At 41.2% G+C, this 72,089-nt stretch overlaps 2 long non-coding RNA genes across 2 annotated transcripts; one reads left to right on the top strand and one right to left on the bottom strand.

The window, feature by feature from the left end:
* Positions 1 to 17,969: 17,969 nt before the first annotated feature.
* On the top strand, positions 17,970 to 22,746 carry LOC115945869 (uncharacterized). Its single transcript, XR_004080065.2, has 3 exons — positions 17,970 to 18,109; positions 18,311 to 18,491; positions 22,659 to 22,746. It is a non-coding gene; the product is annotated as an uncharacterized lncRNA (long non-coding RNA).
* A 6,347-nt stretch (positions 22,747 to 29,093) lies between these two features.
* LOC115945868 (uncharacterized) lies at positions 29,094 to 62,840 on the bottom strand. The gene is made up of 3 exons (XR_004080064.2): positions 62,389 to 62,840; positions 55,270 to 55,381; positions 29,094 to 29,214 (listed from the first exon to the last, which is right to left on the bottom strand). It is a non-coding gene; the product is annotated as an uncharacterized lncRNA (long non-coding RNA).
* Between the last annotated feature and the right edge of the window lie 9,249 nt (positions 62,841 to 72,089).

Here is a 72,089-nt window from a genome sequence, read left to right as displayed (position 1 = left end):
GTACTTCAGTGCTTCTGTTTCCTCTTGTCCCTAAATGTGGTGCATCGCAGCAAACTCAACCTGGTGCAATCAGTAAGCAAAGCTGCTTTGCAAGCACTTTGTCACTGTTTGTGCTGCTGGAATTGAAGGGCTTTATCATGCCTTCATTTTAAAAGCCAAACCCTAAATTCAATCAGCAAAAGATTAAACGGTGCCAGTGCTTTCTGATACTGCTAAAAAATGTCATCACTTATGAGTTATTTGTGTTTGAATATTGAATCCCAAAGGGGTGGTAGCTATTTTTTGTAATTCTGTGGAGATGGAGTAAATGGTTATGAATAGCACAGTCATAGAAGAGAATTGATTATTAAGCTCCATTCCTTTAAAACTGCCTGAGTTTGACAAAGGCTCTTGCAGCAGGACTAGTCCATGTACCATTACTTTTGAGTCCTAACTCAAATACTGCACAGAAACAAGAAGGTCTGGGAGGATTTCAGCAGAGCTGTTTGCTGTGTACTGCCTCACATACTGTTTTTGCTATAGAGACTGCAAGTCCCCAACCTGTTTGTGATGACACAGTTTGTACAAACAGCACCTCAGTCCTGAGCACTTGCTCTGCAATCTTAATGGTCCTTTCCAAGAAAGAGCTCTAATAGTTCAGTGAAATTGTGTTTAGTCTGCAGGCCCCCTGGAGCTATTATAGATGCAATTAACATCTCCAGATCAGGACAAAAACGCGAAGGACTCTATGCTGTATTGACTTAATATATCATAATGGCTCTGTCTGGACCTGGATGGGCTATTATTCATCCAAGAGGTTTGGTGCGTGCTACAGTTGCACAGTGCAGCTTTTGGCATAACTTCAGGTCCTTCAGGAGAAACAGGCTTGCAGTGTGCCTGCTAGAACAAAACTCAGGAGATTCATCCCAGCTAACAGCATTGGAAACAGTGGCTCTTGTTTCCCCATAGCCTTTGTGGGTGAGTGGTTTTAAAAGCAGCTCTGGGGGCAAAGCCAGCTCCTAGTGCATTGCTGGCTCTGTTTATTTGCTGGTCCTGGACACTTGCCCATTCCCTGTTGGCTCCCGGATCCCTGTCACTGTCCACAGGAGCACACATTTCTGTTGCTTGTGCATACACTTACAGATGCCACACTAAAGTCTGCCCAGGGTGAGGCAGACCTACTGGCATCTCAGCCCTTCTACTAGAACAGGTCCAGGTTGGTTGTCCAGGATCTCTCTTATAATAAGTGGGCACCTCTGGAGTGCCCAGCTTTTTATCTGACCTCAGACCTTCAAGACCTGCAACGAAGATACACATTTCAGTGCTGATGGAGGAGCTGTTTCACTGTCACCCGTTTTGATTGCATGCTGGGCAGTAAATGCAGAGCACTTCATGATTTGTGATTATTTCCAACCAGTGAAGCCTGATTTCAATCATGTGTTTTCCTGATTTTGCACAATGAACACTAAAGCAAATAGATAAGCAAATCTATGTTTTATCTCACAGCCTCCCAAGTGGCTGAGGAGTGGCCTGAGGTCCAGTGGCTGAAGTTAAGCTAACTACAAGCACTGCACAGATGCAGAGTAGGCAGGGAACAGTTTCTCTTCTGAAGTCCTATCACTGCAGCTGGCTGTGCAAGGGGAAATCCGTTTAAATGCCAAACAAATAATTTGCTTTGAAACCTCCATCATCTGTGTTACCTACTCTATCCATTCATTCCACCCTGGAGTTTCAGTGGCACACCATATCCTCCCAGTCCTGTTCAGGTGTCAGATTTCAAGCATCAGTTTTTGGGTTCTGCTGGGTTTTTAGCTGCACGTTGTTTTGTTTAGGGTTTGGGCTATTTTGTGTGTGCTGGGTTTTTTTTCCCCAATGAAAATTGAGTTAGATACATGTAAACCACAGTGTGTTCATATATAGTACAAGAACAAGAAAAAAAAGGGGTTCATTCAATTAATTGCTTATATAAATGACCTGTATCTATTCACAGCCCTGCTTTTGACATGAAAAGACAGAGTTAACTGAAATATTGATACAGTCACGTTCCAAAGAATAATGAAGCAATCTGAGGTCTTTGGTGCCCTTCAGATTTGCACCATTTCAGGACTAAGTGCTATAAACATCTGTGTGAAGGCAGGGTGTGATTACAGAAGAAGTCTTTTCCACATGAGTATATATGCTTTCTTTAATGCCACTTCAGTGGGTTTTCACTTTAATTATAGAGTTGTACTATTTAGGCAGAACTTCTGGAATTTATTTCAAAAGAGCCAGGTGATGCCTTGATTCTAACATACCTAAAAATATATTTGTAACGTTCAGCTTAACAATGTGCAACTTCAATCCTCGCATTAAGTTCACCTGTCTCAGAGCTCAGCACATCCCTAGGTAAGTGCAAGCTGACACAGTTTTATCTTCTGTGAAAAACCCTTATTTTTCCTTACCAAATGCAGACTAAAAGGCAGGCATCCACAGAAGTTGTGTTCAGAAAGGGATGTGTCAGCTGTTATCTCCAAACTGGCACTGTTGTAATCACAACTGCTTGTACATGCCAGAAGAAATTGGAATATTTACAGCTTTTCAGTGCAGCCAGAAGGAAACAATTACAAGTGAAATACAAACATACAGTCACATACACAAGTATATGAAAAAAGCACAAATACATGCACAGACATGCATGTTCATACTCATAGATAAACAGAATGCCAACAGAAACAAGCAGAAAATGTGACTGCAAGCAGAAAATATTACCAAAGAGGCAGAAAATAAACCTGCACAGAAGAACTGGGGACAAAGCAAGTGTCTCAAGCACGAGTCATAGTAACAGCTTTTCCATTCCAGGACTGAGTAAGCATGTAAAGGTAAACCTACTCCAACAGTTCTGGTTCTGGGCTAGGAAGTAGCTATATTTACCCTTTGTGCATTGCGCTTTTTCTCACTGAGACAGATAAAGCCAGAAAGAAGGCTTTGTGCTGACGGAGAAACACTCCACAGTATGTGCAAAGTCTGATAGGAACAAGGTGCTGGGAAATGCTACTGTGTTCAATTACATTAATGCTGCAAGCAGGATGAATGGGTCTAAATGGAGACCAAATTTTGCCTTCTAAGGGTATGATATCAGATGTGTGTGTGATCTCTAGGTGTTGGGACTCTCTGCTTCCATTCTTTTTGCAAGTTCACATATCCCCTTCTCTTATTCCTGAAATGCACTGAGTGCATCATCACATGGTCTGACCAAGTCATATTCCTTCATAAGCACAGTAAATACCTGCATTTCTTCTGACAGTGAAGATGGTCTGAATTGTCTAGATTTATTCCTGCTAGTTTTTCTTTGTCTATATGCTGCTTGGGAAATCAATACTTAGAGGAGCAACTTGTGTATCTCTGGCTTACATGCAGTTCTAGCTGAACAGCATTAGGCTTCTAGCAGAAGGATTGAAAGAACAAAGAAAAAGGTTCATTTAATTTACCTTAAGGGATAGTTAATTTTTCAAATAGAGACAATCTGAAAAGCACAAAGCACTATGCCAATATCTTGGTCACTCACAAAAATAAAATTCAGTCTTTCTTGATAGGAAAATAAATGTCAATACTATGTACATTTGCATCCAGGAGCAATTCTGCAGTTAATTTTGTAGTAATTGATATGCTACTATACTGCATTATTATGAGTATTGAAGTGTTAAACATTCTGGCCCAAGACAGACTTAGCCTAACACTCGAGTGGTCATCTGCCATGTACCTAGCAGGCTGACCAGTATATAATAATAATCAGAGCTGGCACAGAGCTTAAGCATTGATGTCCACTGGTGGCCTGAATAGAGTTCAGAATATTATGGGCCAGAAATACTAACTTATACAGGGCTGCAGGTTTAATGAAACCAAGAACTGAGCTGGACAATATGAAACAATTTAGATTAGACATTAGGAAGAAATTCTTTACCGTGAGAGTGGTGAGACACTGGCACAGATTGCCCAGAGAAGCTGTGGCTGCCCTGTCCCTGGCAGTTTTCAAGGCCAGGTTTGATGGGACTTGGAGCAACCTGCTCTAGTGGAAGGTGTCCCTGCCCATGGCAGGGGGTTGGAACAGGATGAGCTTTAAGTCCCTTCCAACTCAAACCATTCTTAGATTAGAAAAGAAGCTGCCTTCCAATCAAAAGGCCATTAAGTAGCTGATAAATGGATGTTTCTATGAGTAGGATTTCATGGTGGATGCTAAATTCAAAGCAATGTCTTTTTTTGAGTGATGATGAAAAATATCTTCATTATGTATGAAAGTGGCTGAGAGTGACAAGCATGCATAATGGATTACCTGTCTATTAAAAGTATGTGTCCAGGTAGGCTTTATTCAGACACATGTGATAACCTCTTTTTAAGTGCAGTACTACTCTATCAGCTGGGGTGTAGTGGGTTATTTTGATTGTCCTAATATGCATCAACTAAGCATTGCTGTTGCACAGTGTCAGTTGCTCCAGGAATTGCTCTCTAAAATGAGCAAACAGTACTCCTGGCAGGACTCAGAAGACATTAGAGATACCAAACATCGAGATACTCAACAGGAAAAGAGTCTCTGCTGTGCTGGATGATCCCTATTCAGGCATATTTACATGCAAGCCACAGCTAGTTATTATAATGACTCTTTTATGTATAGAAACTGCCTGCCCTGCATAGACTTTTCCAGCCTGATGCTCCTAGGTACTGCTGCTGTTAACAGCTGGTCAGAGCGTACTTTGTACATGTGCTGCTCCTTTAGTGGTCCTTTATCGGTGTGCTCTGTACCTGGTTGTGCATTGCAGTCTCTGTCTGTTGTATTTGCTCTGTCCACTTACAGCTCCTACAAGGTAATTCACTTGTTTATTTCTGCTTGTACTGCTGGGAATGAGGACTAATTGCTATCAGAGGATCTCGTTACTCTTTCTATAGCACATCATCTGGACACCACAGACTCCATTACCTAGCAAAACCACCTGCTGATGAACTGAACCTTTTATGTTAACAAGATGGCTCCATAGCAACACTCCTACTGTGACTACAGTGACAGGGCATGTTTAATGTTGGGATCAAAATGGCACTGGGCCACTTGGTGAAGTCTTTGCTCAAATAACCACAAAGTGGACAGCAAGATATTTTCCTTGTAGGAGTGAGAAAGACACAGGAAAGCAGACATGTGCTATGGGCACAGGGGGCTGCTTGGCTCCAGCTAGGCTCAGTGGAGGGGGTTTGCCAGACACCACTCAGAGCACTTCCACTTGGCTTCTGCTCTGAGCCAACCCTGATGGGGTTGCTCCTTCTTCTGGACTCCAGTGGAGTCCATGCCCTAAAGCCTTTGGGAACCTTCCTTGTGATCTCTGGCTTGAACAACAGGGAGTGTATAGCTAAAAAAATTACATTCATGGAGCCTTCCCTGAAACCTGGAGCAGCATAAGGATGGCCCGTGGGGTTTTGTTTCACTTGAAATGTGCTCTTCACCAATGCACATAGTTTCCCTTTGACTTAGCATATCCTCCTCAGCTCTCTGCAGCAAGCAGGTGTTTCTCCATATTTCCAGTCTGTGAACTTAAAGAAATTCTAAAATAATTCATCATTTTATAAATAAGTTATACAAGCTGTCACCACAAATCTGTCACCATGCAGACAGGTGCAAACATGTGCAGTATGAAGAGAAAGATACTGACACTCAGATCAGAATAAAGGCCATCTAAAAGCAATTACATTTCAGGTATTAGGCAAACATGATTATTTAAATTGCTAGTCAAAAACAGTTTATAAAATAGATAATTAAAAAAGATTGACCTGAAAGTTGATTTTAAATTATTCTGTAACGTGCACACAACTCATATAATTGCTCTCTCATGACCCAGTCTCCATTAAAAGGAAATTTCACCTTGGAAAAAAATTACATGTACAGCACATGGTGATTAAAATAAGCACTTATTCTCTGAAATACTGGAAATGATGTGAGGAACTGTGTTGGAAAGCAGGGATGAATTAGCCCTGCATTGCAGACTGTAGTGTGATCTGTCATTTTAACACTCAAGAGGTACTGAGATAGAAAGTATGACAATGCATTAAACCACAGAAAGAACAGATGACCTATTGTATGCTGATATATAAAAATTAAGCTGGGGAAAGTGAAAAAGATCATAGAATCGTTTAGGTTCGAAAAGACCTTTAAGATCATGGAGTCCAACTGTAAGCCTAACGCTGCCAAGTCCATCACTAAACCATGTGCCTAAGTTAATACCTCCAGGGGTGCTGTCAGTACCTATGGCCAAATATATGCATTGGTAACAACACCATCAAATAGAAAAATAAATTAATTTGACCTGTGGCTATCCACAGATACACAATTCAGAGAAACTGGCTGAAGAGATGGACAGCACCAAAGGACATTTTCTGAAGGAAATCTTGTAAGACTCCAGTTTTAATAACGCATAGCTCTGCCAGTCTCATTGCAGAAACATGAGAGCACCCACTTTCAATTTAAAGTGCTCTCCTCCACACGAAGCACTTCTCTGAACCCATCACTTCTCAGGAGGCTCTTTCTCAGGCAGCCTGCATTTTAAATCAAGCAGTTATGACAGTTTTCACTGCAAAAGTGGACAAATTAGTGAAAGCAGCATATATAGAAATTTGGTTATGATAATTGCTGAACAACAGTAATCAGGGTTCCTGGGAAATAACTGACTGGCTCAGATTTTTACAGTGACCATCCACAGAAAAAAGTATAAGTCATGTAGGACTTAAAACTGCTCTCTAGCTTTGGTGCCTAAAGTAATGAGTTACAAAATGGTGCAGGCTGAGATCATTAATCCTCTATTTATTGACAGGTTTGAAAGCTCCGGGTAGGTCTTTGTTAGAAATTCAGCTGAGAGTGCAATCTGCTCCTGCATCTATAATATTCTTGAAACCTTCTGCAGTTTTAGATATGTTTGTTTTCCCGTGATGTGTTTGAGGCACAGTGATGTGGGTAGTCCCATTTTTGTGGATGGGATGTTGAAGTTCAGAGGTAGCACAAGTAAATTATGGTAATTTAGGTAAGTTATGTCTTGAAATCAGATTATCACCACCTCACCTACGTGCCCCTTCTCTGCATAAAACTGGACTTGCAGACAGCAGGCTGCTATTTTCATATTGCAGGAGTTCAGGCATAGTCTTGTGACTTCTGGAGCAGCAGTAGACTGGAGTGGGTAGGAAGGAGCTTTTTTACTAATCTGCTTTCAGAGTCCCATTTTCACATCTGAGTCTTATGATAGGAGATCAAAGCCCCTCATTAGGGACTGAATCCAGTATTTAATACACTTAATGCCCACTTTATATACTCATAAGATTGCCTGATTTTTTTGCATAAAACAATGTCCAAGCTCCTTTTGACACTTAATGAAGGGACAGGATGAATGTTTTTAAGACCTCATTTTTCTATTTCATTGCATGGTGGTGGAGCAGGGCTGACTTCAGTAGTTATACTGTCATACAATCAGCCTGTCAAAAGCAGGATCGGTCTCCTATGCTTTACATGAGGGGATACAGAAATATACTTGTTAATGAATCTGTCTTTCAAAAGCTAGCCTATGATATCGGGCATCATCATCTTTGAAACATTGGGGAATGTCAGAACATAGGATATGAGGGCACACTATCACTCTAAGTTGCATTGGGAGCGATGAACTTATCAATCTCTATTATCCAGCTACTGGAAATAAGACACATATTTCTCCTGGGGGTTTACCTGGAGTGAGATCAAAAGGAAGCTGCTTTCTCCCGTCCCTGCATGAAGGGTCAAAATTTGTTTTGATGAGTGATATTAAAAATAAATAAATATACGAAGTGACCTGAATAACTTGAGCAATTCCCTTGTGATTAAGGCGGGAAGCGTTTGAAACATGAAAAGTTGCCCCTGTGTTCAATTGAGAGAGGTCCTAGTTAATTATTTAGAGCAGCCGAAAGCTCATCAAAAATTTAACCAAGATTTATTTCTCCATGATCGTGCAGGCACCACAATGTGAAACAGAGGCTTTAACTCTGCTAAATGCAGCTCTTGAGTTTTCACCTCCCAGCTTGCCAGTGATGGCTCAGTGGGGCCAATGCATCCTCTTCTCCCATCTCCCCTCTTCCCTAAGCACCTACAGAAAATTGCCTGTGACTGTTGGTCATGCACATTAGCGAGGTGGCTTTAAATAGCATACCCAGGCAAACAGATAGCTTAAGTCATTTGAGCTACTGCTGTGGAGGAGTTGCATTGGCCTACAGCAGACTGTAGCTGTGGGTTTCCAGGCTACAACTGTTTTCCTCTGGTAGACAGTGTCAAGTGCAAGCCAGTCTGCTGTTCCTACAAGCCCTAAAGCTGTCAGGACTTACGGAAGGAAAAAGGAAGTACAGAACACCTTCCCAGTACCCTGCAGACCAGTTAATGTTCATATCCCCTCCTCCTGTAGCACTGGCAGGAATATAAACATTCTTGGTCAAGGTGAAGATAGGATTTTACAGGTCCAGAATAAGACCTTGGGATAAGTATGGTTCCTCGGTCATCCATCTATCTTACTGGGATAAGCGCTGCATTGAATAACATGTCTTTTCCACTCCATTTCTTTTCTTGGGACTGTAATTTTTTGGGGTTCTTCCACTGAATTCCCAGACCTGAGAGGTCAGAGCTTGGTGACACACAGACTACCTAAAATCTCCAGTGCCTGAATCTTCACCATGAGGAGGTGAGTGCAGGACCAGCTTTGCAGCTCAGCTCTTTGCCATCACTAGTGAGCAGCAGGTACCCACAGACCTTAAGTCTGTGCTCCCTTAAATATCCAGTGCTGCAAAGTGGGAGCTGTTTTTAAGCAATTTAGCTCAGATCTCACCAATTTTGTGCACACTGCCTCAGAGCTAGGTCTGGGCCATTGCCCTTTTCTTTGAAGTCCATTGCATTTGTGATTTTCTTTGATCATTGCTGTGGAAATGACTGAAATGTTTTTCTCATAAGTTTGTATGCACACAGGCATAAGAGGCCTGAGAACTTCAGTAAAGGTGAAATATCTGACCTTATCTTGACTTTGTTAGGATTAAAGTAACATTAAATAGGATGAAATTATGTTATAACTACCTTGAGAGACTAATGAGGAGGGAGCAATATTACTCTACTACTTCTGTCAGTATACTCAATACATTAAATGGCTGTGAAAGACCTTTGCTAGCAAGCTTAGTGAGCAGCGATCTAAAAATGCCAGACAGTACCTTAGGATTTCTAAGGTGTCTTCTTTCACTGAGTTTCCAGTGGTGGCACTTGATACCCAATATCTCAACAAGGGACAAAAAGTCCCTGAAAAAAGATAAAATGGGGGGAAAAAAAATAAAAGGAAATCCATTCTTTTCCCACTGTTTCTGAGCAGAAAGGTCACAAAAAAAAAAAGGGAAAACTGGGTTTGCTGAAGAAACTTTGGTCTTGCTGCATTCTCCCTGATTTCTGGAGCTTCCCAGAATGGTTCTGTGCACTGAGCCACAAGAGAGAAAGAAAGAACTCTTTGCCCCACTATCCTGTGCTGATTATCCTGGTTTAGTTGACTTCTTACTCTACACGGCTTCATCATAAAAACTCACTTAGGAAACAGATCTCTGAGTCACTGCATTTAGTTCTTGCAAAAGCCATCCAAAGTTTAGAGATGATCAAGCAGGGGAACAATGCTAGGAATAATGTGGAAACTGCTGAAGAATAAAATAATGGCATGTCTTCATTTTGATTATATGAGTCTGTGATAAACCAGTTCACAAACCCCACTTGTGATCATCTCCTCTGAAATAGAAGAGAACAAGAAAGGATGGAAAGCAGGAAAACACGAGTGTGGTCTGGAAGGAAGAAATGGTCCATATGAGGTAAGCTGAGCAAACATTGGATCCACTGGCTATCCTACTGGGCTTTCAAATCATGAGTGATATTGAAAACATAACCAGGGAACAATTATTCATCCTTGCTCACAATGCATGAAATACTTTCTACACTGAAAAGATTTTTGGTGAATAGCTAAAATAAATCCCCAAATCAAGCTGAATATTTTGATGCTTTGTAAGTGGTAACTAGGGAAAGAAACTGTATAAGGCTTGCATTTGCATTTGAAGTATTACTGTATGTTTTGATTCATTTGGCTCAGTTCATGATATAATGGAGCATAACTGATGTAACTTGGCTTGATGTGTCTCCTTGTTACACATACTGGAACAATATCTGCAGAAACAGTTGAAATTACAAATTTTTTCAGACATCTATTTTAAGGATCAGTAACTTCAAACAAGCAGAGCACTTAGGCATATTTTAAAGGCTTATTTCCTGCAATCATGCATGGGTCATGGCTTAATCCTCATCAGAAAGCACACATTTTGGGATCCTGATTACAGGAGGAGCAGTGAAGGAAGGACACAGAAAGAAAAGGAAAATTATCAGAGTTTTCAAAAAGAGCTCAGAGATCTTGCACCCAACCAGCAAATCTTTGATGCTAATTTAGAAGAGAGCTGATTATTTAAAATTCTTAAGGAGGAACCCCAAGAGGCAAAACAAAGTTGATGATTCAAAATATCTGTTAGGAGAATTAATGTCACTGCTCAGCCCTGTGTGTCCGTATGTGACACAAAGGACAGGCTTTGGAAGAATCAGCTATCCTGGCAGGGAACAGACAGCCTAATGGGAGGAGCAGCTAAATCCAATATTTCTTATTGAATTGTGGGATTTCTTATCACTTTGTAATATGGTTTTTAACAGAAAAGCAGGCCTGTGAATTATTTTTGAGAGAAAGAGTAGAGTGGCTTTGCTCGGCCTAAGCACAGCTTCTGCCAAATGAGATGGGGGAGGAAAAAGGATCTTGGTGTTTTACTTAAGAGAAGTAAAAATACAGCAGCTTTCTGCAGCAGGTAAGAACTAGATTCCAGACCACTTTGAATAAGTTAAGGAAATAATGACATGTGAATAAATTAGGAAGAAAAATACTAAATACATTTCTTAATACATACCATATGTTTTTTGCAGCTTCTTAACAGAAGGCTCTTAAAAGAATACACATTGTCTGCATATACTTTCTACAGTCACCACTTAATAGGCAGAATACTCATTCAGTGGATATTTTAAAAACCTATAAGCATCCCTTTGAAGTCTGTGAATATATGGTGGAAATGTGTTTATTCCTTTCTCTCATACCCAGATGAAGTGGCAAACATTCAAATTTCTTAAGTAATTTAACTTAAGGAATTTGGATATTTGACAGTTGAATAGAAGGTTTTCATATTTTTTAAAAATTAGGGAGTTTCTTTTGCAACACTATTTCATTTACTTTCACATATTATTGAAATGACAGTTCTGGAGTATAGGAATTTTAAAGATACTCTGTTATTACAAATTAATGTTATTCTTGCTTTTAAGAATGTTTCCAAATGTCCTGAGACAGATGCTTGTGTTCATTGGAAGTGCCCCCTTTCTCCTCGTACCTTTCTGTTCTAAGGTTTTGCCAACTGATGTGGTTTACAGAAGCCTCCAGGCTGCTCTCATTTGTACTAGCAGAGTGACCTTGGACTGATCAGGCAAAAAATGAAGGGAGCACAAATCATGCCATTATTCATCTTCATTCCCACCGTTTATACTCCAGTCATTGTCCCTAATCTCCCCAGATACTCCTCCAGAAATTGGGTTATGGCTGTCCTCCCCCTCCACATTTTTACCTGACGCCTGGTGATGCCCACAGCAATACTCAGGGGTTTCAGGTCCAGGGGCATAGGCTCTGGCTATTGGCTCTGGTTCACCTAGGTGAAATGTGGCAAGCAGAAGCACGATTTTAAGGTCTATTTAATCAGCCCAGTAATTCAAAATTTGATGTGAGCTTGAATTGTTTATGTACTAGAGAGGATTCTGCTTCTGGAGGGATTCTGGCCTTGCTGCACCCTGTGTACACCAATTATTGGAAATGCTGCAACCAAACAATGTCTTGAGCAACAGCAGTAATACCAGTGTAGGAAGGATACTTTTCCCAGCACTGTAAAAAATAAGAGACTATTTTAGGAGACATTTCAGCTGTCTTGCAGGAAAGCAATGAGTAACCAAGTAGTTGCAATGGCCATAAAATAGGGACAGAAATGCCCTTGCTAAGATGTGGCAAGGGCCATTGTTTTTATGTGCATTTCTGTATGTGCTGAGCTTCATGCTGCTGTGCCTGCTTCTCCAACACTACCTGAACTGTATAGGTTTAAACCACGAGACTCACGTAATGCCATGACTATGGCACAGATATTCCTATGGCAAATCCTGTAAAAAATACTTGGCATCTTTTCTCTCAGAGCATCACTGACTGGTTTGCCTAATGTAGGCGATGCGTAAGGCGACATAGGAGCCTGGATGCTGTTCTGGTGCTACATTCTCTGAACTCCACCATGATACAAGTCCAACTGTAGTGACTGAGTCTTGCCTTACTGGGCAGCTGGTAGTTGTCAAGGGTGTTTTCAAGCCTTCTGTTGGTGGAGAAAAAGCCAGAAAGGCCAGGCTGCACATTTTATGAAAACCGATTTGCAACTTCCAGATTCAAATATTTTGATTTTTAAGCTCAAATTTCATCTCACTACTGTGAAAAGCCTGTTACTCCCTACCTGTTACACTCAGAAGCACTTCTACAGATGAAAACCAACTTTCCATTCTGCAACCTCCCACAGACATATGCACACACATTATGTTCCCAGTTTAATTGCCTTTCAAAACTGTCTTATCTTGGCACAAACTTGTCATTGGTTTATCTCTGCTCAGGATAAATGTATACCTAATCTTATTACTGGATGCACTCAGAGCAAGCAATCTCATTAATAGCTACCCTTAAGGGATTTTTATCCATGGATCAATTTCATAATTGGAACACAGCTACATAATATATAAATATATCCCTTCAATGGCACAGCCGTCCTCATGCTGTTCAGTCTTGCACATCTCATGAAAAAAAATCCAGAAAGAAAGAATGTATTTTTAAACCAGAAATCCTTCTTGGAAGCTTGTTAGGTTTTCAGATCACACCACAGGCTTACAAGCTTGGTTTGATGGGTTCATGATTGTTACTGGATATGCGAGTTCTATCGTATTTAGCCTGGATAGTCACTAAGAATAGTTTCCCCTATTCTTGGTGGCAGTGCATTGAACTTTGTATGTTCTTTGTTGTAGCCTATAGATTTCTATAATGGGAAAAACCTAACTTGTTAGCTACATATCATATTCAAAAGCAGCAGGAGCTGTATAGCTTTTTAAAAATTAAATTATGTTCATTATTCCATGACTGCAAGATACCCTGCTAAGAGTGTAATAGCTTAAAGGCTTCCTATGCAACTTTACTTCATCATTAAATAATTATACTCTGTGTACCTGAACTACACTTTTATCACATCTCAAATAAAGGATAGTTAGCGAGCAGGAGTCATTACTGAGGCTGAGTGAACCATTCATAATTAAACCTGAGCCAAGCAAAACTTAAGTTTCCAACAAACTTCCATTTAATTCTATCCAAGCCCCAGCAAAATAAAGGATACGTTTACTGCACCCAAGCCACAGCAAGCATTACTCACTTTGGAGTCTGTGGGTTCCCAGCCCCTGCCACACTTCTGCCAGGATCATTGCACCTCTGATCAAAAGGGATTAATTTTATTTCTCTCTCCCACTCTGCAGGCACACAGTGAAGATGGGCATTACTGCAGCTCTTGGAATGCATGCATAAGAAATTAGCAAGTATTTTACAGTTCTACCTATTTGTAGCTGCAAGCCATGCAACTGCACACAAGGTTTTTCACAATGACACCACTGGGCATTGCCAGCCAGCTAGTTAAAATGTGAGAGAAATTGCTGTTATAATTCCAAAGGCGGATAGTGGTTTCAGTGATAAAGATGATAAACTAAAAAATGGCCAGAAGTGTAGAGTTACTGTGTTTGATTATCAGCAGATCCCAAATCACTCAAAAAAAATCACATAATCCTCACCCAGCTGCCCATAGTCATCTTACCCAAGGCTGCCAACAGCAAAATATTCTGTCTCTGCCAGTGTGATGGGAAATGGGTTGCAATGAAAATAGAGACATTCATGGATGTGTGTTCTCATTGCAGTTAACATGGGACTTGGCTGCTGCAGGTGCACAGGACAGGCTGGACTGCACTGACTCCAGAAGCAGTTCTCATGAAGAACTGAAGTTTCCAGGCATTCTGGTATGAAGCAGGAAAATCTCTGTTTAGATGGAAAGACCAGAGCCCAGAATGTGTCAGCTCATCTTAGACCACTTTGTCGTTGGAGAACTCGCCTACAGCTTTATAAGCGCTACCAGGGCTAAGAATGGGAAAATAAAATGGCCTCATATTAGTAACAAGACACCCAGTTTGAATCATAATGGCAATTCACCAGCAAGCCTTCTTCCTGAGGGACGTGATGAATTATCTGCTGCTTGTGGTCTTTAAATTGAATCTTTCCATAACACAAGCTACATTTCAAACAAAATAGCTAACTAAAGCATGCAGGAAAGAAGGAAGGGTTGGGAGGGCAACTGATTGATAGGGAGATTTCTTTTGAGCGTGCCATTCAATTGCTTCATTTATATTTCATTAAGCATGAAATTATGTTTATAATTATATTAGACAACTGTGTGAGAGATATTAGCTCATAAACCCAGACTGAATTAAAACAATTATTAATTAATTATTATTCTGGGCTTTCATTTTTAATGAAATTATGCTTCTGAATTCAAAGCACTAGTGAAGGCATGTTATTTTAATTTGGAAAAATATCACTCTGATTGGCTCCTAAGTAACCGAGAGAATAGGAGTAGGTGTTATTTAATGCAAACACCATCTCATCCAAGAATGCATTTTGCATGATCTATAAGGGGAAAGAGGCTCCAAAATGGACAAAAGGAAGAAAATCCTGTCTAAAGGTTGTGCTGCAGGGGGGTGGTGCAGCACACAGGGGCAACAGGGGGGGCTATCACATGATAGCCTGAATGTGTACTTGAGCCCCTGCAACATTCCCCTGCTTAGCCATGACTTCAGCCAGCAGTCAGTCCTTGTGACATAGGACTAAAAGTGACATAAATGACCGGCTAGCAGCCAATACTTCTTGCTAGGATCTGGCCTCATCCACAAACTCCTGTGCAGCAGAAGGGGAGTGATGGCTCAGAGCAAAATGGGACCTTCTCTATAGTTTGGGCATATGCAAAAATCAGAGCTGAGAAAGGTTTATTTCATCTATAATCTATCAGGACTATGCCTCCCTGTTATACTTTCTACTTCTTCCTATGATATTAATACATATGCAAAAATCACTTGGACTTCAAAAGGACATTCTCAGCTGGTGTAAGAGCTGAGGATATTTCCTGAGGTGTCGCAGATATGGGCAGCTTTCATAAAAAAGCTCAAATCTTTAAGGCAGTGCTGTAGCTTGCGAAAAGTTCTTCAGTTCACCTTCGTGTATTTTTCTATTTCTTTCTAGATCTCACAGTTATTCTGTTAATGATTAAGGATCTCAAGCACTTTAAAACAAAGTTTTCACCTTCAGATACTTTTCCAATCTGTGCGAAAATAACAGGCTCCTTGCTGGCATTTATCTTACAATGTGCTCTCTGGCACTCCAGCCAAAAAATATTTTGAAACACGTTTCTTTTCAGCTCGGAGCTTTGTCAGTGCCAGGCAACCCACTTTTTAGTTTATTTTTAAAGGCTGGGGTTTTTTTGGCTTCTCCTTTTCTACTTTCTTTTCCTCTGTGTGCAGCTGAGCACATGGTTTCATTCACTGAAACAGCTGATTGCAAAATTAGACAAATACTTTGACTTTGCCCCTGGCTTTCATGGCTTCTGTACTTCTGAAGACTCCATTCACCTCTAATTACATGTCCATCGAAATCATGCAGAGAAAGAACAGTGTAAGTTGTTAGCCCCCTAAATGAACATGCAGCTCAGTAGCTAACAAAGGGATTAACACTTGACAGTAGAAGCATTGCATGCTGAAGGAGAGGGTCATCAAGTGACTGCCTATTACACAGAAATAATTGCCATCCAGTGCTGAGAGAAACTGATGTCCACAGGCTGTGTTTACTGCAGAGATGCGTTTTCCCTCAACTCTTACCCTTCTGCTTTATCTGTCTTTACAGAAAACAAGGAGAGCCATTGCTGGGCAGGGAATGGAGAGATGAGAGCTCAGGCAGAGGGAATCAGTGTGGACTGGCTGGGGAGCATGAAAATGGTCTATGGAAATGCAAGGTGATTTGAAGCCCAAGGACATTCAATAAGAACCTTCCTATTGAACAGAGGACTTCTGCCCCCTAAACAGAACCCATACATTTTAGGTTTTTAAATACTGCTTTGCTTAATCCTCCGTTGCCAGTGTGGCATCTTTATACAAATAGTTGTTTGTATTGGGGTTGGATTTGGGTTTGTTTTTTTTTTTTTTTAGATCTTCTTTAATAAAGAGAATATAAAGACATAATAGAAGTATTTTTCTTCTCCCCCTACCTGGCCTTTTGTTATTTAAAAGCACTTTATGATTCAGGACAGTATCTACACTACAGTGAGCATTTCATAGATTAAGATATCCCCAGATAGCTAATGTTTTACCTTTTTTAGAATACAGTTCTTATTCATGAAACTTAACAGATCTGTTAATTCTGTGGCCACTATGAAGAAGTACCTATGGAGCACTTAAGAATTCAGTAACAATTACTAGATAGAATAGGAGGCTGAGTCAGAGGATAGTGGTCATCACTGTCATCATGTGCTGTTGATGGATTACTGGATTGTGCTTGCTGAAAACATGCTACTGCATTAGCATAATGTGATATGGAATATCCTGTTATGCAATAAGAGTGATCTTGCAGTTTGGAAAGATTTTGGGTAAGACTTCCTGCTGGAATAAATATCACTCTGTTGAAGTCATTGCAGCTGTTACAATTCAAATGGGCTGAGATTTGTTCCCTTGTCTTGAAGCAGACAAGGACAAAATAATGCCTGATGTTAGGGGAGCATTCAGCACATGCTTGAAGTTGAGCAGAAAGGGGCATTATGTTGGATTTCTGAGCAGGATGTTTTTTTTTTTCCTTTGTGCGCTGAATTGAATTGCTTGCAATGTAAAACTTGTGTCCCAGTGCATGGCTGGGATTTCCAGGTGAGCAAGGTCTGGGGCTGGCATCTGTCTAATTATTTTAACCTTACCAACAATACATGGTGGAAAAGTTTTGGCCTATTCTGGATAAAGGTGCCATTCCATAGCAAGTTAGCTCAGCCAAAGTAATTTAACTGGAATATACACAGATAAGTAAGTTTGGCATTTTTAGCCCAATTTAAATACAGAAAATTTTGTGCAGGCATTTTAAGTTATCTCGTCAGCCACTGAGATGAAATATCATAAAGATACGTAACTAAGGCTGAGAAAAGACTCAATAGCAGCGGGGTGTATTGTGCAATGTGAAAAGGATGTTTATATCCAAACATCACATGCACAACTGAACATGAATTCACATTAGATCAACTTGAGCTTCAAACATATATTTAGTAGATACAGGTTGAACAACTGCTTTTCAGGTAGTGAAGTACTGATATCACAAAGGTTTTAATCTGATGAAATATCTGACTTCTAAAGACCCAAACATGGCTAATGTTTTCAGCAGCTTGTTGAAGAGCAACGTCTGAGCACAGGTGATGATACCTAATTGTCTGTTATTATTAATGTCTTTTTTAGTCTGTATCTTTAGTGGCATGTCAGTTTTGCCATGATAAGCTCTGTAGAAATTTGTAATGAGTGAATCTGAAGACATGAATCCGCATCTCCGCTACTGACATTGTAATACTTCATTATAGAGCATCAACAGAGTGTATGAGGTGCGTGCTGGTGCCCAGGACCGGGGGTCAATAAGTATGTACACAGTCACCACATTCCCTGTGCACATGGCCACTGCCCAGCTGAACAAGCAGTCGTCACTCACAGAACAACTCTTTCCACCAAGCACAGTGGAGGAATTCACGAGCAAAGGCTGGAGGAAAAGCTACAGAAGAAGTGACTATGGGAATAATGGGAAATTTATGCATGAGTCAATGGGTATCCCACAGACTATCTTCCATTCACTATGGAATACTTCTTTCTCATCTGATGAAGTGACATCTGGTTAGTATATTTGCCTGATTATTTAGTTCTCTGCATCACTTGGAGCAATGTAATCTCTCTAATTGGCACACAGATTTTTTTCCAGTATGGTTAAAATAGCAGATTCTCTGTTTAGCTTCTTTCATGGTTGTTTTTGCTATCAGCCCCAGAAATCATGCAAAAGAAATGATTTTGTCTAATTTTGTTTTTATTCATTCACAGAGTCACCATATTTGCAGCCTTTGCAATAACATTTAAGTCTACATATAAAGAAAATAAAATGCCCTAATTAATTTTCTGCATCACTGAGATGGAGCTTCAGTCAAATGAGGAAGGCAGACGTTGCAGATGTCAGAGCAAGCCATCCTAGAACCAAGCCTCCAGCACTATTTGAGAGCAAAAGGTAAAATGAGACAGTAGATGAGATGCAAATGCTAATTATAAGAGGTTTCTGGATGAGATAAGCAAATCTCCTTGTAATCTTAAATAAATCTGAAGCTTTCATGCTGTGTTCTCACCCCATCCTGAGTCCATCATGCATTTGCATTTTATTTCTGAAAACATTCCTCACTGCATTTTGATGCTTCAGGCAATAGGAGATGAAAAGACTCTTCTTTAGTGTTAGTTGTTAAAACCCTAAAGGTTATTTCCTGAAGAAAAGAGGGTGGTCTCTGCCTTCACAATACCATAGATTTTCTTTAATATAAACAGGCCTGTTTTTAAAGGCTAGATAATAATGATCCCCTCAAAGACATCTGGGTATTTCAGAGCTAGACCTACAAATCCACCACTTGGCTGGAAAAGCTCTTGATCAGGAACATGCTCCAAAAAAGAATACTTGGAGACTGTGTAATAATGTGAGCCTGCTAGAGGTAAAGTAAGCAGGGTGGTATCATGGGTTTTCATTGGGGTTTTTTTGTTGTGTTTTTCTTTTTTGCTATAAGCGGCTGTATTAAAGCATGGATACTACTGATGGGATTAATATTTCTCAACAGATTGTATATGCAGTGTTAGACTTTCTCATACTCTGACTACTTTAATTTCCTCAGGAGGCTTTTATTCCGGTGTGTCTAAGCAGTTTAGCAACATTCATTAGGCCTCCTGACACCCCAGCTATTGACGAAGAGAGCTTTCGATGCCCACTTCACAGAAGTGGTCATCCTGAAATGCATTTAGTTGGTGAGAAGTGGGCAGAAAAGGCTAAAGTATCCCTGCTTCCAGGACAGCAACAGACATCATAAAGAGGTTAAGAAAAAATTTCCTTTACATAAGGATAAAACTGAAAGTGGTGAATTTGTAGAGCTTGGAAATAGAAAGACATGACAATAGTCTTCTAATTCTTAAAAAGTCTGCAAAGAAGGTGTGTCTGAAATATTGTCCAAGTCATCAAAGGGGCAAGAAAAGTGCCTGGCTCCACATGCAGCAAGGGTTTAAATTAGAGATTTGAAAAAGCTTCCTAATGAAGGATACTTCATTACTGAGTCTGGCTGCTGAGGAAAGCTGTAAAGTCTAAGTTATAAAGGACCAATTAGAGTAACACCTGTCTGGAATGGGCACAGCAGGATTCTGCTTCCATGCAGTGAAAATGGACTTAAAGTCTCTATCATGCTGTGGTGCTATTTTGTATTCCCCAAAACCCCATTCTGGTCCTAAGATTTCATTTTTGTTAGATGCATATATCCCTAGACTGTATGCAAGTTGTCTAAGCTCAGCTATAAGTGCTTTCAGTCTGTTTCACTTCCATAGCACTAGCCTGTCTGGGAAAAAAACCACACTGTAAACCTAAATTATGTGAGATCAAAGTCATCTCATGAGAAAGTCATGCAGATTAAAACTAATTTCATTATTCTGAGTAGAGCAGCCAGTGTTCCCTAGGGAAAAATGCGTCTTCTTGACTCTTGAGCTGGTATCCTAGCTGACCTAGGAATGTTGGAGAGAGGGTATTTCCCTACAGTCCTCAGTGAGGTATGCAAACGTTTTCCTGGTTTCCTCAGACACTGTGAATGCATTACCTTTGGATGGTTCCCTGAACTGACTGATTTGGTTTCCTGGTGCCCTGTATGAGATGTGTGGATATGCATTCACAACTCTGGATTCCCCTCTGAAAGCCAGGATCCTTCATGCCAAAGTCAGTGCTGCTTGCTAGGGTTCTGAATCCCTGAATTCTGTCTTAGTCATGAGTTGCAAGAATGCTATCCAGTATTGTAAGTAAGTCAGCAGCATCCCCCAAATAAGATGATAAAGCAGCTGTGTTGGCTCTAGAGCAGCTTAACTTTAAGCTTCTGAGTATGATGAATTATTGTTTAAGGAGATGTATTCATAATTCTGTTCCTTCCAAGCAGGTGGTTGATATTTTGAGAGCCCTGCTGTATCAGCACTATGTATATTTGGCACAGAAACTGCATGAATATTATAAATTCTATATTTAATTGGGTCTCATAAAGAAATCCTCTAAATCATAGTCATCCCATCAAACAAAACAGGAAATTGACATGGTGAGGTTATTCCATAACATTACTTCTTTTTTCCCCTAAAGGTTAGACAAAACTTTGTTATTTCCTTAGAAGAAAAAAAGATGAGTCAAGTATCTTTGATGTAGTCCTATTTTCTGAAAGTAACATAAAATCCTACTTCTTAGCACAGAAATCAAGTAATGTGAGAAAATACTTTTATATACAACACCAAGCCTCCCTGAGCCAGCACTCAGCCAAAAAAAAGCTCTCTGTTTAGGCTTTCAGCAAGACCACAATGCCACTGTTCATTCAGGTTGCATCCTATCTTTCCAGCTTTTTATATCTTCCTTGAATATTTCTGTATCTCTGTCTCATGTATTTTTGGCATAAAATATCACAGTATCATTTGCTATGCATTAGGTGGTAATACTCCTTCATTGACATTTGTGAATGTTAGGTGGCATTGTATGGTGGTGGGGGGGTGAGAGTTGCTGTTGTTTCAACATACTGGGGCTGCAAAAATGCTGATGTGTTCTGCTTTTCCTGGATGAGAGTTATTTCCATAGAACTATGAGGCTATGATAAAGGGACTAAGTCATAACAAATAAAAGAGACAGTTTAAACATGTATGAGTGAGTCTTACCTAATAAATAGGGGTAAAATACACATGCCAATGCAAGTAAAAGGAGATTTATATTTAGTTTCCCAAAGTGGTTTTGAATCTGTAGATGACTGAAAGTGCTTTCATTGTTAATGTATTGAGATTCCATACCATTTGATTCAAGTTAAGTATTATTTGCACCTATTTTATCTATAGTACACCTATTACATCAAATCAAACCAGAGGCAAGAGACTTGCTGTATCTGACAAACTGAATAAAGGGACTGGGGGTTGATTTTGGCACCTGACCTGCTTTGGCATCTTTTGCCTGCAGAGAGCTTGTCATGGGAGACAACAGCTTGCTATAAGGAGCAAGAGAGAGGCCAGTGAGCCTGCTGAAACACCCACTGAAACTTTTGCATGACAGCATTTTCTTGACAGGCTGCTTCAAGTGCTCTCTAGAGTTATTTGATCTGGTCCTCCAAACCCTGTTCACACAGCTTCTCTTTACTGCTCTTACTGTGGAATTCATCACAGTCTATTTTATCTGGGTGAGAGCTGAGCATACACATGGTTTCGAGTCCATGCAGTGCATCTACAAATAGTCAGACTGCTATACAAGGTCCCTGGCCTTGCTTATCAGAGTGAAACGGCTGGGACTGCCTTTCTTGATAGGCCAAGGTGATCCTGAAGCATTGCACCGCAGGCAATTGCGAGTCCTAACTTGCAACAGGCAATCCGTGCACTTACTTGTCATATGTCAGGGAAAGGTCCTATTTGAGATTGTTTGCAGATCTGTGTTGAAAAGCCTCTTTGATATGAGTGGATTGTCCAGGTATGGCAAGAATGGTACTTTTGATAACATTTGAACATGACAACTGTGTTGCACAGTACAATAGCAATGTAAAAGAAAAGCCACTCACATTAGCAGCTCCCATGCTGAGTGTAAGCTAAACGACAAAGCAAAGGGTGATCACTCCATCTGCCCTGGTTTTCATCCTCTAACACAAATGAAACCTAGTGACAAGCTGCAGTTGTGTCTTTCAGAGATGTCTATTTTGATCTTGTTCAGCAGCAACATGTACCCCAAATCCATAAATCTGCAGAAGTTTCAGGGAGAAAAAATTACAGGGGATCAAAAGGAAGCTAGCAAGAGGACAAGCAGGGGACATGATGCCTGCTGCTGGTTTCCAGTTTGCTTAGGGAAGTGGGAAATGGGCAGCACAGTTTGAGAAATTAATACAGTTACACTAAATAATATATGTGGTTTACCCTTTTTTTTCCCTCTTATCCAGAATGATCCAAGACGAAAATTGGCCAACAGCCCACTGTGGGGGAGCAGGGCTGGTGTTTTATGCACCAAAGAGTTCACTGCAAGTATGAATAACGATAAAATTAAGTCATAGTGACCAAGATCCTTTGAGCAGGCAGGATTTCATGAACATGGTGAAGGAGACCTGAAATGTATTGGAAAGACCATGCCCAAATGGAATTTTCACATTTTTCTATTACACAGAAAAAATACGTTGGCCACCAGAAAAGGAACTGAGCTTTACTGCAATAGAAGTCAAGAAGTAACTGCTGAAGTCACTGGTATAAGCTAATGAGGTATGAATATACTTTAATACACTAACTAATACCTTCACATGGTTTCCTGTTGATTTCAGGGGGACTATTTGTACAGCAAATTACTGCTGTGTGGGAGTAAGTCTATGAGTACCCAGGTTTTTGCTAAAATAAGATTACACATCCATTAGACTATCCAGAAACTAGAACATTGCAATATACTGTATTACCATGCACTGAAGATAGGTCCTTGGAAATTATTCAATAGATATATGGAGAAGACCAATTTCCTCAGCAACAGCAAATCTCTCAGGCACTGCAGTTTAGGTGACGATTCAGCTCTTGGAGTAGAATCCATTTAACTTTGGATTTGGAAAGGACAATGCTGGAAGTTAGGGAGAAGCAGACTTATGTGTCACTGGATTATAATGTGGAGGATATTTTGCAAATAACCTGTCCTCTGAAACTGCTGACTGTAAGATGCTTTAGGAATATTCACATTTTGCCACAAGTACAGAAAGCTCATCTCATCAGATGACTTAACAATACATTTCACTTGCATAAGTGAAACATTTATGTTCCCATTACAATTATGAGAACATCTTTCAGTTATTATGCTACCTGGCAGCAAGGTGAAGGGTATTGATCCAGGCCTATGGCTCATTTACAAACCATATTTATATCATGACTCTTAGTGAGAGCCTTTTTGGGGAAAAAACAGAGTATATGAAATACTCTTAGGCATTTGTCCTGGGTTCAGCAGTAGCAGTCATTTTTCTCCTTCTTAGCAGCTGGTGCAGTGCTGTGTTTTTGACTTCTAGCCTGGGAACAGCGCTGATAACACCAATATTTTTAGTTGTTGCTAAGTAATGTTTACTCTGACCAAGGACTTTCTGAGTCTCATGCTCTGCCAGGGAGGAGGCAGAGACAGGACACCTGACCCAAACTAGCCAAAGAGGTATTCCATACCACAGCACATCATGCCCAGTATATAAACTGGTGGCAGTAACCCACGGGGGCTAGATTGCTGCTCGAGTCGGGTTGGGTATCACTCGGCTGGTGGTGAGTGGTTGTATACTCCTCCCTTGTTATTTCCCTTACAATTTTCATTATTGGTGCTAGCAGTAGTGGTTTGTGTTATATCTTAGTTACTGGACTGTTCTTATCTCAACCCGTGGGAGTGACATTCTTTCAATTCTCCTCTCCATCCCTTTGGGAGAAGGTGAAGAAGAAGGTGGGAGTGAGCAAGCAGCTGCATGGTTCTGGGTTGTTGGCTGGGCTTAAACCACAGCAGTGTTAAACAAATGGCTTAATAAAAAAAATGCTTTGGCATAAAATGTTCAAAACATCTTAAGAACAAGGAAAAACAAGTACGTGGGTCAGTGAATTGCTCTGAAGCAAACTATTTCATATTGCTGTCATAATAAGAGCTCAAGCAAAGGGCAATCTCCCTTAAGAAAAACAAAATGAGAAATCATGGGCGGTCACTCCTACTCCAAAGAGTTTCATGTGGTTTATGCATGGGAAAATGAGAGAGGCTGAGTTTTTCCCCTGTGAATCACAGAGCCCTGGCTGGCATTGGGAACAGATTCAAGATTTCTGCATTCTCTATTCAGTCCTGCCATTCTTTCTCCAAAAGCTAGGTCCAACCTTGGATCTGTTAACTATGGTAAAGTCTCCAAACTACTGCTTTGGTAACTTTTCCAGTGCTATAAAGCATTTACTCCTGACCTGTTCTCTTACCTTCAAAGAGGCAAACTAACAGTATGCCCTGGGACACCATCTTCTCAATTCTTTTTCCACCCTTGCTCTTCTTACAGCCATTTTTAGTGGTATTGGATGGAAAGAACTGTCTATAAACAGGGACAGTGCTGTTGCAGGTAAATTTAAAGAAGGAAAAAGAAAAGTTTCACAGCTAGAAGGACTGCTGAGAAACTGGAGATCTGTTACTACTTAGGCAGAAGACCTCACACCAATGTCCTTTTAGAATACTGCAAAATGCATGCTGCTCTGCAGCCACCAGTTCCAACAGCAAGTGGGCAGCCATTGAGAACATGACTAAGTGCTGCCTGCCTCTTCTCAAAAGGTGATTTGTTTCTACTAATGCAGAAAATGAGTATTGTTCTACTTTGTTTCTGTGTGTTCTCATGTATGCAGCTATCAATGGACTATCTGGGCTCTTTCACATTTCAGAAATGGTTTCATCCTATTATCGTTCTCAATGGTATTGAATTTTAAAATCACAATTTCATTTGTTGCAGCATTTATGGCATTCAGTTGTCTTCTTTTTCTGAGGTTAAGAAAGTTGTTTTATTTCCTCAAATTCAGTGACAAAATCTACCCAAAGCCAGAGCTGTTCCTTGTGTTCTAAATACATACATGAAAAATACCAGCTAATTAGTGCCAAATTCAAATGCGAAAGGAATAGCCATTATTTTTAGGTTATATGCATACACTACTTACTTCCTTTACCATTTCTGAAGAAAGATCAGCCACTGCGTGCTGTTAGTACCACTGAGAATACTAAAAAAGCTGTCACAAAATGATATCTTGATAAAACAAGACGACCTTTAAGATTGAAGCTGTGGAAGCAAACCAGATAAAAAATGGTTCCAAATGCACACGAAAAGTTCTGCAATGAAAGGAAAATTGATTACTCTCATATTCTTAATTATATTAAAAGATTGATACAATTAAAGTAGGTATTTTAAAACGGAGGGACTTCAGAATGTGCTGTCTACGCTATTCATTTCTGAATGAACTTCCGTTTTTTTCCATATATGAAACAATGCTGGAGGTTTTTTATTTACACACGCTTTTGATTTTCCCACACATACTCTAGAGCCAGGATGAAAATTTTCACAGCAGTAATTGATTACTAACGGGTCACTTTAAACCATGTGGTCTTCCTTCCTTGTAATTACCAAGTGGCTCTATGTCCTTATCCATTTAAAAGGTTTCTAGCAGCAGACAGCAGCTGGGGGTCTATTCTTGTTGCTCCTGAGTAATCTTGTTTGGTACAAAATATCAGAATTTGCGAAGGAGCCATCCATTATTTCAAGGTTTCTGTGTACAGAAGCTCTCATGCAGAAAAGAAAAATCATTAAAAAATCATGATAATCCCAAAATGTGTGCTAGCATCAATTGTATTTTCTTCTCTCCACATTCTAGACTTGATTTTGCAGTTACATACAAGTGGACATAAAGAGTTTGAGGCAGGGTCAGATTTTAGTTATATTTTTGCATAATGCCTTAGAAAATGAATTCCTAATCCCTGATTCTAGCTGGGTAGGTCATCTGCCCTAAATATAACAAATAATATGAAAATTCAGGCTTTGCTGCTGTTGAAAAGAAATGAGATACTGTGAGGATGAGCAGAGTTGAGGGGAGGGTGTGTGACCTTTCAGTAATCTCAGTTTGGATCTATAGATTACATCTATTCTTTTTGAACATATTACCCCCCCAAAAAAAACCATAAAATGAATCAGGAAATTCACAGCATCAGAATTACAGGGTTAAAATTTGAATTAGGTTGTGGAAACAACTCAGTGGGAGGGGGTCTGTTATTAATTGAATCAACATCTTGCTCACAGCTACAAATCTTGTGAAACATCCAGCTATGTTTTAAATGTTAGTCACATTCAGGAAGGCTTTCTTGGCCTGCACGGATTGAAAAGACAGGTGGAGGGTAATGAAGTGACTGAAATGGGAAGACCCCCAGGTGTTGACGACTGCAGGATTCCTATGGCCAAGGAACTGAAGCAGGAAAATCTTGCCCAGCGTGTGACATGGCAGGAAACAAATAAGGATTCTTGTGCACTCCACATTAGTTACTTTTGAAAGAACTGGGATTGAATCACAAGTAATTAGCTGATCAAAATATCCATTATATCCTACCTTCACGTTCACTAATATTGGCATAAAGATTTTCCTGGGGAAAAAATTAATATTGATGTCCTTCAGTTGAGCTGTTAGTGAACTGAAATCATCATAGGCTTTCTGGATTCAGGGAACTCCTTGGATGAAATCCTTTGCTTGCTTTCTTTTTCCTGGAAGGATTTCTCCCCCTTTTCCTCCCTCTGAGCCCCATGGTACACCCTGAACTCCTGCTTAGCCAAATGAAACTCACCAATGGGATTGCAAAAGGGAGAAAGACAGACTGTTTATCTGAAAAACTACCTAAGAAAAAAGTAGGAGAATTCTGGTTTCTCCCTTCCAGGGCAATAAGGAGAGGAAAAGAGGGTTCTCATGCCATAAAACTCAACAACAGATTCATTTTTACCTCAACAGGAGGGGATCCCTGATGTCATATGCAAAATCATTTGCTTACCTGTCCCAGGAGACTGAAGGCTAGAGCAAACATCCCATGCAAAGGGGGTCTGAACATGATGCTATTTTCCTACTAAAAGGGGATTTGAGATTTCCAGCCCCCAAAACTTTGTGGTTCCCACAGTCCTTTGAATGTGGGACAGTTAGCAGGCAACCAAAATTTAATCTTCCCTGAAAGGCCAAAATTTCCACCTTGAATTTCTTTCTTTGTCCTTATTCTATTTGTATTTGTGTTTAATAGCAAAGAGAAAACAAAGAGAGGGAGTTACTTGACAAATTTGAATTGGGATATTTTTACTGTCTTCAGCTTAATCCAGATAAGGACATTGATATTAAAACAGGGAAAAATCTCTGATGGATACACAGGGATTTCCAAAGCAAATGTCGCATGCACAATTCAAGACTTCTACTCAGGGTCTGATTCTGAGAAGTATGGCAAGCATCCAGTATCCCTTTCCAATACAAGCTTAAAGTGAAGGAGTGTAATAAGCAACTCTAAGATGATAAGATGTTAAAACTCTGATTAACTCTTCCTGTTAGGGGCCAAACAGTTTTATGTTGTCTTAGTAAAAATTAAGTAATGTTAAAGACATATTTGTCATTAACATCATTGCCAGGGAGCCCTGGAAATACTGAAGAATAAATGGCCCTTGCCATGGACACTATTTTGAATTAATAAATTAGGAATAGGTTTTCATAGGATTTTACTGACAATCTCAGAGAAACACCCTCCAACTTCTTGGATAACCACAACTCATATAACTAACCTGTTTTTCTTAATCTCAGAGCTGATTGTGTATGGCACACAAATCATCCCTGAAACTAGACTTGTACATACTCAGATTAATGTATTTTTTGATCTATGTATCTTAGTGCTTCATAGAGCTCCATGTTCTTTATAAAAGTATCATTAATTTATCTGAAGTAACAGCTTCTCTTTTGCCAGTGCTACCTGTTTGCTATGTTATGCTATCAAATTGACAGACTGGAGTGCAGTCCCTTGGCCTTACATAGTGGAAGAAAATAAATGGTTGCCTTTGCATAAAGAAGGAAAGGAAATGTTCTGCTTGAGGGTTATTTATTCCTTGTTGAATAAACTTTCCACTTTTAAGGTGTATTTACAAGTGCAGACTGTGCTTTTAGAGGGTTGTAGGATTTGGTCTGCCATGAATACAGGAAAAGGCAATAATTCTTTGCAACCTGGCAGCACCGATTCAGTTGAACCTTCTAAGTAGAAGGAAACTGTATTTTAGAAATAGTCCATCCAAAGCAAAGCCTTTGCTGTGTGTCTATCCTTCCTTCAACACTTTGGAGTTTAGTTCAAAGGCAGCACTGCAGTTCCTAGGATAACCCATGTCAAGTAGATAAGCGACCAATGCAGGTGGATTTTAAGCTCTGAACATCTCTTTCCATTCATTCTATTCTATTTCATTATGAACTTGTAGATTATATAAGAAATATAAATAAATACACTGTTCCTACAAAGCAGGACATGTCTTCCCATCTCTGCCTATCCGAACACACAGCCTGTGTGCTATAGCTCTCTGTGTGTTCAGACAATTAGTGCTATGCTTTGTTTCTGTGTTTGGACCGTATGGCTAAATCTCAACCCATATGTTACAACACTGCTATTGAAGGTGATTTGGAAAGGCACCCTAATTAAACGGCACAGTTGGCTAGCTAGGAAATTCACCAGTGTGACTTAATAGAACAGTATGAGTCAATTTGGAGAGTTGGTTTTATCTGGGGGAGCTCAAGGCCATGTTTGATTTTGATTGCTGAATTAAGCATGCAAAATGGAGAATCCATAAGCATAGGACCATGTTTAAAAAAAAATCTTACCTGTGGGATCTGAACTTCAGTTTTGTAGGCAGAACATCCATAGATATGGTCTAGAGGAAGACATTCTATGTCTGTATATAATTACCCATGGCAACTCTGACAAGATCACTGATCTGCATTCAAATTCACATCAACTTGCATTGCATAAATAGAAAATCCAAAACAACAGCTTCCAGTGCAATTTGCTGCTGAATGTATTTCAGATATCACATAAACTGGCTGAAATGAGGCCAAAAGTTTGCAGAAGATTTGTACCTTTGATGTTCTGGTTTGACAAAGGTGGCAGCGTAATCCAGGGAAATGCTGCACTGCAGTACCTCTTCATTGCTGAGGACCTATAAAAAATGAACAAATGTAAACTAGGACCTTAACTACACTACTGCTTCTCTTGGAATTGCAAGAATTAGGCCAGTCCAGGTCACAGATGAAAGCTATAAGCCATCTTCTGCAAGATAATGGGTCATCAGGTCAAGTCCAATAAGCATTAATGCACAGTAACTTTCTACTGTCCCAAATTCAAATTGATAGCATAGCTAACTCTCAACTGTAATTCAGAGGAATAAAGCACAACATTCCCCCACTTGCAAGGAAAGGAAAGAAAACAAACTGTGCAAAAATACAGGGGGCACTGACTTTCCAAAAATATGGTTGCTCCAGTCAGCCTCTTTTGACTCTTTGCCCTCATCTTCAGTAGGAGTATTTAGAATCATGGCCCACTGGCACTCACAGATATTGGTGCTTAGCCTGGTTTTGGAGCTATCTCTTACTGCAGTTACTGAGTAATACCTTAGGTCTATTAAACACTTTAATTCATTTAAAGGAAAAAGAAAAGCACAATAGGGACTATTACAGAAGTATCTTAGGGTGACATTTTATCCTCCTTCTGTCATGAGCCAAGAGCCAAAATAATCAGAAGAGAGAGCAATGAGCCATGGAAAAATGAGCACAAGATGACACTTGGATCATTGCATGTCAGAAATGCCATACAGGACCAGAACATTGTCTTCAGTCAGCAATGACATCAGTTTGTCATTGTCTTCACCATTGTTTAACTGGACACAGCACTGCTCAATTATCACCTGTCCATCCCATCCTAAAAATAAAGTTAAACTGTCATCATATTATTGGAATTCCTGACTATTTTATATGCTGGCTACCCTGTCACTGTCATCCCCTGCATCACTCCTGTGCACTGTGCGATACAGGCATTTCAGGTAAGTTGCAATGTGAGATGTACTGAACCCCAGGGACTGGATAACTGAGGGAGTTCTGGTAATAGCTACAATAAATATACAAAGAAATTGTGAAAAGGAAGATTTAACCATCACCTGCTAATATGAGGATTTTTCCATCCTCATAACCTGCTTTGGTATTTCCTTTACCAAAACCCTCTTACATTTTGCAAAAGATGTGCCCAACATTTTCCGTCATCCTTCTAGATTCCAGCTGGGATCAGACACTGAGGTTCTCAGTACAGCAGTTACATATGAATACTTGCCAGTCCCTGGAAAAAACGAACCAAATCAAACCAAAAAGCCCCCCCCCCCCCCCCCCCCCAAAACAGCCTGGATAAGTCTCTTCTTTGCATTTTCTCTATTGCACCATTTATTAACCTGCAGCAAGAAATAAGTTATATGTATATTTTACAGTGATCTTGGTATCCAACACTTACTTGCTTGCAAAAGTACTAACAAGTTGAGGGGAACCCATCAAGAGGAGTCAGACTCATGGAGAAAAGGTAGAATTAGAGAGTAGGTGGAAGGAAAAAGCTTCTTTTTGAAGCTTGTAGCAGCTCTGCAGAGGAGAGACTGATGAGTGGCTATTTACATTATTCTGGTGTATATATATACATATATATATACATACATATATATGTATCTGGTGTATATATATACACATATCCTTGAGATTTTGGTTGTACACAACCAGTTTAAAGGGTGACAGTTTGCTCCACTATGTTTCTTTCCCCTTCTCACAACTTCCTAAGGAAGGCAGCAACTTCAGCTGACTCCTGCTGGTTTGTGCAGCAGGAGTCAAATCCCACAGCAGTTTGTCACAAACCCCAAAGCACCCACAGACATCTTCAGAAAAGACACTTGTTACAGCCAGCCAGAGGTGGATAGGATAGATAATCTCGCCAGAAGCAAAATTCTTGCTAATTCTCCTATTTCACTCCACACATTATTAAACATAAAATATCAGCACAGCACAAAGCTCATAAAAGAACAACAACTCAGGGACATTTCTAAGATGCTGGGGGCAGGGGGGAAAGGCTTTAGGTTCACTTAAGTAATTACTCAGTTCCTGAAGGAGAGGCAGTATGTACTTGTGTGTCTCTGTATCTATCCATTATTTCTGTCTCCTGTGCCCTTGGTGAGCTATCTAAGCAAGGTAGCAGAAGGTTCATCTGAAAGGCATAGAAGTTTTGCATCTAAATTTCCCTTCAATATGAATTTGTGAGGACTGAGTCTTTGAACAACCCAGTCACCTGGTTTTATTTGTATATTTATTTTAATCTGATTTCTTTCTTGCTTCTTTTTCTCTGCAACAGCTGGCAGTACTACTGCCAGATGCCATCAAAGTCTACAGAGTAATAAACAGGCCAGCCCTAACCCTGGGCTTGAAAGAGTGATGATGTCTCAGCAGCCAGAGGACACAGAGGAAATAAGTGAGACAGAAGGAGCTTGTCAAATAGTTACAACTTCAAACTACCAAAATAACAAACCTGAGATTCAAAATGTAGCTTAGTAGCTCCAACACCAAGCAGATGTACACACCTACTTTTTTTGTAGTTCGTGTTCTTTCATGGCAATTAATTTTCTTAAGCAATTCTTGGACTTTGCAAAAGAGTTAGCTGAAAATACCCAAATTGTGTAGGCAAGGAAAAGAAATGGGTCTGGACAAAGGTTTGTTATTTTGATGAAGAATCCAGTGTGGCAGGTAGCCATATCCACACTGGATACCTCTCCCCTCTGCCGAGGATAAAGCATGCTTTTCTAGGACAGTAACATCCACATTAACATCCCAGATTACACCCCCTCTTAACCACATCAATGGAATTACAGCCTTTAGCACAAGCTCAGAGCAAGGCTCAACCACTACCATAGCTATGCATCCTAATGTCTTCTCTGCTCTGTAGGAAACTGGTACAGTGACACCTATCAGTGGCAGTAATATAGTCTAGCAATATGATTTTCCAGCAGCTGATTCACAGTGATTTGCACTCCAGAGATTTCTGGAAGCTTCCACAGGGTCGTTGTGAAGTTACCCATTTTGATTCCCTCTCTGAGATGCATCTCATGGTGACTATTGAAGCTAAGTGGCTTGAAGTTAGCAGAGGATTATTTCCAGGGTATTGGCTATTCACTAAGAGTTAAAGCTGAGGCAGTGGCTGCTGAGAAGCCAACTGGAATAGGTAATGGTAAGGAGCTGAAGCCAAAGCAACCCAAGCCAACTGGATCACTGGAAGCCAGCAAGAGCTGTCTCTGGGGACTGCCCTACTGCACATACATTTGGAGCACAAAAAGGGAAAGGAGTAGCTCAAGGGACATGAATCAGCTAGTTGAGCAACTCTGGGAACTTGAACATTGCTGCACAGCCAGAACTTTTCCGTATCATATCCAAAGCTTATTAAAGCAAAATACTGCAAAATGGCAGAGAAACAAAGTCTGATCCAAATCAATATTTGGAAGACACTGTTGACAAAGAGCATAATATATATGCCAAGCATCCTCTTAGGAACAGACTAATTTGGTGCAAACGTTCCTGAATAAGAGATACATCCATAAAAATGTCTTGTCACTGGATTTCAGAGCAGCATGAGAATTCCTTACTGAATCAGTTTCCAGGCACAACGCAATCCTCCCCTTTCTCTCCTTCGCCCCCTATGACCAGTTAAGAGCAGCCACCCCTCCTCAGTCTCTCCACAGGGCTTAATTCATTCATCTGTTTTATGCAGACACTGGGATTGCCCTGAGAGTTTCCAAGGTAGACAGATAAAGTGGAAATAAAAATCAGCTCCCTGCATGATTTGTGAAACATGCAAAATACAATAGCAATAAAAATAGTAATGAGTTCATTACAATAGAAATGGTCTCATTAGCAGTGCAAATGCCAGTCATAGACATGGCCAGGTTCCTGGTGGTGCAGGGAGTCTTTTAAACACTGCCCTTCCCTGCTCCAGCAATATAAATCCAAATTAAAAACCCTTGGGCTGCTGTCCATCCCTTTGCTCCCCCAAAAGGTGACTGTGAAACAGCATATGGGGTTCAGATGCTCAGTGAGGTAGTGATACACAGGGAAGCGTGCTATGAGCAGGGGTCCTTGCTGTTCAGGCTTTCACTACCACAGGAGGAGGGGAAAGAGAACTCCATTTGCTGGCAGGAGATGTCTGGAGCAATGCAGTGGGAAAATGTATCTGGAAATATTTTAAGTGGGAGAAAAACAGTTTTCATCAAAATGCTGGTAATGAATTCAGGGCATTTGCAGATGGATGGTAGGAATGGGAATTATAAAACAGTGTAAGAGGTGTTAAGCCAGTGAGTTAGGTTGCAGCATGCAGATTGTGCATGTTCTGCTGCTTGACACATACCTCTCAGGAAGATGCAATGAAGGATGATGGTATTTGCCTGTGGCTGGAGCACGGCTTCATCTCTTCACCACAGCCAGGTGGTGTGGTTTCTTTGCTTGCAAAGTTACAGGCAGAAGCATCGCTATAGCTGAGAACATGCTGGTCAATGGTCATGCTGGGGGAGAAAGAGCAGCCAGCAGATGGGATAAGACTGGGACAAGCATGGGAATGGCATTACTGTAGGGGCCTGGGAAACATCTGCAAAGGAAACTCGGTCACTCTAATCCTGGTTACTCCTAGATTCCACATTGTGCAGGGACAGAGTGTGCCCAAGCTTGGAAAAAAAGGCATATTAATTAAAAAGAAAACATTCATTTCACTCTTTATCTGTTTAATGTCTACATATGCACCACTTAAAAGAGAGCGCTGAGCAAATTGTATCAATACATTTACCTGTGTACGTAAGATGATCTTCTTAATTTTATAGATCAGAATTTGTACTGCAGGAAATGCAGAGCTCAATTACAAAACAGCTTAGTGGGCTTTTGGCTAGAGGTCACAGAAGTAGTGCAGCACCTTTCTCTGGGCAGCAATGGAGCTGATGTGCAATCTTTTCTGCTAACATCCATAATTCTGAGTCTACACAGCCTGTCCTAGGTCACACTTTTTCCTCATTCCACATTGATATGCCTTAGGGATTAGATTTCACAGGACCAGGGTTTTAGGGGACCTGAAACAGTAGGAGCTGCAGTACTATAGTCCCTCCACACACAAACCTCTCCATAACTTTCCTATGGCCATACAAAAGCCCCCAGCAGAGCAGGGAGTTGAGCCCCTGTGGATCAGGCTGTGCTCTAACTGCCAACCTGTACCCCCTGTATGCAAAATCCTTTATTCACTTCTAATCTAGGCTACCAGAAAGATACAACTCCATCAAGATCTGCAAGGTAATAAGGAGCTAAACTCTTCAAAAACGTACTTAAGGTTGAAAGTGATTAAAGATGCCTCAGCCTGCAATTACCTATTACTCACTGGTGTTCTAAACGGTTCATTTTTCACATCATTCCAGGAAGTTGTAACTTCTTAAAGCAATGTTTCTGGTAATTATGGGAAAGCAGCAACAGCAGCCACTGAGCATTATCTAATGCTGCAGCAGAGCCAGAAATGCTGCCTTCTGCAGAGGATATAATAAGTGCAAGGACACAGCAGAGAGAAGCAGTGCCTGGTCTGACTGCTCAGCATCTCATTGCTGAGGACTGCTGACCACTTGTGAGGAGTTCAATTTGTTTCAGAGAAACACTGGTTTTGGGAAGGCTTAACCCTGCTTGGTCTGTGCTTTTAAGACCAGCTTTGGCCTCAGGACAAGGGAGCTCCTGGTACAGGTCGGTAATGCGGCACTTCCTCTTGCTGGGTTAAAGTCTGCTTCTCTGAAGCTGGTCTAGGAATAAGACTTTTAGGAATGTATTTTTAGGCTTTCTACTTTTTGACATGCAGTTAAAGTAGCTAGAGCAGACACATCTGATCCCTAAACCTCAACAATCTGCCTTCACCTTCATGGATTTCAGTCTGTTAAAGTTTTATTTACCAGTTTTACCTTGCAAACAAAGTTAAATGAGACCTAGTTTTCTTGTTGCAAAAATAGTGCCACTTTGGCACTACACTGATAAATACATGGGAGAGCTACCACATCGCTTACATAAAAATAGAAATATAAATAAATAAATGTAAAAAAATCCCAGGCACTTGAGACAACCACTCCATGCCAGACACTGTAATTGCAAAACCAAATACTGGCTGTCCTGGCTGCTTCCACACATAACCCGTGGCAGGGAATGAGCCCTACCAATGGCTATATCAAGCTCAACAGTTTATCACAGGGGAGAACTTAACTTTTAAGGATATAGGCTCCTCTAGCTGGATGCTGCCTTGCTTTAGACACATACCTGCAAATATGCAGAGAGCATTAGTTTGTACATGTGCTGTAGAGAAGAGATGGGCATTTTAAATCTTGCTTCTGATTTTGTTGGTCAGCTTGTCACTGGGACATCACCACCCACCTTTCCTCAGGTGGCTGTCACCTCTGCTGCAGCATCACAGGGACATACATCCTGAAAACAGAGAAAGAAGGAGAAAAATGAGCAGTGCTAGCAGACCAATGGTGGGTTGGTGATCCAGGGCTTCCAGCTCTGCTTGTTGTGCCTGGGTGCATCTGGGCTGTGACATGTTTCTGCATTTCCAATGCAGACAACCCTCTGCATCATGAAGACAGCCTTCATATGTGGCCATGCTGTGCCTCTCACTGCTTTGGCTATGGAGTTGAAAGCATAGAAATAAATTAATAATTTACTGCCAGTTCTGCTACACGTTTTGACTTGGAAAGGAAAAAATGTGAAGGCACGTTCCCATTGCATGTCCAGGCTCAGCACTGAGCTCCAACCCGCTCCTCCCATGGTATTTTCTCACTCATTCATTCTTCCTCCTTTATACTTTTAAAAAACTATGGGATTAAGTGTGCTTCCAGGACAGCCTATATTACCTTACATGTACCTGTGGCTTGGAAAGTGGCACAATGCTTTGGTTTAGTTTGGAAGAGGATATTGGTTTAAACAAATGTTATTTCATCTTGAAAGAGGAGGCAGTGATCACAGCTGCTGACTTGTGATTTTTCTCCTCAATAACATAACAGCAATAGTTTGTTGCTCTTTGGAACTGTTTAGAAGGTACTGTGCACATCCAAAACTGTATAAACATTCAATGACTGTATTGCTAATAACCACCCCAGTTACTAATGACAGGAACTTATCTCAAGAATAATAATATGTTTTCCAAAAATTACTTCAAGCCCATATAATCTGAAGAATTTATCTCAATAATGAGGGGAAAGATGTTAGAAGTAGAAATAGAAAAAAGAAAGATGTGCAAACAAGGGTCACAGAACTATATGTCTTCTGTGATAACTGTGGTGAACAAACAAACGTACCTTCTTGCTCAGGTATGCATCTGGAAAAATGAAAACATAAACCAAACACTAACTTATACATGATGTATTTATGCAAGTTAAAAAACTGGGAAGGTGAGGGTATTTGACTTTGCAGTCAGTAACTGTGAGCTACCAGGCTGATGGAGGGGGAGGCTGCAACCCTTTGAACAGCAGTGGGGTTACATGGCTGTAAGTCTGGGCAAGTGACAAGTTTTCATTCAGAAGCAGCATCCCACCACCCGCTAGACTGTGTGCTACAGAGACACCCAAGCTTGCAGAAACAGTTACTGGTGAGGAGTTAGTGATGGCTGGAGCTGCTCCACACCTCTAGTGTAACTAAAACCCCAATGGGACCAGCAGGGCTGCTGGCAACAGGGGCAGGTCTCCCTTCCCACGCTCTGCCTAAGGCTGCCTCTTATTCTTCCTGCTCATACAGGTCAATCAGAGAGCTCTCTGCCTTCAAAGCAGAGAAAGGCAGCTGAGAACACAAGTTAGCAAAAGGAAATGAAAGAACAGCAACTACCAGATGATTAATGCTACCAATATGAACCTTGCTGACAGCTCAGAGCCTGGGTAACTCTGCTGAAACAGACAGACTTAGTCTTTCAAAACAAGGGAACTGAAGAAAAAGAAGCTACCCATTGGGAATGTCTAAACCCATAGAAGAGTGATGAGCATGTCTGGACTGAAGGAACTGGCTGGAGAAAATTTCTGGCAATGTTTGCCACTCTTTATCTGGGTGCTCAACATCCACTCAGCTCAGTGAGCAGACTTTGAGCTACCAGTACAATGTCTATTGGCTGAAAGCTCAAAGGCAGCAGCACGTGAACTAGTCTTCAGTTTTTCCAAGTTGTATTTTTCCACTGTGACCTATATTTCCAGGGATGAGTGATTCTTGTTTTCTATTTTTCCCCTCGAAGAGCAGCAGACTGCAAAATCTTTGCCCCAGCTGGGCTTTCCAACCCTCACTGCCTATAGCCACATGGCAAAAAGGCAGCACCCTGTACCACAATCTCATCCCACAGGCAAATCTCTCTTAAACCACCAGCCTCCCATTTCACTTACAGAGTCAGGGGATGCTGTAGAAAACTCAAAGGCATAAAGAAGAATCAAATACGCATTGAAATACTTGTTGCATGAGTGCATGTGAGCACGAGATGTGCTCAGTTATGGGTTTATGGCATATTTATTCATATCATAAAAACAGCTCCCGAGTGGCAGGCTGAAGTCATTGGCGCATTAGCCCTGGTGTGAAACTTCCCACTAAAAGCAAATAAGGGTTTTCCCCAGGCCCTGGGGTTACTGCAGGGATCTGCATCCTGCTCTGTCCAGGAGCTCTGTACTCAGGATTTAAAGTTACCTGAAATAAAGATCTGTACCCTGCAGCCACGTGTTTTTTCCCATCATGGCTGTTGCACAATGTGCACTTTATAACTGAGGGACTGGTTTCACCCTGTGCAGCCAGGGCACATGCACCCCAGCAGAGACAGAAAATTAGTTTTATTGCTTATCATACTTCCTGCCCACGTTACAATCCCAGTTCACTCTCCTGAAGGAATTACAACACTTTAGTATTGTCTCAAAGCACTGCAGACCAGCAGGATTTGGGGGGCTGGTCTGTGACTCATAGGAACATCTAAGGTGATGCCCCAATTTCCTAATGTTCTGTTTCTCATCTTTACATTTGGGGACTGGTTACAGTTCATTTGCTGATAAACAAAATAAGCACAGCACAAGCAGTCAGACATCAGAAGCATCCTATTGGGCCAAAGCAGAAAAAGGCTTACACAATATCTTCTAAGATTTATATTTTGGGGAGGAGGAACATCACCTCTAGGAATCCAGCTTTATTGGATACTCTAATCCAGAAGAGATAAAAGCACTTACTAATTACTGCTGGGTTTTCTTTGAAGAATTGGGTTAAATCTCTTTTGAAAGTAGATGTCTGTTTGTGTTCATTAGATGTATAATTTAATTTGTTTAGGACCCTTTCCTCTTTTAGGGTTTTGTTCTAATGATATCTGTGCTTTCCCTTCTCCTTTCCCTCTCTCTTCTCCCTAAAGATAAGAACTTTTCATTTGTTCTAGATTCCTTAATTTAACAAGGAACATCTTCAGGTTGATGCATCTTCTTTGGGGTTTATTTTTTTCTCCTTATTTCCTCCTCGTTGAAAATGTATTGCCTTTATTTAAAAAAAAAGAAGAAAAAATAAGGATGCTTCTCTTGCTTGCCTGTTTAATAATTCTGAGATTTATTTGCTCATGAATATTTCCTGTCTGAACCCTGTATTTATGTTACATATTATAATTTATCTGCCAACCACTACTATGCAACATTGCAGCAACAAAGGAAGTTGGGCTGAAAGGGAACTTGCAAGGCCATTTGATTCATATTTCTTCCCTAACTGAGGACCAACTCTGCCTACATCATTCCCAACAGATGTTTTTCTAACCTGCTCTTAATAACCTTCAATGGCATTAGGTGCACAACCTCCCATGACAATTTCTATTAATATTTAACTGTTCTCACTGTTGAAGTTTTTCCTAATATTTAACCAAGATTTCCTGAGAGGCATTTTAAGGCGATTTCTCATCCTGTTCACATGGATTTGATCTTGTTAAGTCTATCCAGCTGAATGAAATAGGCCAGCTGAGCTCCCAGGAGCTTTCTGCACTTGTGCTCCCCTGCAAATATAGAGCTACACCCAAAACTTAAATAGAGATCAGCTGTTTGCCTTGCTCATGCCTGACATCTATTGAGCTTTTGCTATGTCCAGGGGAAAAAACACAAACAAGAAAACAACCACCAAAAAATCCCTTATACATCTCACGCTGCTCTTAACTACGCAACTCCCTTCCCCTTTCACCCTACCATGTAGCATGACAACGTTCTTCACTCATGCTCTAGGTTACACACAGAGGTCTTTGAGTATTGACCAGTTACTTCTTCATTAAGCACACTAATAATTGGATGATGATAAATGAATTCTTCCCCCACCCTGCAAATGTCACCCAAAAATAAGTTATACCTCTAATTTGCTATGCAAATAAAGAAAAACTTTGGATGTCCTGTTTCTTAACTGTAGGATGAAAATATGTGCAATGTTACTGACTTATAGATGCTCTCATGGCTCTATAAATGAAGACTAATGTCACAGTCAGCTTTGCCACTGGCCTGGTGGATTCATTTGGGTCAGTCTATTACCCTTGCTTTACGTGTCTACCTATGTTAAAGTGAACAATTTAAAAACAATATATTTGCAAAGTGCATATGAGGGATGCTCTGTTTTACTGTTCTCATGTCTGGTGATTATCATGTTAGTCTATAAACATCCTCAGTGCAAAACACTGCAGAAGTGGAAGCAGCTCAAGGCTTCACGGCCAAGTAGACAAAATAGTTTCTTACCTCCCTCAGGCAAGAGGGTTAGGAGGTTTCACACTCCTGGCTGCCACTGCTGCTCCTCAGCCTTTTATCTTTCCCTCTGGAGTAGCAGCCCCAGCAGTGTTGGCTTCCCAGAGCTCTTCCACAGGCAAAGCAGGCATTTGCTAACCAGGGCAGAAGACAGCTGGGTCACAGCTATTTTGCTGTTCTCAGCAGTTGCAGTAATTTTTCCTGCCCCTAGCACTGGCTCTTGTCTGATTATTAATATTTGTTTTCATCATTATTAATATTGCTACTACTATTCCAAATAACAATGGATCATACTCCTTCTCAGAAATAATTATTTTTGTTAATGTATGAAGTTACTACATCCTACAGCAATGAAAAGAGAAGTATTTCTATTGTATTAGTGGGTGACATTCCTTCATGATGGGTGATGGAGGAACTATGGTCAGAACAAATTGGGTAACAGAGTCAGACAGCACTGAGCCACTGCCTCAGGCATCCAGAAATGCTGGCTTCCCCATTCCTAGAGCAGTTGTAGCCTTGGAGGCACAAGCCCTGAAAATGTGGAGGACCCACAGTGCAACCGACCAAACTGGTAGGAGAGCGGAGGGAATCTATCAAACCACAAATGACCAAAGAATTGAAAGCTTTTTTTCTTTTGTTTTGATTGATGCCAAATGATTGCATTGCTGGCCTCAAGAAAATGAAATCCAGAGCAACACAACACATCATGAACATGAGCCGGCTTCAGTGTGCACTCACAGCCCAGAAAGCCAACTGTAACCTGGGCTGCATCAAGAGGAGCATGATCAGCAGGTCAAAGGAGGTGATCCTGCCCCTCTACTCTGCTCTCGTGAGACCTCACTTGGAGCATTGTGTGCAGTTCTGGTGTCCTCAACATAAAAAGGACATGGAACTGTTGGAACAAGTCCAGAGGAGGCCACGAGGATGATCAGGGGACTGCAGCACCTCCCATATGAAGACAGGCTGAGAAAGTTGGGGCTGTTCAGCCTGGAGAAGAGAAGGCTGCGTGGAGACCTCATAGCAGCCTTCCAGTATCTGAAGGGGGCCTATAGGGATGATGGGGAGGGACTATTCATTAGGGACTGTAGTGATAGGACAAGGGGTAATGGGTTAAAACTTAAACAGGGGAGGTTTAGATTGGATATAAGGAAGAAATTCTTTACTGTTAGGGTGGTGAGGCACTGGAATGGGTTGCCCAGGGAAGCTGTGAATGCTCCATCCCTGGCGGTGTTCAAGGCCAGGTTGAACAGAGCCTTGGGTGGCATGGTTTAGCGCGAGGTGTCCCTGCCCATGGCAGGGGGGTTGGGACTAGATGATCTTAAGGTTCTTTCCGACCCTAACTATTCTAAGAGTCTATGATTCTATCAGTTGGGGCTTATCAAAGATTTCTTATTCAGCCCCAAGCTGAAACACTTGTTTTTGATCCTCTGGAAAAAAATAAATACCATGGACACAATTAAAAAATATGGTGTGTTTTGGACTGGAAATAAAAGGACTCAAATACTTTGTTTTCTCTTCCAAGTTTTGACCAGCTCCCTTGTATGAAATTGTTTCACAAATCTGCCTCAAACAGTTTTTGTCCAAAAGAAAAAAACAAAAACAAAAAAGCAACAAATCAACAATCACAAAATCTTTTGCTTTAACTCAAACTTTTTTCCCTTTGGCATCACACCATAAATACATCATAAAGGCTGCATTTCCACCAGACACTTCCAGTGAAGCAGATGCTGATACTGAAAAGCTGCTGAGTTTGGCTCAGTGCTCTCTGCACCTGGGATTTTGGGGTCATGTCCCTGGCCAAGGGGACAAGTGCTGCCTCTGTTGGAGGATGTTTCTGAAGACAGACAACAGAAACAGCAGTCAGGAACAGTGTAGGTCCAGCTGAGCAGGCCTTTAGGCATGATTTCTGACCTCTGGATCAGTCTTGCAGCCCCTGATCTCTTGGTTATTTGAGTGATGCATTGGGTCCCCCAGTGCACATCAAGGCCTGTGCCCAGTCCTGGACAAGTAGCAAAGGAAATCCCAGTCCTAAGGAGCTCACATTTTGTTTTCACTGCCTACTGAAAGCAGCGGAGGAGCTTTGGCCTGGGAACACTGAGACTTCTCCAAGAAGACATTCAACTTCTGCCTTTCCATCAAAAACATGACTATGACAGATGCTGTGCTGAGGGAGCCAGAAGGATCTCAGCTGGTAAGGACAGCTTATCACTTCTCTCCTAACTAACAAATCAATAAAGGCTCTTCAAAATTAAGCCCTGTGGGTCATACCACACAAAGTCTGTAAGCACAGCCATGGCTCTGTCTCACAAGGCAGGACAAGGGGCCCAGCACCACAACACAAAACCTCAGAAGTGCAGGACCAGACCAAGAATGCACAGTGATTTCCACAGAACTAACTTAAAAAATCATTGCTTTTTTGTTCCTTAGTTCATCCTTCGCAACACGCAGATCAGAGTCTGTAACAAAATACATCCAAATGTACCTGCATTAGCTCTCTTACCTTATGCACCATCACACTTCACAGCCTCTACCACCATTGAGTTTGCACATACCTCTGAAGCACAAAGGTGCCCAGATGCCTAATTTAGGTGTAGGAAACAATTTCTATAAGGTCCTGACCCTGCACAACTGCCACCAACTGCTCTCCTCCAGGCTGGCAGAGCAGTGACCAACTAATTGGCAGTTTCAGAACAAAATACCTTTGCAAATGGAGGACTTTAGGCAGCTGGGCCTGAATTTGTCAGAGCCCACCTGAGCACAGTTAGGAGTCTGATTAAGTCCCCTCAAGGAGGCTGAGAAGGTTACTGGTACAGAGTATGGCATCTCTCTTCTACCTTTATGGCTGTGCCCTGCTCCAAACAAGCTGGCTTTCCTGAAATTGAACTGTACAGTAATCTCTCTTAAGTACTGAAACAGATCTAATTATTCACATCATCAAAAAGATCCCCCTGCTGTTTCCCAAAAAGCAAGTAAAATGGCCCATTGCAACAACGTAAGAGAGAAAGGCACATGCCACCCCAATCCCACATGGAGTATGTGCAGAAAGTCTCTCACTCTGCAGCCTGTTGCCAGCCCCACAGCTCTTTTCAGAAATGGTTGTACAGCACAGCAGAAAATCAAAGGTTTTTATTGTTGCTACTCAATAAAACACACAAACCCAAGCCAGTGAATTCTCCACATCCAAATGGTACTTGTGCAGAGCAACCCAGCCATAACCTCTTCCATCAGCTGCCTTAGAGCTGAGTAAATCACAGCTGCGATGAGGTGTTCAGGCAGCCTGATTCTCCCATCCTCCCCTCACATTGTTTCGCTCCTCTGGAGCTCATGGAGCTGAAAATAGGAGTGATGGCAGCATAAGTAACATTGCTTTGTGCTCTGTGGCTTCCCAGCATCTCACTTAGGCAGTAAGGAATGGGAAGTGAAAGCTCCTTGGGCTGACAACCCCAAATCTGAACTGTAGAGCTGAAGATTTCTCGTATACCTATTAGAACACACAGGAGAGTGCAAAGACATTGCTTTTAACCACCTTGTGTGTTATCTGATCCTCTCTCACTTGCACAGGTAAGATGGATGTCTTTGGGTTGCCAGCTCCTCACACTGCTGCCATTGTTTCTCCCTCTCAAGCTTCCTTTCTCAGTTTTGCTTTTCTATATTTCACCTTTTTTCTCTTTTCTCCCTGCTGCTGTTCTTGCCCCAGGGTACAACCCCTACTTGCCCAACATGCAGGGACAAGTTCTTTGCTCCTTAAAGAATAGCCTTTTCCCGAAGGAGCAGCACATCCCCTTGGGAACACCTTCCAGCCTGTTTCCCATTTCCCCCTCCTTCATGAATTCTCTTCCAACTCTTGGGGGGTTCAGGCTGTTGAGCATCCCCTTGCCATTCCCTCTTGGTGTTTTGCTTTGCCTGTCTTTGTGCCTGCAGGTGTCCCCATGCCATACCTGTGGATCCCAGGCTGCTCCCTGGATTGGGCAGAGCAGGGGGAAAAGAAAACACAAAGTCTGAGACATGCCATCTCTCAGGACCATGAGGTGGATGGGAATTCCCCGAGCAGCTTACAGTGCTGTGCATCAACAGTTAAACCACGGTGGGAGGCAATAATGATGTGCAACTCTTCTTCTTAGATACAGCACGAGTCAGCTCCGTCACATTGAGGAACAAGGAACAGTGGAGTGGTTCCAGCAGCAGGAAGCACAGACAATGGACTCACCTCTGCAGCAACTGCATTAACTCTTTATACGTTGTTTTGAAGCTCAGAAATAATCAATAGAAGCTATGGAATGTACTAAATTATGTTTTTCTTGTGTTTCTAAAATCATGTACAACTTCATGGGCTTGTTGTCAATACCAACTGCCAGAAAGGCAAATGAGCACAGTCAGTGATCTCTGTTTCAAGAATTTGACCATTCCCAAATTTCTCTTGAAATCATTAATTTTTTAAGATTAACCAGACAGCCTCTAGTTCCTTTGAGTTTTTGTTGTTATTTCTCAGTTTCACAGCTCTCCATGCACCCCCATGTCACATCTTCAGATCACAAAGGTAAAGCATTTGTGTAATTGCAGTTTTTATTGTGTGCTCCAGAAATGGGTGCTGTCAGTCCATATTTGAAAGTTCATAGTAGGTTTGTGACAGAGCTATCCTGAATCATCTCCACATATGAAGGAATTCAGACTGTTTAGTTTGTTCCCTTCCAGCAAAATAAGTGTTGTTATGAGTGTGGTGAACTAAAATCACAGCTGATAGGTGATTGTATAGTTTAGCTCTGACATTAAGGCTCAGTATCTTGCTGGTCACCAGGCTGGGCTGGTGTTATGGGACCATCCTCAGATCAGTTCTATGCTGTTGCAATTCACAGATGCATAGAAACTCATCATAGGCTGGATCAGAGTCAGTCTCAGCCAACATCAGTTGCAGGAGAGGCAAAAGCCTTGGTGCTGTGGCCCAGACATAAATCAGTACTGGGAACTTGAAATGAAGACTTTGGTCAAGTGATGAGTAATCTCTTTACATAATACTTCTCTGGATGTTCTGGGTACAGCAACATGTTGTTTCTCCTGTAGCAGCAGATTTTGGAGGAGCTTTCTTACTAAATTCATGTCAAATCTTGTTGAGCTGCAAGTCTGTCTTGGCAAAATGAAAAAATGGCTCATGTTTGGAGACTTAGACAAGCATACAAATGTCTTTAGAAGAATGAGTCTTCCATTTTAAAACATACATGTTTCCTCCTTCCTATCTGTTTTGTCTTTGGGCTTTTTTTTTTCAGACTTCTTAGCAAGTGTGTTGGCATGAGCAATAGGTTTCAGGCAAAGAGAGCTTCCAGAAAACACAGGTTTTCAAAGTCATAATGGTTGATTTATCATGGTAAACATCTGATTTCTGGATTTACTGTCCGTCTAGTGAGGGTATTATAAGACTGAAATGTCTGATAGAAACAATTATAATTTTGATCAATAAATGCTGTAAATGATCTGTGTACCATAAGCTACAGCCCAAAAACTGACTGCAGAAGGGTTTGCTATGATGACTCATTTCCAAGGAAGTTACTGTCTGTTCAGTAAGTTGGCCAAGGGGGGAGAAAAGATGTAAAATGAATCAAATAAAAATTAATAATTATTAGCCCTCCTCTTACATCCATAGAAGTGACCCAGTTGGCTGGATACCCCTCACTCATCCCATATGGGGAGAAAGAAGAGAGGTAAAAGTAGAATAAGGCCTCTCTGCTCCTTTTGAGCAACATTCATTTGTATGTGCCAAAAACATCTACCTCCTAGCATGATAGTCATTTATGTCCAAGACATTCCACCTAAAAGCAGATTCTCTTCAGGAAATGTGTGAACAGAGCAGATCATTAGTACAGGAGTGAACAGGGATTTCTGAGACTGTTGTGCACTGGATGCAGCTCCAAGTCCACAGAATCACAGACTGGTTGAGGTTGGAAGGGACCTCTGGAGATTATTTGGTCCATCCACCCTACTCAAGCAGAGCCACCTAGAGTCAGCTGCCCAGGACCATGTGCAGATGGCTTTTGAAGATCTCCTTCCTGGAGCAGCCCATGCCAGTGCTGTCACCCTCACCATCACAGGGCCTATAGTTCAGATTTGCATCAGCTATGAAAACACTGTGACAGGAACAGATTTGTCAGAGAAATTAAATTCACACCTTCATTCCCACCTTCCCAGGCTACCGCAGGGCTGAAACAGCTGTGGGATGTGATCAGCAAGTAAGCAACCATGAATTTGGTAGGTTTAGTTGATTTCTTTTCTGCATATTCAAACCCTCTTGAGAGTTTTGTTGTTATCCAGTAAATGCATCTAGGAATCTTTCCTTTAAAATCTGCACAGATTTTATCTGACACAGTTTAACAGGCCAGCACAGGGTCTCTGTAGTCAAAACCCACCGAAAACATTGAAAAATTAGGCTTATGTTGTGTTCCAACCTAAGCTGATCTTTTTCATGGGAGGAATCTTCCCCCTAAAGTAGTTTGTACAAGGTCCAGCTCAGTGTATGTAAGCTGTTCCAGCTGATTTCCCTGCTCTCTGTGTCCTGGATTGCACAGCTGGTTATGGGCTTGGTGAGTCACAGAGACGTCCTTCGTACACCATTCGCTTCTGAAGAACACCACCTCAGCCCTGATAGATGCAATTCTGCTATCACTTGTTTTATACTGAGCAGTCAATAGAGAGTTTGTGGGTCAGGGTTAAAGAGAGAACAGCAATGGGAGACATTACTGTGGGGATCTGTGACAGACGGCCTAATCAGGAGGACTCTGTGGATGAAGTGCTCTATAGACAGATAGGAACAGCCTCACACTTGCAGGCCCTTGTTCTCATGGGGGACTTCAACCCTGGTATCTGTTGGAGGGAAGGTATGACCCGGCACAAGCAATCCAGGAGGTTCCTTGACTGTGTAGAAGACAACTTTCTTCTGCAAGCAATAAAGGAGCCGACAAGGAGAGGTGCCCTGCTTGACCTCGTGCTCACCAACAGGGAAAGGCTTGTTGGAAATGTGATGCTCCAGGGCAGCCTTGGTTGCAGTGATCATGAGATGGTCGAGTTTGAGATCCTCAGGACAGTGAGAAGAGCGTGCAGCAAGCTCACTGCCCTGGACTTCAACAGAGCAGACTTTGATCTCTTCAGGAACCTGCTTAGCAAGGTTCCATGGGATACATCCCTAGAGGGTAGGGGGGCATATTCAAGGATTACCTACTACAAGCTCAGGAGTGTTGCATCCCAACTAGAAGGAAGTGCAGCAGGCCCACTGTAGGAGAGGATCTGGTTCGAGACCATCTTAAGAACCTGAAGGTACACAAGTCCATGGGACCTGATGAAATCCATCCGTGGGTCCTGAAGGAGCTGGCGAATGAAGTTGCTAAGCCACTGGCCATCATATTTGAGAAATCATGGCAGCCAGGTGAAGTTCCCGATGACTGGAAAAAGGGAAATATAACCCCCATTTTCAAGAAGGGGAAAATGGAATTACAGACCAGTCAGTCTCACCTCTGTGCCTGGTAAAATCTTGGAGCAGATTCTCCTGGAAGGCAAGTGATCCTGCCCCTCTGCTCTGTTCTCATGAGACCTCATTTGCCGTATTGTGTGCAGTTCTGGTGGCCTCAGCATGAAAAGGACATGGAACTGTTAGAACAAGTCCAGAGGAGGCCACGAGGATGATCAGGGGACTGGAGCACCTCCCATATGAAGACAGGCTGAGAAAGTTGGGGCTGTTCAGCCTGGAGAAGACAAGGCTGCATGGAGACCTCATAGCAGCCTTCCAGTATCTGAAGGGGGCCTATAGGGATGGTGGGGATGGACTCTTCATTAGGGACTGTAGTGATAGGACAAGGGGTAATGGGTTAAAACTTAAACAGGGGAAGTTTAGATTGGCTCTAAGGAAGAAATTCTTTACTGTTAGGGTGGTGAGGCACTGGAATGGGTTGCCAGGGAGGTAGTGAATGCTCCATCCCTGGCAGTGTTCAAGGCCAGGTTGGACAGAGCCGTGGGTGATATGGTTTAGTGTGAAGTGTCCCTGCCCATGGCAGGGGGGGTTAGAACTGGATGATCTTAAGGTCCTTTCCAACCCTAACTATTCTATGATTCTATTCCTGCTAACTGCTCCTGAGCACTCTTATTAGAGGCTTCAAGTTTGGAGTTAAGAGAGCTGCCTCACTGCAATTCATTGCAAAACAACTGACCTTGTATTTGATCTCATTTCTTGGAAGTGTAATCAGGAAGTGCTGGTGTTAGTCACAGGTCACAGTGGAGTTATGCCCCCTTTGTATTGCCACACACAAGACGCTGACCAGTAGGCAGGTGTGCTGTTTGAGCTGGTGGTAGGTTGGGTGTCAGGCAGCATGGGAGCAATTTGGCATGAAAGTGTGAGATGGCTTCCAGGTGAAGCAGTGCTGTACTACATCAGAGTCATCCTCTGCCAAGGGACAGTGAGCGTGAGGAGATACAAATGGGGGAACTCACTTGAGACAGAAACACTGACCCGGGAAAATCCTGTTCAAGAGAGTTATGTAAGCTTTTAATTGGAATCAGGAAAAAAGCTGGTTTGAGTGGCTTTTGGCTTGTTTTTTTTTCTTTTAACAAAGCCTTTAAAATCACAAAACAATTCCTGTTTAATATTCTTCGGTCATTAAATGGAATTAATTTCTTAAATTACATAGCAAAGAGATCTTAGAGACACAGATCAGCTGCTCAGGAATTCTCTCTTCTCCACTAACATGGGCATGTTGTTGCTGTTGCAAAATCACAGCTTGACTGAGCACGTGCTCAGGGGTCATTGTGCTTATCTTGCAGAGCCTGTGTCTGTGGCTCTGGCAGATCTCTTTCAAGTATTTTGAGTCAGTGGTGAGTCAAAGTGAGCTAACCCTTGTTTCTCAAAGAATGGAACGACATGAAAACCTTATCATCATATGAGATAATAGCCAGGTTTGGGCAGGAAACAAATTTCTGTCGAAGTCAAAATGCCATTTCATAATATCAACTCACTTTTGCAAATAACAAAAGAAATCTGAAAAAAACCCCAATAAAAATTATCTTGGCCCATAGCTATCAACAAGTGTCATTTTAAACATAAAATGTACAAAATTTCCTTGATTTTGAAATTTAAAACAACAAAAACGCAACCCAACAACAACAAATCACTGCCCCTTTTTGCTTATTTTTTTCTTTTGCATCTGTGACTTTTAATTATTTTGAAAATTTCAAAAGAGAGGAGAGCTTTTCGGGTCAAAAAATCCAGAAGAAAACAGCCTTCTTTCTCAACAAACTGCGTGAGAGAAGTTTTTCAAGTGGTCCTAGCAACTACAAGTAATTGCTAATACCAATGGCTTTTAAAGCACCAATTATCAGTGGGATCAAACCACAGCTCTTGCACAGTCTTAGGAAACAATTCTCTGTACTTTTTGTTAAACAAAGCTGTAACAGCAAACATATTTTTTAACTCCATTAAATAAATAGCCTCTCTCCTCGCATGCTTGACTATGAACAATGCAAACCTTTGCACAGCAAGAGGTCAGGTTTTTATGGGCACCTGGCAAGATCAGAAGTGCCACAGTTCTTAACACCTAGTTCCTGGATTCTGACCTACCCATTTAGAGACCTCAGGCACCACTGCTTTGTGTTATTTACCATAGACAGGGTCCACCTTACACTGTCATATTTGAAACTCAGGGAAGAAACCTATACTGTATTAATGTGTTAACACTCTAACATTGATTAACTACTGTCCATGTTGCAAGAACATCTTCTGGTCTGGAACACTTTAATAGAATTTGCTTGTAACAATTCTCAACACACACTGGCCTTAGAGCTTACAGACACTTATAGCCATGTGTGGAAGCAACCACAGCACTATCCTGCCTATTCCTATGACTCCTGACATGCTGTTTAGGGTGTTTAAGATGTCTTTCACTTGTTACATTCCTGAGCAATACTCAGGGACTGCAATCTATTCTTCCACCCTTTTAGCAGCTGTAAAACCAAACTATTTACAGGATGCCTAATGCTTTCAGCTTCTTTTTTTTGTCAAGGTCACTTTTTTTCCAAAGAGTTTGTTCACAAAAACTTTCCACTGTGTTGTTCATCACCTCTTGTGACTAATTAACCTTTTTCCATAGCTAAACATGAGGAAGGGCAAAAAAAAAGTCTGCCTTAACCTACTGGTATAAGAACATATAAACAGAAAAAGCTCTAGTTTAACTCTGTACTGAATCGAAACCTAGCAATCCTTAAAGGCAAAGTCACCTTTACAACTTCAGTTGCTAACATATACAGTTACTAAAGAAATAACTGCAGTTGAAGACAAAAGGTGTATAAATTATGACTGGGAAGGAAATGGCACAAAACTGGTAGCTTTCTACAAATATGCCACCATTTTTACATGAATAACTCATCCACTATTATAAATGCTTTGTTAGTGTCTTACAGCACAAGCATTTTCAAACATATTGCTCTGTAGACTATATGACTTTTTCCTTAATATAGCATTCAAGCTGAATTAACTATCTGGTTTGTCACTTAAGTAACAAATCAAATTGCTCAAAAATGCTTATTTATTGGGTTATAAATGTAGGATTTAAGAGGCAAACCAGGGTTTTCAACCTGGCCTTTAGACCATTACAGTAAAGACTTTACCTTTGCTATAATGCTGCAACGTGGCCACATTTCTGAGATGAGGAACCTTAAAACTCATTGCTGTTTCATTATAGTGTGCCACCACAAGAAATTCTCCATGTAAAAAGCCCTTTGAAGTTAATTTAAGAAGCAGCCAAAGGGATCAAGTTATTTTCTTTATGGTAGCAAATGAAGGCATGAGTTAGAGCTGTGCTTTTAAGGTGCCTGTGTTGTAACTGGGATGGGGAGGTTTGCTGGGAGAGAATGATTTCAGTTTCATTGCTTTGCTGAATCAGGGCCTTGGGACTGACTGGTGAAAATGAGTAATTTGAAAAGTACAAGCTCATTTTGTCCTTCTGCTAATTGAAACAACACTGTTCTTGCTTAATAGGGAAACTCATGATCTAGGGGCTGTCTTTCCTCCTCCGTCTTAAAACCCACAGGGAAGGCTATTCTTGTGTGCCCTCTGTGAACCAGTGGCACTGGTTTAGATAAGAATTTCCACACCTTTACTGTACTTCCTCACGCAGACTTTTCCTACAGATGACCTTTTGGATCTGGAAACTATGACCATTGAGGAGAGAACATAATTTCCTGCTTGCTACTGTAAGTGAACCTTGAAAGAGCAGTCCTGCACAACAGCCCAGCAAGTAAAACATGTGAATAGTAAGATCAAATTCTAAGTCAACAAAGATCAAAGTAAGCTAAAGAGTCTGATCTTACTGGACAGGAGGAACTGGTGTTCTTTATCTAGCTCAATTTTTAACTTCTGCTATTGGAAGCAGAATTTCAAGCACCTTAAACTCAAAAAGATTAGTAAAAATGGGGAGACACTGTCCCAGGCAAGTAAAAAAAAGATAAACTGCAGAAGTCTTTATGCAATAGAAGAAAGAACTTGTTATTTAAAAGTCATCACAAAGTACTTGGATCAAGATGAGGGAGATCCCAGCACTTCATGAAGCATTTGTGCAATAGGAGAAATAGGAAGGCCTATGGGGAAAAGGTTTACTATTTCAGTTCAAAGAGGTAGAAAAAAGCTGGAACACAGCATGCCACTTCCCGTAACAGTGACACTCAGCTGCAAACATGCAAGCAGAAAGTGCAGGGAGGGGAAGGAACTCCCACAAAGGACAGGATTAGCATACTGAGGACAGGATGATTTCAATTAAGGACAGTGCTAATCCAGGCATGTGTGAAAATATCTGTGCCAGAGAGTAAAATTCCTGGAAATTTCCCAGCACATCTCCTCCTGCCTGAGCACAGGCTCTGGTCTACAGCCTCACTACAGCATGTGCCCTGGGATGGAAGTGTGAGCAGAAAGACCATGCAGCTTTGTTAGTGCTGCACAGCACAAATGGTTTTTGTCTTGGTCTTTGAGATTGGTGGTGGCATGGAGAATACAACAGACTGAGCTAAAAAGCTCTGACAGAAAAGGAGGCAAAGGGGTAAAAACTCAGCCACTGTCTTCGTATTGATGGCTTTTTGCCATTGTACTAGATGAAATGTACAGTCTGTCTTCACAAGTGTGATTAGCATAACAGTGCAGCAATAGGCACTGCAGGAAGAAGGAAGAAATGCTGATGTTCCTGAGATGTCTAGCTGTAGTGGGAGGGTTTTACTCCCTCTTCCATGAAGCCTCAGTCATTGAGCACCATACTGGGTATTCCTGCCCTTTGAAAGACTTTGAAGATCTGTACCTGAATAAAGATACAAGGTATGTACCACAGGTAACTTGCTACAAATACATGTTCTCAAAGAGTCTGGTGTACACTCCCGATTAAATAAACGTATTTTCTCCATGGATGCATTTCCAGAGATGCACATCAGGAGTACTCAGACACATGAAATCCAAAGCACAGAAAATCAGCAAGTAAGTTGGGAGTTCTGACACTGAGCAACAGGCACTATACTCTGCTCCCCAGCAGTGACACCAAGGGAGCTCTGTATACTTCAGGGAAAAGAGGAGAAAAGGGTGAGCAAAAATCCGCTTGTTGTCATGGAGGCAAAACAGTGACAGACAAATCCATCCATCTCACAAGATTGCTGTCACCATCTTCTCTACAGCTTTTATCTTTATCCCCTTTCCAGTACATGAGTATGGAGAACAGCAGAATGATGAAAGATGAAATAACAATGAGTTGAATGACAAATTCAGTAGATATTATATAATGAACACATTCTTCAGAATTGTTTAGGAACAAGATTTATCTTGTATAAATAAGACAGAGGATTTCAGCATGGCATGGGACCATTTCTGTCCATCTGGCTTTGCAAAGGAATTATGCAGGGAAAGTAGAATTACACTTCAAGCAGCAAAAAAAGAACTGAAATTATATCGGTAAGAGTAAAACAAACAAACAGAAAAGAATCCTGCCTAACACTGTTTAAAAATTTGGAGCTGTTCTAGAAAACTTAAAAAGAAGTGGGAACTGATGGAAATGAAAGAACTAAGCTTTGAATTTAGTAAATGATGCTTACTTGATTACACCCATATGCAGTCACTGATGAGCTCTTGAGCAGAACTGATGAAAAATTGGATTGTTTACATGTATTAAACCAAGCAAATGGGAATCTGAGCTCAATGTGCCAAAAAACCTTGAGAATAAAATGCTAGCAATAATTGCTACATTTTATGTGTCAATGGCATGCCAGCAAGGATTCTGCATCAAATTCTGACCAATGGAAAAAGATTGGATATGTGAAACTGTAATATCACTTATCTACCAGGCAGGACACCTGATGACTGACAACTTTAATTTTAGCGTGAAATTGGCTGACTAGCTGTTGAAACATCTATCCCTTTTGACAGGGATAGTAGACTCCGGATATTTACCACTAGAAACTTCCAAAGTCAGCCTCATGCTCTACTCATCTTCATTTCAAGCAGCAAAGAGAGCAGCCTTAACTGAAATTACAGCTCTCCATCAATGAGCTGGGCAGTGGTTTTCTCATGGTCTCATTGGCACATATCATGCTTGCCTCTATGGAAAGGTCCATATGCTCATGAGAATACTGTGGCCTTGCGCACTCAGAGGACAAAGTGTGATCTTTGAGGCAGGGGTGTGAGTTAAAATCAGAGCGACTTTATTTTATATGGAATAACACGGGAATCAGAAAGGCAGATTTTTAATCAGAGCTCTTTTTGTGTTCTTCACAGGCAAAAGTAGTCTCACCAAAAGAGCTTGAATTTATTCTTGGGTTGTATGTTCGTGATCTTGCATGAGAAAACTATGAATATAATCTAGTAATGGGACTATAGCACACATTACCTTTTGGCAATAGCACAGAAAGCTACGACCTGACTCTTCACAATAAATACTCATTGGGAGAGAAAATAGTCAAAATAAACATAACTATTGTACATTTGTTATGTTACTAAATACCCTGAATATTACAGTATTCTCTTGCCTGGACAGAAGAGATATTTTAGTCTGAAAATAGCTGTGCTTTGGTAAACTATTTTTAAGCTGCAGTCTCATAGATGTAAAAACCTGACATGGTTCTAAGGCCTATTGCATTAGAATATCTTTGGTTATTTAGGAACTTCATTAGTACTTACAATCATTTAATTATTCTGAATTTGATAATTGCTATCCACTCCAGGTTGAGGGAGTGTTTACAGCTAAACAACAATTAAATCAGGAGCCAAACAGCAAATTCCCAAATCCTTCCAAATCATCCTTGAATTGTTAACTGCCTTCCTCCAGGGCTGTTTTCTACCAGAAAAATCACCATCAATTCCAGGACTTCACCACAGCACCATGTGAAGGTTTTGCTTTCCTTCCAATTTGTCATTTAACCACAATAAGAGTTCTCCAGATCAGTCCAGGCACCTCTAAAATATTTAGTTTCACAGTGAAAAGGTCCACAGTAAACATCCTTTTATTCACAAGAAGGGACTGTCCATCAGCCTATGACTGAGAGACCAGGACAGACACTCCATAGGGAAGGAGATGACATTAAAAAAAAACCCAAACCCAAAAAAGTATCTGCCAAATAAAAAACTTCCCTAGGAATCTGTGGCTATTAGGATCCTATTTGCCATTGCCTTCTGCTGTTTCGGCTGTCTGGTGTCCCAAAGTGGTTGTAAACCTTACCCATAGCAGCTCTGGAGTGACTTTGCCGTGCCAAAGCAAAACAGGATACTAATGGTGTTTAACTTTCCTAAAACTGCCATCTAAACAATGGCCTAAGGGAATGGTAAAGTACATATGAAGCCTGAATGCTGCATTGACTTTTGGATTGCAACAGAAGGCTTCCACAGAATTGAAGGATTACTGCTAATTTTTATTCAAAAAGGAGAAACAGAACCGAGCATAACTTGTACACATAGAGTATGCCGAATGCTGCATCAGCCCAGAGACTATTAGCACATAATTAATTAAAATGGCTTGGCATTTAGGCTTATGCTACTGACACTATGAGAGCTAATGCTGGCCTGCTTTCTACGGCCATTACAATCCATGTCAGTAGAATGGACACATTTGATACCATTTCCTGCTCTTTGTTACAGTATTTGCCAATAGCAGGAGAAACTGATTCTGTAAAAGTGAGAAAGCATTGCCAGCATTGGAATGGAGGAATAAATTATTCTCTGGTGCAGATTATAATTGTAATGTAGTTTGGTGAGAAGAAAAAATAACTCCTTCTTCTGATATGGTCAAGGGAATTGTTCTGTGGTGCTATGAAATAATGCTTCTATTTGAAGCATTAAGTAAATCAAGATCCACATGAAGAGCCTTAGCTATCATGAAGACATGCTTGGGAAAGTGTGAGGTGCTCTCTCACCCCAAGCTTACAAGTTTACTAGCTTACCTGTCCTAGGACATGCACTCAGTGAAGTCACCTCTCAGCAAGAAATGTGGGTTTTTTTGTAGAATCAAACCTTCAGAGCAGAACTTTCATTAGTTTTCTTAAGGATCCATTCCTGAAAAGAACCAAAAGAAAAGAAGAAAAGGTGTGCAGTCCGCCCTCGGTGCCTCTTTGATAGCAAAGGGTAATACAGTCTTGCAGGTGAGAGCCCCAGACAACTGCCAGAACTTCCTGCCAGAACATCCCACCGAGATCAGCCCTGTACAGAGCTGAGGGTGTCCTGCCCTGGAAAACAAAGCAGTAAAAGTAGATGTGCGTAATAATGAACAGGAAATGGACAAAAGATTGGATTTTTATAAACTTGAAGGGAAAATGTTTCAGCTTTTATTTTGGGGTGATAACTTAGCTCCTTCAAAACTCCACTGAATCAGAAGAGGTTTCCTTTGCCAGAAAATATTTTCTTCCTAACTGTTGGAGTCAAAGACTGTATGAAACCCAAAGGGCTCTTGTTTTCTTAGATTTAAGGATAAGGACTTGCTCTGACATTGCACGCAAAGGCATAATGTCAGTGTTGGTAAATCCTTGGAACTCCTTTGACCTCAGTGGGGCTCAGACTCAATCTGCAGCACAACCATCTTGACAATACTGAGGTCTGTGTATCTGCACAACACATTTAATGCAACTCTTGAGGATTTATTAATGTTGCAGTGTCACCAAGAGCTGATTAATTATCAAGGATTTCTGCACAGCAGCTAAAAGGAGAGAAATGCACTTTGAAGAACAGCATCATCCGTGCCAGTTGTGTAGCAGAAAGCTAATTATTTCTGCCTATGTCATTGTTGTTGCCGTCAGAGGGGAGAACTGGCATTTCTCCAGCTTCTAATACTTTAAGGTAATAATGAAGAGTGTCTCAGCATGCCACATGTTAGAAGGAGATTTAATGTGCTTGCTGAATATTGTATCGAGTTCCTGATTTGTGTCAGCAAGACCTCTAATTCATAAGAAAAAGTGTCATCGGGACTTACTTTACATACGTTTAGACACGGGTAAATTGCGCTGGAGAAAGCCTGACTGTAGCTGTTAGTACTTGCCACAGATCTTGTCTGACTCAAAAGGTTGCTAAGGGATTCACCGAGGTACAGATGGACCTTGGTGCACAGCAGCCTTCACAGACATACCCCTCTGGGATACCTGCAGGTCATCCTCAAGAACGGCTCGTGTATTTTACTCCTGCTGCTCTTCTCTTTGCAGAGAAACCTCCCAAGACTCCATCAGACCGTGCATCCCATTTCTGTGGTCTCTGCAAAGGCATACCCTGTATTCTGGAGAAGCTTTGCTGACCCAATAGTGCTGGTGGGAACAGTATCAAATGGCTTTTGCAAGTTCTCTTACCTCTCCCTTTGTATATATAAAACAAGCCCCACTTGTTTTATGTATCACTCTCAGACCACTCTCAAAATGTGTAGGAACGTCACTGATACAAAATACTGTTTATCTATTTACCACCAAAAAGGGGAACTACTGGAACATGATGGGAGGTTGATCATCACTTGGGCTCCTTGTGCAACACAGGGCTCCCTCCTGCACTGGGGGACACAGGGACCCCTCTGCTCTCCTCTGTGGCTGCGATGCGCTCTGCAGGTCAGACAGAAGGGAGCGAGTGGCTCATGTGGCTCCATACTGGAGTCTCCAAGGCTGTAACATGTATTTTGATACCATGAAATCCCAGAACCCTTCATAAAATATTCATAGCTTTTTTTTTTAATGCTGCATCTTCTAATTTTAAAATTCAGCCCCTAAATAATTTAGTAACTTATGGAAAAAAAAAATAAAAAAAAAAAAACAAACCAAGTTTCTAACATACAAAACCCCCATCGAGGTTGTGGCACAGTTACTAAGTTAAACTTGTCAAAGATTCCCATCAAGTTACTTATTTCTAGTGAAAGATTCATAGCTGTGCCCAATACCTCTAGGCATTGAGTCTTTTCAGCATCCAAAAGCCATGTTAATACTGATGGCCTGATCCTGTAAAGGCAGGGTTATGCTTATGCCATCACGCTTTGTCTCAGATCCCACCTTCTCAAGCTGCTACAAAATATAGCTTTGCGCCATAGATCTTAAAATACTGTTCCCCCCTGGATGCCCCACATCCCTCCCATCCCACTCATGTCCAGGTCACAGTCTAGGGGGAATCACCCAGTCTGGTATTACAGACATGAAGACACAGAGATGGAGAATTTGGACCTTTCCTCAGAACTCGGTTGCATAATTAAAGCATCTATTTTGGTTTGAATTTGTGCGCTTTCAGCTTCCAACTCTTGAGCCTTGTTACAGTTTTTCTATGCTAAAAAATCCCTCCTACTATACCCCAAACTTTCCATTCCTCTTTGTACAGGAAGTGCTGTCCCACAGAAACAATCCCAAGTGGGCTTCTCGTCGCTATTTATCAACATATAAAAAGACTGATCAGTCTTCAAGATGAAATTAAAATATGAACCTTTCCAGCCATCCATCTATTTTTTAATAACCAAATTTTGCCCCTCTGGTTTGCTGCTGTTCAGGGCTGACTTTGTACAGGTTATTCATCTGAATGCAAACCCAATTCACCTCTCACTGCAAAAATACAATATGTACCCTGAAATAGTAAATATGTCAGCTAACTTTCCCACTTTAATTAACTTTTCCCCAGTGTCCTTGCTTAAATAGAATTCAAAGTTCAAAAGACAAAAAATATGAAGAATTGCATTTTAATAATGCACTCAACAAAAATGAGGGAAAAAGGAGTTTTCATTATTCGGCCCTGAAGTCATGGAAACTCCTGTGCCTAGAGGCTGTTTTGCCTTTTATAACATCAATAATTTAAAACTTAATTGTTGTGCATTATTTGGTTAAAGAAGATTATGACTCTAACGTTTGCATTTATTTATCAGTAATGGTGAGATAGCTCTTCCTCAGTGAAAATATATTTGGAAATTCATTCACCCTGCAAACAAAAATCACAGAGTAGCTCATCTCTAATGTTACTATTTAACCACCAAGAAATTAAACCTCTCTGTTCTGCCGGATGATGAGAAATGTCTGTTTATTACCAAGCCATTTTGGTGACTTTTCTACAGTGCACTTTCAAGCCATTTAAAAGGCATATTTTGAGGGTAATCTTTGGGAATAACAACCCCATTATATTGTGCTTAAGCTAAGTGAAATTTCCTGGTTGTATCTTCAAAGGGCAGGAGACATTTCTTAATGCCTTTCATTTATCAGAAGAAATTAAACCTCCCTGGAGCAGTCTGGGTGCAAAGGACATCACTGTCAACCTTCAGGACAGCAATGCACGCAGTTGCATGCTGTCAGTTGTCACATCATAAAGGACTTTACAGGCTGCAAGGCTGAGGTATTGCTTTCCCTTTGGATTAAAGACCACATAGAGCCCACAGGCTTCATCTGAGCCTGGTAGAAGGCAGCGTAAAAAACCAACTGAGTACCTCAAGACTGTCCAGTACTAAGAGAACTGCCATCACAAACCTTCGGACCCCAGAGGAAGCTTCCTCTTGCTTCTCAGTTGCCCTGGTACAAGCAGTTTGCTCTGGTATTTCTGCTCTCTCCTTTGCCCTTCATACAGGCATGCTTCCTGTAAGAAAGGCAGCATGCAGCTGATGGGCAGTCCTGCAACAGGAGGGCCCTCCCTGATCCTCTCAGCTTTTAAGATTAGAGCTGAAAATCCCACCCACCATTAATTATGGGGAATGTTGATGTATTCATCTCAGAAGAATGAAGGCTTGACTTAACTTTCCAAAAATACCACCTGCAGTCCTGCAAAGTCCCAGTAGTTCCCCCCAGTGCTTAGATCGCCATCACAGCAGCAGGAACAACAGCAGAGAACTAGGAGGGAGAAAGGGTCTTTCAGGATTAGAAAGCAAAATGTGAACTCTGATGGGATTAAGTGGCACAGAAAATTCGTCTGCTGTTTTAAATCCAGCAATCTTGTAACACAGAGCACTCTTGTGAGCCTAATCAGAGCAAATCACATTCAACTGTTGATTTGACAGAAAAAAAAAGGATAGGAGCAAAAAGGACTGTTACAGCTTCTTTCTTTTATCAAGATTAAAAAAACAAAAAAGAAACCCACCAAAAAACAGAGAAGGTGGGAGGTAAAAATTTCAAAGGAACTAATTTTGGTGCTCAAATCCTATGGATCATTTCTATACTTACGCCCTTTTGAACATACCCCCGATGCTGAAAGGCAAGCACTAGGGAACATGACCTCGGTGTATAGATATGTAAAATAGAAAAAAATTAATAGCTTTGAAAAGTTTACAGGTTCAAGAGGACCACTGATTCCGTGACACATTTGATGAGACTTGAATCTGCAGGCGTTTGCACACAGAGCATAACATTTTCCACTGCCACAGTACACACAAATCTCTGTTTTTGCAGAGCTCCCATGAATTCAACTCTGACAGCAATTAGTCTCACCACCTTATCATATACCACAAAAAGTCAAGTCACACAGAGTACAAAACTAAAGGTTGGATTTTCTCAGGTTCCTAATGCCTCTTCAGGCATCTGTGCAGAGTTTCAAAATGTGCATTAATGAGGCTCCACAGAACACTGAAGTTGCTGCAGAAAAAATGACTCCCCAAGCTGCAGGTTGTGATTCTGTTGGGAACAAGTTTGTTTGTGTGTTTTGGGTGCTAGATACTGCCTGTTCTCCCAAAATAGGCAGCCTGAGCAAGCTCTGCTAGTTACTGAGCTGGGAGATAGCATGCAGGTTGATTACAAGCATCCATAATAAAAACCAGAGATCCTCAGAAACAATAAATGCCCATAATAAAACTTTAATCCCCTTTAGGGAAAAGAATAACCAATGACCTTCTGAACACCTCATGTTAGAAATATGTGAAGAGTGGCAATCTATCTGCATGCAGACGGGTGAACTGTGATTAATAACAGGGACTATGTGTCAGGCTGTAAACTGCATTTTGGATGCGGATCTTTCCTGCTGTCTTTTACCTCCACAGAGTGATAATACACGCAGAGGTGTCAGGAGACGGTCTTGCCTGTGGCACACAGCTAACAAGCATCATTAAACTCTGATGAACATCCATTTAAATTGATCTTTTTTAGTCAAAAAGTTGGCTCCTATCCAAGGCAATGGCTTATGAATGCCTGACCTGCTGCACTGGTCAGAGGAAGTTGGGCAGACAGAGTGAGACAAGCTAAAAGCAGACAGGAGGCAAAAACAAAGAAGGAATGTCTGAGAGATACTCCAGGTAAAAGGCAGTGCCAAGGTCATTGCAACCAACACAGGCACACTGGTCCCCCAACATGGCATGGCAGAACCAAATTGCAACCATCTGCATGTTCCTCTCCAAGAAAAAGGCTGCTGATCTGAAACACACAGAGGGAGTGAACTGGTAAGTAGAGAGATACAGACTATTAGCAGAAGCTGTTGCATTAGAAACAGAGGAATTGGCAGACATCCATAGCCTTGACCTCAGACTAATGCAGAAGCATAGAAAGTGTGATTCCATCTGTAAAAGTCCATAGAAGGTGCTGCTGAGGGCCTCGTGGAGTGCAAAACCACATTTTGCTCAACCCTTGCTACGCTTTTCATGTGCCTGCTTGGTGGCAACGCTGTGGTCCGTGAACGTTAGCATTCAACAGAGCTCAAGAAAGTGTAACAAAGCAGCTCTGTTCACACACTTCAGCTCAGAAAACAGGAAATACTAAATAAAAATCCAGTCAGTTGGCATTTCCCTGAATATTTAGTGTCTATAAAAGTACTTGCATGTGTTTAGCAAAGCATTTAATTAAGTGGAGCTGGGTGGTGATACGGACTCAGCTAATACCTCTTTATTGGCAATTGCTTTCACTTGTGCAATGTGTCTGTCTTTTTGTGTTTAAAGGCCTGTGTTTTTATCACCACACCTTGCTCCTAGGAAGGATCCAAAGTCATCTGAAAGTGACTGGTATTCCAAAACCTAAGGGAAAAATTACCCACTTCCTAGATAAACAGGGCTATTTTCTTTGTTGCGAAGAATACAGGCTGCCCTAGAATCATACCCAGTCTGTAATCTGCTGCATTTTATTTTATATTTAAATGCTGCATTTTCACTTCAGCAGATACTATTATCAGTCTCACCTGGTCATTCACAGAAGAGCACTTCTCCATTCATTATCTGCCAGTACAAATTACAAGTGGAGCATTATCTAATTATTGTTTTAGGGAGAGTCAACCAGTCGAAAACCCCTTGAAATCCCAAAAGGTAATTTGGAGGCAGACCTAAAGCGAGACGATGCTTCAAGACCATCTATTATTTATGCTCAGCTATGCTGACCTTTGAAAAATCATCTTAAGTTACACACAAAGAGCATAGAAAGACCTGACCCAAATGTCACTGAAAAGCTTACACTGGGTTTTAGTGGGATCTAGATCAGGCTCAACACTAAATTAATTTCAGGGTTGTTATAATCTTTATCCTTGACTGTGTTTCACGTTGCACCATATGGTTATCAAAATGTACTGTATTTCCATCTGGGTATATGCATGAGCTGTACATTAACTCTCAAAACTGAACCTTCATTATGAGGAGAAAGAGGCTGTTTTTAATGGCTAAGAAGGTCTAAAGGTACATATCCAACATGCAGTTGTGCTACAAACATGTGTTTACCCTGGTATGCGTTGTAAATGGGTGTGTTCCTTGATTTTTATTCTTGTTTTATTTCTTGTCTAATACTACTGGATAATATTTACTCTGTGCCTCTTCCTAGCTTGTGAAATGGGAGGATAGTTCAGCTGATGGAAAAGAAAACACCAAACCACGAAAATATGCCCATCAACCCAAACCACCTTCATGTCCATATCACATGCACTTTGTAAGTTTGGCTGGAGGCTGCAGAGCTAATGGAGAGGATTAGCATTTCTTCCCCAACAGGTACTAATCTGGGAGACCTTATTTTCTTTTTGCTGAGTTTCCTGCACGAACAACATGCTCTTTTGAGAGGGAGGATCTAAGCTACAAGAAAGATCTTGTTATGCTCTGGCTTCATAAACAGGAGCTTCAAAAGTCAACAGAGCCTTATTATACAAGGAATAAACAGAAATGCCATGAAGGAACTCACTGTCTGTTGCAGATTCATGAAGTGAGAATCAGCATGATTTTCCAGCAGATAGGAAGTCATTCACTGCCTTCAAAGCTTCTGGCTCCACAAAGATCAGAGATCCAGATGCCCAGTACCATTGCCTGCAAATACAAATTGGGAATTGTGGAAATGCAAGAAGCCTTTTTCACACAGGAATCGAGATTCCTCCTCTGTCAAACCCTGGAGCACACAATTCTCAGGGTTGTAGAATTTTTTGACTAAGGGTTGGAAGAGAAGAGTGAAAGCGTAAGATGTGCAGTAAATTACATTTATTTATACTTCTGTTTTAGTTTAGAACCCACTCAATTTATACCAAAAGCCCTTGGCTCAGAAACACTGTGTATTTTGCATAATACACAAGTACTCAGAGAAAAACGTAGTATACAAAAAGTAGCCAAGATTTTTTAAAGTGACTAATGATTTTTGAGTGTTTAAATATAAATAGCTTTAAATGGAACAGAACTTTCATAAGCCCTGAATAAACCTTTTTAGCTGTTCTTAAGGTAGATATTACACTGCAGTGTGGAGGTACTGTAAGAAATCTCAGCCAGCATCTCATTTTTTAATTCCATATTTTAAGATTAAGAGTTTTTTCTCCTCCATAAGGACTGTCCTATACAATGGTATATAAATCCCTTTGAGATTTCACCAAATCCCCTTACAAGGGCATGGTATTTTCTTAACATAAAGTTTCTTCTTTCATCCATATTCTATCCATTTTATTTTCTTTCTCACAAACACTCCTCTTCTGTTGTTTGTCTGTCTGTGCTGCTTCCATATCTCTGATACCTTCCTCTTATTCCACCTCCTTCAAACTCTTTGACTGCTCGGTGGATTCTGACATTCAGCATCTTCCACCCCAATTCCTCCTCTTCAACAGCCCCCTCTAAACAATTATCCTCCTACAGTCTGTCATCTTCCCTCACAATTTCCCAAAATGGGACTGACTGACAAATATTTCCATGATCTAACCATCTTGTGTTCGTGACAACTCCAAAATGAACCGCCTTGTCCAGCCATGAATCCAGTCTTTCAGTGGTCTTCTGTTATGAATTCTCCCCATGCCATCCTCTTTGCTGTCAGTCAGCTTTTCTGGGTATGAACAGCCTGAATTTCCTCTTTGGTTTTCTTTGCACCACCATCTGCACTCCCAGTTACTTCTCATCATGCTGCTTCTCACAGTTTCCCCCCCACAACCAAGTTCCTAACCCACTTTTACCCCTTTCAAGATTCCTAACATATATTCCAGCTCACACTGTTATCACTCAGTTTCAATATTCATATCAGGGATACGAAGCAACTAGCCCAGGATTAAAAAAATAGAGCAGAAATTCAGGGGACGGCTCGTGAAGCATGCAGCTTTTAGCAGTCATGGGCAATGACATTTTGAGGCTGCTCTGCTCAACCAAAAGGCTGGAGACATTTCCCTTGGGATGGTAATTGAGGAACTAATGCTCTCTTGCCAGCAGACTCTCTTTCCTATTCTCTGCCAAACAGACATGACTTGGATATTATCCTTCCTCAGTGCCTGAAATCCAGGCATACTAAGGATTCATTTTCCCTCTTGTTCAGGTTTTAATTCAACCTCTCTGACCACAACAGGTGGTGATTTTGGAATCGTATACTGAAGAGGTGCTCATTGCTGTTCTCACAGGACATTGTATTTGTAGTTCAGCAGCAGATGTTTAGTACTGTATGTATTTTCCCCATTCATTTTAAGTGCATATTTAGCACAAGGCATTGTTCTCCTTTCAGTGTCTTCTACATTTGTTCATTATTTTAATTTGCTTAATACTGCACTGCTGAATTGGCCATTCCCCTGTGTCCTACCAAACCCATACCTCAATTTGCACATGCTTGTGCCTGATTCCTCCTCTAACCCCTGTCACTTGCACAGAACAATGCTGCCATGAAAGGAGCATATAGAGAGTAGAGGGACAAGGAAGATTATGAAAAAGTTTCTATCTCATTTATTTTTTGCTTCTAAGCAGGCAAACAATGATGGGTCACAGGTCAGTTGTATTGCTGAAGTTGCTGGCTAGGTTCACGAAGAGCCAAAGGGCAGAGGAATAAAAGAAATGAGAATGACACCTGATTACAAATCTGTGTAATGGGAAATCTTTCCAAAACAATTTCTATAGGCACATTTGAGTACTTAACACATTCCAGGAATAATCAGTTCATCTCTCTGTGGAAAGGTTGGACTCCTCCCCTCCGTGTTCATCTCCAAAGCAGCTTCTCCAGGCTGTAGCCCTGCTGAGAAACCAAACCATTTTTCCTGAGCACTGGAAGAGCTCCCCATGCAAATCTCATGCATTGTAGGAATCATGTGAAGAGCTTGATTTGTACTTGAATGCCTGCACAGGCCAGAATAGCTGATACAACCAATAGTGAGAACATTCAAACCTGTCCTGTGGTTGTGTTTAAGAGGGATATCCATGTCACAATGCCAATTGTAAGAGAAAGGCATCCTTTAAAGAACACATCAAGGGAATAGCAACAGCCTTTCCTAAAGCATGATTAAAGCCAGGAAAAGTGTAACAGTGGCCTTCACTTACTCTGTAAACCTGTTCCTTGAGTATCTTTTAGATGTTGGTTTATCAATTCAAACATGAGGAACTGAGCTATTTTGTTTGTTGTTTTTCTTGTATTTTTCTTATGTATTTATATACAATTAATTTCCCAGACTGGTTTTGCAGGAAGCAGAGAAACAACATGAGTCAAATCAATAAATTATTCCAGAGTAAGTAACCTGCTATGCCATGGAAAGCTGGATTTGTTCTTACTTTACTGATGTGGAAGTCTGAAGTCTTGAGTATATATACATATGCTGTGCACTTCCAGAGTGTACAACTGGAACAGAATTATCTGATATTCCTGGCAGAAGGAAGATTTTATGCCTTTTATTCTACCAAATCAACCCAGGAGAAAGAGAGGGATTTTGCAGTGCGTTTCTCAAGCCATGAGAACCAATGTCAGGTCCATTAGCTTGATTTTCGTATCTCCCAATTTGATTAGAAGTGCTAGCAGTTGGGAAAAAATGTCCTTGGACTAATAACCACAGCAAATTTGATAAGGGAACAACAGAAAGGCACCTGCTGCACAGCCTCATAAGTACCACTCTCAGAGAAGATGATATTGCTTGTTCCAGTCTCTATAATAGTACATGGAATATGATTAATATTTAGTTCTTCATGATGATGCTACTAACCTGGACTGCAGTCTGGAATAGCTGAGTCTCTGAAGTGAGCACACGAGGGGTTTTTTCAGGTTGCTCAGTTTTGATGTTTTTTTTTTCTGGGGGGGGGAGTGGGGTTTGGTTTGCCTTTTTTCCTTTTTTTTTAAGAAAAAAAACAAATAAAAAAGATTGATGTGATGTGAACACAGCCTTAGGGACAGCAATATAGATTGTGCATCTTGGCTCAATAACTCCTGTGCCAGGAGAGAGACAGTGAAATCAGTTGGAGACCTGAGCATGGTATGAGGGCATTATACAGCCCATGGATATTTTTTTCTTGACCTCTTCTTTATTTCTTATCTGCCTGCAAGAGTGTGCTTGAAATGAAAAGTGAAACTGGCCCAAAGAACAAACCTTACATTTACATTCTTTGACAAAGTTCTAGCTCTTGGTTCCATCTGTGTAAATCAAACCCCACGGATGGATAATACCCAAGACCTTATTAAAAAATATTAAGCTGAATTATATGCAAATTAGGGTTTCATTGTCTTTCATCTCATAAAGCCTAATAACATTACAGATGACAACCTTCTTACCAAAAATAGTTTCTAATACAAATTGCCTTTGACTATATTTACAATGTCACTTTTAATCAAGTAAATTGTCAGGCTATTGCACTTCTGTGATCTACATTACACAAAAAGTATAATGAAGAGGGAAGTGGGTGCAAGTGCATTCAGCTTTAACTGGCTGCCCATTTCATGCCAGTTACTGCCTATTCAGTAAACTTACCCTTCTGTTCTTTGAAAACTACTAGATATAAATGTATGGATTCCTCTGAAGGAGACACAGTGCAGAAAATGCTTATTACACTTACCAAGAACATTTGTCTTCATAATTACAATTGCTTCTTTGTACTCCTATGCAATTAGTAAATGCAAGCTAAAAATAGTTACTTGAATGCCAATGTGGTCCCTGACTGTTTCTTTGTTATGTCACTTTTAGGGTAGCTCACTGTTCCATTTATTTGTAAGTTAACAGCTTTATTCAGATGTTTTTATCCCTGCAGGTGCATTTTGACTCAGTGCACTCACTCTCATCTACTACATCTACATGTGCATCTCCTACAGGGACACAGGTAATACCTGCTGTGCTGTGCCCTCTTCTCAGGATTCAGATAGCACACTGCAGCTCAGCCACACACTGGCATGCTCGCTATGGTTTCTCCCTGGGCATGTTGAGACAGAGGTTTTCAAGGAAAGGTCCAAGTGTTTCCACAGTTTGTGTTTTTTTTGTTGATGGTACTGGTTTTTCTTTTGCGCTCTATACAGAAGCAGCAAGCATTTGAAAGCAGAATACTAGCACTGAGACTGAGGCCATCAACAGCAGATGATTCCCATCATCTTGCACAGCTCCCTGTTCTTGCTCACAATGCTTTTAGGAGCTTGCACTATCCAAATTCTCTGTCTGCAGGTACTGCTGCTGCAGGTTTGCACAGTGTCTCAAGTACATAAGCTCTGTGCAAAGCCAAAACTGAAAGAGTTACACCGCCATTCAAAAGGAGAAAGCACTGATGCAAAAGCTGCTGAGAAATCTGCATCACTATATAGCCTATCACTATAGGCCCCAAATGGGGAGAGAGTCACAATGTTTTCCCTCAACACTGGGTGGGTGGAAGCAGAAGGGAAACTATATTTGCTGACCACCACAATAGAAGGGCTGGATCCTCAGCTGGGGGACATCATTGGAGTTTTACTAGAAGCAAAGGACATGGGCTGATTTATACAAGCTGTGGAAGATCAAAATCAGGAATAATGAGTCCAGGCATCCAGTCTCATTCACTGTATGAAATAGTTCTGAGAGCAATGAAGCTAAAGGCATCTAGTTTCAATGTGTGGGTCCTCTGATATCTGGAAAAAGTGAATTTATCAACCATTTCCTCTCTTGGGTATTAATTGAATTTCTTCCCTAAGGCCAGCTGCCTATTTCCACAAAAGGTGTAGGAACTTCTCATAGTTCTGTTGCCAAATGCAGCTGACATCAGCTATTGGGTTTAAATGTATTACTGAAGTACTGACACATAGATACAGAGACATGTTCACATCTTAGACGGTGGTCTAAAAAAATGGTATAAGCACTAAATATTTCAGGTCATAAAAAGCATTATTCTTTCATCTTTGTTCATTCTTCTTTACTCAAAAGAGTAAAGAAGACTCTAAAGGAACTCAAAGGAACTCAAAAGAGCTCCTGCCACCAGAACAGAATTATTTCAGCTGAAGAATGAATACGCTCAATTTTAAGCTTGTGCTTGAAATGACTCAAAGCCTCATGAATTATTGGCCTGTGGAAAAGAGCACAACATATATGCAAACAACAAGAGCCTTAATCTGAGGAAATCAGGGATAAATCTCAGCTGGTTCAAATGGATCAGAGATCTTCTTCCCAGGTTTTGAATCCTGAGCTTGGTTTTCAGAGATATCTATAAAAGGTCTAGTCCCTTCTGACTTCTCAAATTCAAGCACATTGGAGCAGCTGGCCTTGATCTGGAACTTTGCCTTTGAGATTTGGATAGCTTCAGGTAATCCTGTGCTTTTTGACTTCCATGGTTTTTTGCTAATGGAAGTGAGCAGAAGGCAAGCAGCCAAAGGTTACAAACAACCCTTGGAGCATGAAGAAAAGACCCAGCATTTATATGCAAGTGTCATGAAGGCTCTTGCAAAATGCCTAGTTTATGATCCTTTGAAGCAAGCCTGGATGTCTGTTTGAAATATCTATCTTTAGGTATTTTTTGCATGTGAACAAGTGGACTTGACAGCAACTAGAAGGACTTCTACTTAATGTTGATGTCATTAGCTGGTTTCTTAATGCAGTGGCTGGATCAAGACAATGGGGGAGGATCACTGTAGATTTTAGGCTGACCTGAAGCAAATTGTACCTTTTCACAAGATCTTAAAAATACTTTCACATTGAACCCAAAATGAACCCTTTACTTTAGTGGGATTTTTTATTTGATCTCATTTTATTTTACTCTCAATATTTCCTCAAAAGGAAAGTTCAAAGTGCTTCAGTTTGAAATGAGCCATCATGCTTTCATTCACATTTTCTTCTAGCTGTTGCTGTCCACTTATTTCAGCACAAATCTGAGTATAATTTCTGCCCACTCAGAACTTGTGTTTTGGGGGAAATAACTGAGCTTTGAAGTAAGTTTAGCTTTGAATCACGTGTGGCTTTACCTCAACAGAAAGAAGCAACTCAAATCTTCAGGAAACCAAACCTCTGCAAGTATTGTAGGCAGTTATCAGAGGACCTGCAACAGTCCTGCTCTTGTTTACCAAGGGGTGCCAGCCCCACTGTTTGGTCCCTCTCCTGCCCAGCCACTTCTGCTGCCCTGTGGTGAGACAGACCAGAGAACCAAGTTGCTGAATACTAATATCACACTAAGGAAAGGAGCCTCTTGACAAAGTAGCATCAATCAGAGAGTTCCAAGGAGTAAAAAAAGGGAATTTCTTCTATACCCTCTGAAGGCAAACTTTCAAAGCCAGGTTTGAAAAGGTTACTTCATGTGCAGAGCTTCTGTCATCCTCCTGGCAGTGCTGATCATAAATTGAGAGCTCCAAAATGAGGAAATAAAAGGTTTGATTATATGCACTAAATTTCTATGATACTTTTCATCTCTTTCCAACCACTGGACTCTGCTTCCTGAAAACTGCCTCGTAAAAATGTCTTGCGCATTATCTCCAAGACGTGCTAATTTGGCACATACCTGCCTGTGATAGGACCCACAGCAGCACCCAGCTCAATGTCCTGACCCCATTCTGCCTCAAACCACCCTGTTGCCATATCAAAGAGCCACAGTCTCCTCCAGGAGGTTGTGTCCTTTTTATTTAGTGCCCAGTTCTCCTCCAGTAATGTCCCCTCTGTTGCTGGGGGTACTAGCAGCCACTATCATCTCCTTCAACAGTCATAATGTAGAGGTCACCCACAAAAAGTTGTTAGAGCCTGGTTACAGGACCACAAAGACAGACATTTCACCATCTTTGTGTTCTTTCTATTGTTTTATTAAGGTCATTAATTCTCCCAACCTGCTTAACATTTCTGATGCAACTGCTGAACTGCCCTTCCTCACTCCTCACCTTCCAAAAATCCCAGCATAAAAAATACAAAGCACATTTGAGTATTTGGGGAGGAAGGTCTCTCCTTCTCCAGGTCCAGTTCACTGAGGAAGTAAATACCAAGAATTATTTACACATCACACTAGTCCCTGACAGTCACTGATAGTCCCTGTGGCAGACACATCAGTTCTGGCCTCAGGAAAACTGACTTCCAGCTTCAGTTTTCCTACAGATTTCTTTTAGGCAAGTCATTTAATTTATCAGTGTCTCAGTTTGCTGATAGCTGAGCAGGGATAACAATTGTTTTTCCCACTCCCTTGTACATGCAGTTTTGGCTTCTTAGGATCATTGCACACAGAGGTGCCTGAGCCAGGGGCAGCAGCAGCCCTGGTGCTTCAGGAGTGCTAGTGTCTCACTCTTGCAAAGCCAAATGTTGCATCCCCATATTGTCTGTATAATAAACAATAAAAGTTGTCTGAATTGATGGCTTGGCTTCGAGAGCGAAGATTTGGGAAGGACTTTAACCACACTTACTACAAGCAAGTTGACCAAGGGCGAGTGGGATATGCAAATCTGGTTGGAAAGGGTGCTTAGGCAATCAGGGAGTGTCCGACCAAGAATATCATCTCCTGAGAAATCTCGAGCTACCCATGTGCTGGTCTGCCTGCATGTAAGGTTGGATCTGCCCTAACCCATGCACCTTGTCACCTGCCATTTCAACCCTAGCCTGCCCATACCAACAAGTGAGAGCAAGCCCTTCCAGCCTGAGCAGTATATCTTTTAGGTGAGGTGCAACTTGAGCAGAACTGCCCCCTCCCTTTACACCTGAGGTTTAACTGCCATGGCCTAGTGAGCTAGGACGGTGACAGCAAAGTCCACAGGTTGTAGGTTTTGTAATAGTGTCCTTGTCTTCGATGGAAGACCATTCAAGGCTGGATGAGCTACATCAGCCCAGGTTTGAAGACAGAAGCTTTTCTTCTCCTATGAGGAGGGACTATCTTTGCTGACAAAGATTCAGGAAAGGCTTTAACCCACGCATTCTGAGCAAGACTGTCATTTCCTGAGTCAATCTCAAGCATCTAGGTGGGATTCTGTCTTAGAGAATCAGTCATAAGCCCGCAGACGGTAGCCTTCCGCTAGTGGCTCCTCAGCCAAGCGCACACATCAGGGGTCTGAACCTGCAGTTCCTCTCATACTGAGCAGGATTACTGTTGCAACAACACATCATCAGTAAGGTAAAACTAACCTGTCTCACGACTCTCTAAGACTCTCTTATTGTAGCCAAATGCCTCGTTATCTAATGAGTGATGTGCATGAATGGATGAACGATATTCCCACTGTCCCTACCTACTATCCAGTAAAACCACAGCCAAGGGAACAAGCTTGGCGGAATCAGCAGGGAAAGAAGACCCTGTTGAGCTTGACTCTAGATTGGCACTGTGAAGAGACATGAGAGGTGTAGAATAAGTGAGAGGCTGGGCACATGCTCAGCAGCACGGGGCAACCCGCCCACCGGTGTCCCGGCTGTCAGTGAAATACCACTGCTCTGATCATTGTGTCACTTACCCAGTGAGGCAGGGGGTAAGCCCCAAGGGGGGCTCTTGCTTCTGGTGCCAAGCACCCAGCGCACGCAGGATGCGACCCGCTCCGGGGACAGCAGCAGGTGGGGAGTTTGACTGGGGTGGTACCACCTGTCAAAGCGTAACGCAAGTGTCCTAAGGTGAGCTCAGGGAGGACCAAAACCTCCCGCGGAGCAAAAGGGCAAAAGCTCACTTGATCTTGATTTTCAGTACAAACACAGACTGTGAAAGTGGGGCCTCATGATCCTTCTGGCTTTTGGGTTTTAAGCAGGAGGTGTCAGAAAAGTTATCACAGGGATAACTGGCTTGTGGAAAGCAAGCACTCATAACGACATCATTTTCTGATCCTTTGATGTCAGTTCCTCCTATCATTGTGAAGCAGAATTCACCAAGCGTTGGATTGTTCACCCACTAATAGGGAACATGAGCTCTCTGAATTAATGAGTTAGAAAACATACAAGGGAGAGGAATAACAAATTTTAAACACCACAGTTCTAAAATTCTCTTGTGTGTTTAACCATCGAACACTCAGAAATCTCAACTTTCACACTTTTCAGGGAATAATTTGCCATTTTTATCAGGCAACAATATCTGACAAACGATTGCAGCTACAAATATGAAGCACTGGCTTAACCAGAATGTTAAAATGTAGCTCGCGGATAAAAACATACACACATGCATTCCCCCCCTCTCACGTGAAGTTTTTTCACACAGGTCGGTTGTGTGTTACTTCTGTTGCTTTTTATAGAACAGCTATTCTTATTTATAATAGTCCTGCTTTTCTTACTGAGAATAATATTCTGCAGAGCA

This window comes from Melopsittacus undulatus, chromosome 8, assembly GCF_012275295.1.
Source record: "Melopsittacus undulatus isolate bMelUnd1 chromosome 8, bMelUnd1.mat.Z, whole genome shotgun sequence".
In the NCBI taxonomy this organism is placed as follows: domain Eukaryota; kingdom Metazoa; phylum Chordata; class Aves; order Psittaciformes; family Psittaculidae; genus Melopsittacus; species Melopsittacus undulatus.
Note: the sequence above shows the minus strand (reverse complement) of the source record. Positions and strands in the feature narration are given on the sequence as shown.